We start from the raw sequence: 60,948 nt of genomic DNA, 5'->3' as shown, positions 1-60,948 counted from the left end.
TGTCTGAAAGTGCTTTGATATTAAGCTGTTTATTACATTTCTTACTAGTTCAGAGCACATGAAGGAAGAATAATCACATTTACCGTAATTGTTTGCAAAAGTTGAGCACATTCAATTGATAGTCTTCAGAATTCTTATCTGGAAACACTATTTTTATAGTTTGTTTTCAGATTAATAAAGCAATTAGAATTTGCTATAATATTTGTTCTAATTATATTAATCAGAATTCTTTTGTTCTATAACTTGAAATTCCCTTGTTCTGTACAGGTTGTCCTAAATGAAAACTCTTCAAAACGTTTTTTAATGAATATAAACTGAAACATTTGGGCCTGCATGTGTTCACGCTTATTCTTAAGTTGCATGACTTTTCAACCTGTGTGCCACCCACCGATGTTTGTTTGTCACTTAACCCATTGGCATTTGTCTTCACTGGACAAACATCACATAGTGACATGAGAATGTGAGATCTTCTTTAACACATACACACAAACAAACAGCCAATCAACATGGAAACATGCATTTTTACATTTTACTAATTATTCCCTGTCAAAATATTATTTTCCATAACCTCAAACACTAAACTTGACTCTGACAGTAAACCAATTCTTAACCGACCTATGTACTGTAGTCAACATAAGCCGAACACTTAACCTAATTCTGCAATAGGAAACTAAATGCCAATACGGTTGATGAGACAAGACACAAGCACAGGGAGAACGGAGGACGTTTAATAAAACAACTTTGACAATAACCAAAGGAAACATGCCAGCAACGTGACCCTGCTTACATTATGTAAATGCTAAATCGTTCATATACTTTCAACTTTTTCAAGTGGGCCTGAAGAGCAGGATTTGTAGTGTGGGGACTATTGGTTAATTTAGCCAAGCAAGCTCAATCAAACACCACTAAAGTACTTGATGGTCATTAGTGAAGTATGGTAATAATAATAAAACATAGTGTGTAAAATCATCTGTATTCTTTTGCACGTAATACCCATTTCAAAATCTTCTGAATGTCAAAATAACCCTCCACATACAGTATTTCACAGAAGTGAGTACACCTCTCACATTTTTGCATATATTTGATTATATCTTTTCATGTGAAAACACTGAAAAAATGACACTTTGCTATAATGTAAAGTAGTGAGTGCACAGCTTTTACAACAGTGTAAATTTACTGTCCCCTCAAAATAACACAACACATAGCCATAAATGTCTAAACCGCTGGCAATAAAAGTGAGTACACTCCTAATTGAAAATGGCCAAATTGAACCCAATGAGCAATTTTCCCTCCCCGGGGTCATGTGACTCGTTAGTGTTACAAGGTCTCAGGTGTGAATGGGGAGCAGGTGTGTTAAATTTTGTGTTATCGCTCTCACACTCCCTCATACTGGTCACTGGAAGTTCAACATGGCACCTCATGGCAAAGAACTCTCTGAGGATCTGGATTTTTATTTTATTTTGCTCTACATAAAGATGGTCTAGGCTATAAGAAGATTGCCAAGACCCTGAAATTTAGCTGCAGCACAGTGGCCAAGACCATACAGCGGTTTCACAGGACAGGTTCCACTCAGAACAGGCCTTGCCATGGTCGACCAAAGAAGTTGAGTGCATGTGCTCAGCGTAATATCCAGAGGTTGTCTTTGGGAAATAGACGTATGAGTGCTGCCAACATTGCTGCAGATGTTGAAGGGGTTGGGGGTCAGCCTGTCAGTGCTCAGACCATACGCCGCCTACTGCATCAAATTGGTCTGCATGGCTGTTGTCCCAGAAGGAAGCCTCTTCTAAAGATGATGCACAAGAAAGCCTGCAAACAGTTTGCTGAAGACAAGCAGACTAAGGACATGGATTACTGGAACCATGTCCTGTGGTCTGATGAGACCAAGATAAACTTATTTGGTTCAGATGGAGTGAAGCGTGTGTGGTGGCAACCAGGTGAGGAGTACAAAGACAAGTGTGTCTTGCCTGCAGTCAAGCATGGTGGTGGAAGTGTCATGGTCTGGGGCTGCATGAGTACTGCCGACACTGGGGAGCTACAGTTCATTGAGGGAACCATGAATGCCAACATGTACTGTGACATACTGAAGCAGAGCATGATCCCTTCCCTTCGGAGACTGGGCCGCAGGGCAGTATTCCAACATGATAATGACCCCAAACACACCTCCAAGATGACCACTGCCTTGCTAAAGAAGCTGAGGGTAAAGGTGATGGACTGGCCAAGCATGTCTCCAGACCTAAACCCTATTGAGCATCTGTGGGGCATCCTAAAAACAGAAGGTGGAAGAGCACATTGTCTCTAACATCCACCAGCTCTGTGATGTTGTCATGGAGGAGTGGAAGAGGACTCCAGAGGTAACCTGCTGAACTCCATGCCCAAGAGGGTTGAGGCAGTGCTGGAAAATAATGGTGGCCACACAAAATATTGCCACTTTTCACTTAGGGGTGTACTAACTTTTGTTGCCAGCGGTTTGGGCATTGATGGCTGTGTGTTGAGTTATTTTGAGGGGACAGCAAATGTACACTGTTATACAAGCTGTACACTCATTACTTTACATTGTAGCAAAGTGTCATTTCTTCAGTGTTGTCATATGAAAAAATATAATCAAATATTTACAAAAATGTGAGGGGTGTACTCACTTCTGTGAGATACTGTACATAAATGTGTGTGTGTGTGTTGTTGTGTCTTATACACTTCTCTGTACTTTCTGGTTGCCTGGACACTGGCTCAAAAGGTTGGAACAGGTTTCCTAAACCCATTTGGTGAACTCTCAGTAGAGGAGAAGGAGACACACACAAGCACACACGCACGCACTGCTTAGCAACGTTTAGGCCAGCATACGGGCTGTGGGCGAGCCACAGATGGGAATCGGGCTGTAAGACCATTCTCAGCAGGGTGTGTATGTCTCAGCAGGCTAACTGTGCCATATCATCATGCCATGTTAAGGTCTTGTTCTGCTGTTAGTAATTCACTTCATTTCAGAGTTTTGTTTGTCGTATGTTATGGTATATTACGCAATCATATGAAAAGAATGAGACAAATCTCCTGGAAAGTTTTCTTTCTTAATATTTGGACACATGAATATCTGAGTTATTACAACCACATTCACTGATAAAGATAATCCAATGAAACAAATCACACAATAAAATTAAACCATTTATTTTATAAAAATAGACAGAAATGCAATTTCCTTTTGTTGAAAAAGTAAATAAACCCCTAAAAGTAATTAGAATTAGTTTGGGAATGTCCAGTCTTCCATAAAGATTACAAACCTGGTCTGGTTAGAGTCTTAACCATATCTGTGTGTGGTATTACGGCATGTCTACTAACCTGGTCTGGTTAGGGTCTTAACCATATCGGTGTGTGGTATTAGGGCATGTCTACTAACCTGGTCTGGTTAGGGTCTTAACCATATCTGTGTGTGGTATCACGGCATGTCTACTAACCTGGTCTGGTTAGGGTCTTAACCATATCGGTGTGTGGTATTAGGGCATGTCTACTAACCTGGTCTGGTTAGGGTCTTAACCATATCGGTGTGTGGTATTAGGGCATGTCTACTAACCTGGTCTGGTTAGGGTCTTAACCATATCGGTGTGTGGTATTAGGGCATGTCTACTAACCTGGTCTGGTTAGGGTCTTAACCATATCGGTGTGTGGTATCACGGCATGTCTACTACCCTAGGCCCTGAGAAAAAAGATTATTGAAGCCCATTAGTCCATTTCCAAGAAATCCATAGCACATCATTCCATGGCCCAAAAGATTATATTCAAATGGAGAAAAGCCCATAGCACAGGCAATCTAAAGAGGACCGGTGGAATTCAGCCCAAAAGCTGAGCGAAAGATACTCAAACAAGTCACAGGGTAACATCACAGGATTTACAGGCCTCTCTTGGCACAATTCATGTCAAAGTGCACGAGTCAACTGTCAGAATGAGACTGGATAAACTTGGCCTCCATGGGAGGTCAGGAAAGAAGAAGCCTCTGCGCTCAAAAGAGAATATCAACACCCATCTGACATTGGCCGGACCACACCTAGGTAAAGATTAAACAGTGTGCTCTAGACAGATGAGTCAAAGGTGGAGTTGTTTGGCAGAAATACCAGGCACCATTTTTAGCAAAAATGAAACACTGCCTTTGAACAGAAAAGCCTCATAGCATCCGTAATCCATTGGCTGTTCTAGGTGATGGCATAACTATATAGTAATTACCACCCTGTGCAAGACGTTTGGCATGACAGGCCTCATAGCCTGTGAAACCCCTGTGCCCAGGTAGAGGCACCATGCGGAGAAGGCAGAATGTGGTCATCATGCGCAGTGCAAACGGATGTTGGGTTTGCAACAGATTGCAGTGTTGTGCCAATAGTATTGATCCCCAGCGCAGTTGCACTGCCTGAACCAATGCCTCTGGTTTTGGAATAGTGTTGTGGGTTTGTCTCCTAAGTAGAAGGATTCATAAAATGTCTCTCAGGAAAATGTGTGTGTATTTAAAAGTGTCTGTGTATTTATTGTGTGACACATTTATGTTGGCTGAGAGTGTGACTATTAGAAATGTGTGTGTGTGTGCGTGTGTGTGCACTATACACAGCCCCAGTGAATCTTTAAGAATGACTCACTGTGTCCACTGAGTGTAATTATTCTGCAATCCTTAACAAGTCAGAGACAATTTACATTTTAACTCTGTCATAGATTTCAGAACGATGACAAAAAAATCATATTTAGATTTTCTTTCTACTATACAGTGCCCCTCTGAATTTTTGGCACCCTAGGTAAAAAAGTCAGTGAACAAAACGTTGATCTTATAACTAAAAAAATCATACAAATCTAACCTTTCATTGAGTGAAAATCATCATCAAGAAATAATTATTCTATTCAAATACATGCGTGCCACAAGTATTGGAACTCCTGCATTAATAATGTTTTATGAAGTTGGAGATCCTATCCAGAATCTTTATCTTACGGCCAGTAGACCGCTTTTGTGTAGATTTGGAGGTTTAGATCGTTATTCTGCTTGAAGACCCAACAATGACCCAGTTTTAGTCTCATGGTAGAGACAGACAGGTCTTAGCTTCAAACCTCCTTGTACTTGATAGAGTCCATGTTGATCTAACAACATTCCCAGGGCCTTTGGAAGTAAAACAGATCCACAACATCCTAGGGCCACCACCGTGTTTCACAACAGGTATTCAACTATTTTCCCTTCTGTTTGTTTCTAAAAAGCTAAACTTTAGTCTCACCCAGCCATAGAACCATGTTCCGCTCAAAGTTCTATTGAGATTTAGCTTCAGGCACTAACATTTGTCGTTTGGTGACAGCAGAGGCTTTCTTCTGGAAATCTTTCAAAATATGTTTTTGGCACAGAGTTGGCATCTAAACGTAGTTTTGGAGACTTGGTGACCAACATGTAACCAACATCTGTACTTCTTCAACTATGATAAACTTGATAAATTGGATCATAGCATGTTATGACACTGTCATAACCATTTCAGAACCTAAAATTATTCCACACAGGTTCCACATTAGAACGTTTTAAATGTGGTCACCCTAGACGTGCCCCCGGACAAACGTCTGATTAAGACCTCGTTTTGTGAGATCTTGTTGCACGCTGCCTGACTCTGTCACTCTCTCCCCCTCCGCAATCACTCATTAGCACCTTAAGTCAGACGTGTCACTTTCTCTGTTCACGCTGCATCTGATCAGAAGGGTGACACAGTGCATATCACAAGACTTGATGCTGAATCATTGATGAGATTGTAAATAAGATGTGTATGTGTGTGTCTCTGTGTGTGTGGAATACATGGATAAGCCAAAACATTATGAACTCCTGTCTAATATGCTGTTGGTCCTCTGCGTGCCACCAAAACAGTGCTAACCCACCAAGGTATGGACTCCATCAGACCTCTGAAGGAGTGCTGTTGGTCCAACACATCCCACAAATGCTCAATCAGATTGAGATCTGGTGAATTTGGAGGCCAGGGCCACACCTTGAACTTATCAAACTATTCCCAAACAACGTGTGCAGTGTGGCAGGACTCATTATCGATGGGGCGTCCAACACGTTGACTACGAGAGCTAATTGTTCACTTACCATCTAATCAACCCAGACTTTGCATGTACCCTTGTTAGGAGATAATCCGTGTTATTTGCTTCACCTGTGAGTGGTTGTGATGTTTTGGCCCATCAGTGTATACAAACACCTATATTAACAATCGCAGTAACCTACCATACGATCATCTGTTCAGTGGCTGCCGGTTATTTAAGAAGACACCACGGCTAACAACCATTCTTAGGCACAACGCATCAAGTGTTACCAGGACACAGCGCCATTGGTTACTGACAATGTATCAACAAAACCCTGACATGCCTTATTCCAATTATAAACCGTTTACCGAGGCAATTACAGCAGTAATTATTCTTGTAGAGTCATACCAGTATTCACCAGCTATGTATGATTCAATAGACATATGCAGAGATATATCCATTACCCACATGCCACTGGAAGTGTCATGTTGAGGGATCCTAAAGTAATTGTCCTGTGTTTGCAGATGTGTATGTCCTCTAATAAAAAATGCTAATATGTGTCTGTAATAGACATTGGCAATAAGGTGAATGAAAACCGTTGAGAGGTTTCAACGTGTGCTGCCATTACTGCCCCTGCCTGGTGAGGGCGCTGTCGTCCACAGAGGTGTGTGACACAATGTCAAATTGGTCCTCACTTCTATACGTTCTTCTCACTCTTTCTCCCTTTGCCCCCCCCCCCCCCATTCCCTTGGCCTGGACCTGTGTGCCTGGCATCTAAATAGGCACAAAGAGTGTGAGCGAGTAAATGACATGGAGCTTGAAAGGTCAGCTTACAAACTGTTATTAATAACTGTCTTCTCCTCTTCCACTTTGTAAACTAATATCTGACATGCTCTTTCTCTCTTTAGCACTCTCTCCTTCATAGTTCCCCCATCTCTTAAACTCTTTTCCTCTTTCCTGTCTTTCACTCTCTTTCCAACCCTCTTCCTCTCTTTCTGGCTCTAGTTCGCTAGCGCAGACTCTCTCTCTCCCTCTCTGAGAGCCCCTTGAATATACTCTTTCTGATATCCACCCGAGGTTCCATTTATTTCATATTTCAATTTGGTTGAGGACAAAAGTATGCATAGTTCAAGAAAATCTGAAAAAATATCAATACTTTTTTCACAGCACTGTGAGTGTGTATTCTGCATCATCTCTTATATTCTTACAGTATATGCACATATACATCATCTCTTATATTCTTACAGTATATGCACATATACATCATCTCTTATATTCTTACAGTATATGCACATATACATCATCTCTTATATTCTTACAGTATATGCACATATACATCATCTCTTATCTTCTTACAGTATATGCACATATACATTATCTCTTATATTCTTACAGTATATGCACATATACATTATCTCTTATATTCTTACAGTATATGCACATATACATTATCTCTTATATTCTTACAGTATATGCACATATACATTATCTCTTATATTCTTACAGTATATGCACATATACATTATCTCTTATATTCTTACAGTATATCCACATATACATGTATGTAGGTTAGGGTTGTAGGTCTGTCACTGTCTTCTCTCTCCTCTCGCACTTCCTTTCTAACTCTTTTTCCCTCTCAGACACTCAAATTCACAATATAAATTCTATTCATTTAGGAAACGCGAGGAAGAATCTAATGTTTTTTGTCTGGAGATATTCCAGACAATACCTACAGATCGACACCATGCAGTGTCCCGCTGAATGTGTCCCCTGTCTGCCTGTCACATACTCCCCTTGCACACTACCTTGACTTAGTTGGACATCGTCATCACTGTGTAGTCCGTAGCCTCTAGTCTGACACCCTCTATATGCATCTGTCCCTCTCTCTCTCTGAACTGGCAGGCTACATCTCCATTAACTCAGGCCCATGGCTCATTGACCTACAGGTTTGCGCGGTGGCCATCTTGCTCACACTGTGTCTGTATTTTTAGCCACGGCCTGGGTCTTCTACCAAACTTAATATGGGAATGGCATCTTCCCTCTATTCCTCCTTCTCTCTCCTCTTTCTATCTATCTCTGTTTCTTCCTTTCGCTCTTCTCTCCCTCTCATGCTCTGGAGCCATGACATCCAACAGGTGGCCGTGCGACCCAAACGTAGCCCCTCCCACCTTGTCATCAAGAGCCTCCTCCCACTTTGCCTCCCTGCTCTTTCAGTGGTCTACTTGCCCTGGTTCTTCAGCCGGCTCATCTCACCCTCCATTAACTGACCCTGATCGTTGGAGCCCCTCCCCTCGCTAACCCCTTGGCCAATCGTGTCTAAGACCACGTGTCTTTAGATTTTTTTAAAGGGGGGTTCAGTGCTTCGACCTGCTCTTCTCTGGCCGGCGTTGAAACGAAGTGGACCTTGTTCCTAACTGTGTTTTTCATTTTAGGAACAACGTAAAAAAAAAAACTGAAACGAAACAATTAATTAACTGACGTCTGAGTTAAGGAAGACTTGAGTGGGGGGGAAACAAACAATATCCTGGAACCATGAAGTGGGGTTGGTTGTTTCTGGGGGTCCTACTCTCTTTGGGGACCCTGTCCTGGGCAGAGAAGGGTCTGGAAATCCCTGAGTACGACGGGCTAGACCGTGTCCATAATCTCAATGCGAAGAACTACAAGTCTGTGATGAAGAAATACGACGTCATGGTCATCTACTACCATGCACATGTGGGGAACAACAAAAACGCAAAGAAAGTATTCGAGATGGAGGAGCTTGCCCTGGAGGTGGGTCCTGTGGAGTGTATGGATGGGGGATTTGGGAATGAGAGTTTGTAGAGTGAGAGGGATGGAGGAGCTTACCCAGGAGGTGGGTCCTGTGGAGTGTAGGGACAGGGGGATTTGGGGATGAGGGGTTGTAGAGGTAGTAGAATGGAGGAGCTTGCCCAAGAGGGGAGTCCTGTGGAGTGTAGGGACAGGGGGATTTGGGGATGAGGGTTTGTAGTGGTAGAGGGATGGAGGAGGGACGGGGTCCTGCACAGCAACTCCTCCGAGTTCACCCTGATGCTAGGGGATGGAGGGAAGCTGAGGGAAGACAACATGATAAGAGAGGCAGTAATGAGGGAAAGAGAGAGTGCCACTGGGCTCCAGCATCAACCATTAATAGGAAACAATGTCGGGGGGAAGGCTACAATGCTTAGAAGTGCTGACAAAAGCACAGTTAGTCTGTTTTTCCCAAGCCAATTAGGACCCTGGATAGACTGAACCAGGAAGTGGAGCACGCTAAATGGCTGGGCGTCGGACATAGCATGTCTTTGTTTTTTGAGAGTTGATCTGGTTTGCAAAGCTGAGTCTTAACTCCTTAGGTTTTCTGGTTGATGGCGTCCAAGCAGCTTGTGTATATGTTGATAATGGGTCCAATCAGTTCATAAATGCAGGTGCAGTACATGGGCATAGTGGAGGAACGGACAAACTGACGAATTCGGAGGGGGTCATAATTAGACTGTGACATCATAAAAGCAACGAAATGTACCCCGCCACTTCGACACTCTGCTCTTACCGCAACAGACAGAGGTATCTCTGCAGAGAGATAATGTGCGACCACACAGCAAAATGATCGCATAGTATTCATTTGGTTGTGTAAGTGGTTTTTACTGTTGAGTGATGTTAATTCATTTTACAACCAATGCACTGTGTTACACAACTATGTTTAATCCAAGTGTTACAGCACACACCATACTGTGGTGTATTTCTTTGTGTGTGCATGTGTTCAATTGAAAACTTCTAAATTGTTCAGTTGGACACCCACGGTTTTCAGTTGACTGATAAAATGTTGCTGTGCAGGCCCCCCCCCCACATAATGTTTACGATCAAGAAGGCAAAACTGGTCCTGGATAAGCACTCCTACTCAGAGACTTTTTAAAGTGTGCATAGATACAATTCGTAATGTACATACATGCTGACTCATGGTGTCTTCTCACAGCTGAAGAGTAGCATTAGCTTTCATGCCGCTAACACTGTGGAGAACTCTTGAAATGTAATTCAATGAAGTCATTCATTTCAATTGAGCAATTTTTTGAGACATTACAGCAAAGATGTCGGAATGGGCTGCGCTGGATCTTTTCAACATGGGTAAAAAAAAGTTCATAGAAGATTAAAAATAAAATCATAGAAGGTTAAAATGATGTAGCTTTACAATGACGAGTGATGGGATAGAGCAACACAGCTGAATAACTTTTTACTTTCGATGTGCAAATTATTAACATTACTCCCCAAAAAATAGTTATTTCCTCACTAGCCACGAGTAAATGAATTGCATCCCAATCGCAATATAAGCATTTTGTGTTGACGATTGGTTTATAGACGATTGTATGAATGTGTGGCATGTTCCATCACATGGTTGTAGAACAGCATCTAGCGTGTTTGGAGAGTTCTGCTGATACTGTGCCTCGTAATTACTTTATTGTACATAAACCTTGACAGCACAGTATATAAAACATTTGTGTATTCCAGTTTTCATAGGTTTCTAAAGCTTACATTTCCCCTTTAAAATTCAGTATCTAAAACTTTCATGAATTATAATCCACATAATAATTAATCTTTCTTGTTGCTATGAGACTATTTTCCTGCTGTAAGAAAATGGGTGAATTAGGATGCAACATTTGTAAGAGCCTTACAGGAACGGGCGAATGAACAGAGATCCATAATTCACAGCTTTAACCAGTGTTCTCAATGCTCCTTATGCATTGTAACACAACATGCTAGGCAGGTGAATGTCTTAAATCATTGTTTATGTATCTATCAAGCTTCAGATGCAATGAATGGACTGTGTGAATGTGCCTAGGCAGCTGAGTGCAGTTTAGTATCAAGACCCCATGCTTTTAGACAGCAGACTTCTTCCCAGTGTAGGGTGTTAGCTAATCAGTAGCTCTCAGAGGTCTTAAAGCACTACTGAAAATAGCAGGTCATTTCGACTGAGCAGCATTCATTCATTTAGAAATGATTAAACTATGGACCCTGACAAAATCAGATGTAATTGGATGTCTAAGAGTGTACAGGCCAATATACCTTTTATATAAACAGGTTTTACTGCACCAAAGAGCCTGATTTCTAAAGATAGATTTAATGGTTTGGCATGGTGGTTTATGTTGTAGGACGGTTCTGAATCTTACTGTTACTTCTCAGAGCATTAGATAGGATTTCATTACATCCCTGTGATGTCATGGGAACGGACTGATAAGCAACATAAGATGCCTAAAAATCTAATGTACTATCTAAATCCTCCTGAGGTGATTAGGCTTCTGAAGATAACGAGTCTGGTGTTGGCTCACAGACTGCTTGAACCGTCAAAAGGTTGAGCATGGATGACAATGATTCAGGTTAGTACAATTCAGTGTAGTTCTGCAACATTTAAGGCTTTGCTTGTTTTTTGTTTATTAGCCACAAGTTGTTGTCAAGGCTGTGTTGGTGTTTGGATATGAAAGCAGTGCTTTGTTGAAAAGCTTATTGAAATTGCATCCTTGAAGTTTCACGAGGCGACACTCTTACGACTCCAGAGAGAGAGAGAGAGAGAGAGAGAGAGAGTGAGAGAGAGTGAGAGAGAGAGAGAGAAAATGCAGACACACCAGAAACCCTCACAGTTTAGAGAGATAGTGTGACATTTATGAGATCGCAAGTCCGACCTCCCACATCCATAGCGAATATGACTCCTATTTTTCATAGACGCCTAAGATGGAACATCTTGATTCTCCCTGCCACTGATGACCCCTTCAGCATTCAGTCTTCAATGAGGGGTCAAAGGTCAAACACCCCAGTCTGTCGCACCTAAATTATGCCAAAGTGTCACCTTTGCAACCCTATCGGAATCCAATTTGATCTCTCGCTCTGTCAAAAAAGAAATGTTGAAGAGACACTGTCTATTTGTGGTTGGGCTTTAATATTTGAGCTGGATCAGTGTTAGGGTTTCCTTAAGACGTATGAGGTGATTTGAGTCTGAGGGCTATCTGTATCCGTGCTTGTGCCTCTTGTGATTCTTCACCTTCTCTTTGAGTCAAAAGCAATACCACAGAGAACCACAGAGCCGGTTCAAGGCTACAAAGACAGGCCCTGATATAGCAACTCTGTTGTGTTTTTGGATTTATGCTATGTTGAGAACTCAATGAGGCTGCTTGAGGATGATGTGGTTAAGGGAGAGAAGTTCTTGAGTGTTCCTGAGGTTTACTCAGAGAGGATATTAAAGAGTATAATAGAGAAAGTTATTTGTTCCCAAGGAAAGTCTCCACTATTTGGTCACTATGGAGATTTATTTTAGTCGGTCAGTGACTCATGCTAGCTAAACAAGCCTTACTGCAGTATCTCTAGCAGTGACTCCTGCTAATTATTATGACCATAATTAGTTAATACCATGATTAATTTAAGCTGGTGTTACTACACCAGTTCTTATTGAACTGCTGGCACTGTAGTGGATTCTACCGGGAATGCATAGGATTGCAGCAGTATGTGTAGCATTTCCATGATCACTACACTACATTATGCCAGGGGAAGATAAGCTACTTGGTGCTGCTTCCTCATTATGGGTTGTTGAGAATTATTTTGTGTCTACTGACGTATTAATAATCTCTTTTAAAAAGTAGGCGTTTGCTTTCAATATTGCCACATACTTTTTTTCAGTAAAGACAAACTGAGAGCCTCACCCAACCAAAGAAATCTAATCCATTGAATGTAATAATTATATAATGATTGTCCTAGATCAGGGTAATTCTGCTGGTTTTGTGTTTTTCCTCATAATTAATTGCACCTGCCTGGTGTCCTGGCTCTAAATAATTCCCTGATTTCAGGGTAACCATAATAAAACGGATTGGAACTGACATCTGGGTTATTTTAGAGTTGAGTTTTAGGTTCCTTAAAGGTTCCTAAATGGAAGTTCCCTTTCAAGTAGTGATTGGCCACTACTGACAGCGTAGGCTTACTGATAGAATAACAGTCTAAAGTGTTGTGAATCAGTCTGCAGTAAAAATATATAAACATATATTAATATGTATCTGTCTTATGCCTAATACAGGCTTTGGTCCAAGGACATCAGCCCTCCTAATCCCCAGCATTAAACCAGCCCTGATTAATCTGGCTTTGCTGTACTTGAAGATCTGTAACATTTGATGAAAAGTATATTATGTCAGTCTAATAGTGAATATAAATGTTGCAATGCCTACTGGGTATACACTTTTTTTTAGTACAGCTTGAGGCACGTAACATAGTAAAGTATTTAAGTCCAACATGGTTTTGCACTTTTGGTCTTTCTTTTAACCGGACAAGTACCTCAGGCTTTCTGTATACCCAAGAAAAAGAAGACTGGCATTCCAGACACCAAATAACTGCAACAAACATTATAGGCAGGCAGTGACTTAATCTCTCTACCATATAGCAATACTGTGCATTATAGGCAGGCAGTGAATTGAGCTCTCTACCATATATCTATGCTGTGCATTATAGACAGGCAGTGACTTGATCTCTCTACCAAATCTATGCTGTGCATTATCGGCAGGGACGGGTAGAGGTCACGTCAGGAAAGGCATACTGTAACCCAAAGCCTGAGGGGTGTTATGATTTATACATCTAGGAATGTACTGTAAGGATGAAAGGTCAAGGGTCCTCATAGGCTGAATGGGATACTGGCTAAATGGGGGGCCCAGGGCCATTGGGTATTTCACATCTTTAAAAGGGGGCTTTTAGAACTAAATGGCTTTGAAGAGGGGAATGGAGTGAAAAATAGATGCGTTCATTCTGTGTTTTGGACTCCAGATAATCTAGATGTTTTCTTGGGTCAAAATGGGTGGGTTTTCACTGTTCTTTGAGACGGAGACTGATCTGGCCTGACAAGAAAATGATATTAGGGTGGGGGAAGCTACCTTAAGGTAGCTCTTTGAAGAGATATGTGTGCTGTGAATGACTAAAAAGAAGACATTACAAAAAAGACACATATTTGTTTTACACAACAGGGGTGAAAGATAGAGGAGCTGTGGGCCAGATTCAAAGTTCAAAAGGTTTACTTGTCATTTGCAATAACAAGTTACGGCAATGAAATTCTTGGTTTTCCTACTCCTGACAGTGCAGTTAAAAGTATAAAGTAACAGTAATTATCATTCAAAAAAACAAGATAACACAATCAATCAGTAATAATACTATACAAAAACACACATCAATAATAACAACTGTACAAATATATAACCATAGTGCAATGTAGAAGTGACAGATGTGCATGATATAATTGGCAGATGAGCATGATATAAAGTGACAGGTGTGCATGGGACTATGGATGGAATGGAGGAGGGGTTCCCGAGTTGAGCAGCCTTACAGCCTGTGGAAAGAAACTGTCCCGTAGCCTGTTAGTTTTGGACTGAATACTCCTGTACCTTTGGTAAACAGTCCGTGGCGTGGGTGGCTGGGATCTGTAATGATCCGTTTGCTCCTCCTCCTACACCTCTCTGTGTAGAGATCCTGCAGGGACGGCAGGTCAGACCTTGTGATGCACTCTGCTGTTTTCGAACCTTGTTGCAGCTGTACATGCACTGGAGGTAGCGTCTCACTCCACTGACCAACCCATATGTTATGTATACCAACATGAATGTGAATGCTACATGAGTTCACACATGCCATTGTACTGAGCCGTGCTGTGTCTGTGACATTCCTCTAGAACATGGAATGGATGGAAACATGTATAATGATGACAGTAAAGGAATCCGTGTGAAAACGTACTTCTGAAAACCAGGGTAGCAGAGGGAGATTGGAAACAAGCCCCCTGGAAGCAGCTACAGTACCCATCTGGCCTTTAACCCCCCCCCCCACCACACACACCTATATACATACCAACACACACCAACACACACACTCAAAACACACGCCACAGCGCATTTACACACACTCACCTGCCCATACTTGCCCACACACACTATCCAAGGACACACAAAATCCAAGCTGCTTTCTGCTGCAGTTCATTGTGACCATTGGGGTTAAAAACTGGTTGATTTCATTGTAATTTAGTTGTGTTTGTGAACATTTTTTAATATACTCATGTGGACTTGATGTTAGTTCATTTAATTGACTGCGAGCTTCAGAGGCCAAAACAAAAACATTTTGCTATCACAGCAACAATATTTGCTATACTGTGGATGTGTTCACTAAAACTAGATTTCCTACATTGGTTCATCCAGAAATTGTTTGCATGACAAGCAACATAATTTCAAGTGCTACGGTATGTGGAGTAGATGGTGTAGTACTGAGCTGAAAGAAAGTCTCCATGGTAACGGCCTTGCTGTTGATGCGAAATAACATGATCGCTGCTTGTTCATTAGTGAACAGCAACAAAAACAACCACAGCAAATGTTGAACTTTGTTTACAAGCTAGTCCCCATTAAGATGTCATAGGATGTTATTCAAGGCTTAAAGCTACTAACTATAACAGTTTTTAGAACTGTTGAGTCAAACATTTGGTGAGTATTATAATGTTTAATAATAAATTAGGGTTTCATGACGTTTGTACATTGTGGAGATTTATTTTGTAGACTACCAACTATATTTCAACTTTATTCCATTTAAAATATAATTTGAAAATCTGTCAAATAATTTCTTATGAGTCACAGTCCTGTTTAAGATCATCTAATTCCCGAAATATAGATCCAATAAAGGCCTTTTCACTGATAGCACTTTCAAAACAATCATTGAAACTAACATGTCTGGAGAATGAGAACACTGTCCGAATCATTAATAAGGGGCCCTATTTAGAATTGACATAAGTTACCTTAAAATAGCCTTAAGTCAAAACATTTCGTCCATGTTTAGTCAACCTTTCTAAAGTCTGAATACATGCATGGATTAGGAGCGGGTTGAGAAGATGCCCCCTGAGACCAGATTGAGCCAATACAAGTCTTGTTGATTCTGACTGCAACCCAGTCTCATGAGCTAACCTCAAAGACTTTCTGAGCCAAAATGTAACCGTGATCCTGGTTCATCGTACTATCTTAGTAGTAAAGGGATCACAGGCGGCGTGTTTCATCACGCAGCTTCTTCGGTGGTCATGGTTGGACTATGACACCTCACGGGAAGGAAACAGACCATAGAGGGAGCCACACTCATTTATTTTGTATTTGTCTTACTGTGTGCGTCTGTGTGTGTGTGTGTGTGTGTGGTGGGTGGGGGGGGGGCATTATGAATACCTTGTTATTTACCATGCGCATTGTAGAACTACAGTAAATTTACAATGCACATTGTATGTTCTACTTAAACGTGGACTTGTATGCGTTTGTGTGTGTGCGTGCATGGGAGTGCATGCGCGTGTGTTGCGTGTGTGTGCGTGTGTGTTTGTGCGTGTGTATTTGTGTGTGTTTGTGTGTGGGAGCGTGTGATATCTGCTGGCCTGTTGCTACATCTGTTTGTTGAACTGCACCTGCTGTTTTTGCTCATGCCTCCATCCCCGTAGCGTTCTCGGACATGGCTGACTTCCAGAAGACATGGCTTTAAATACAATTAGCCCTTCTGGGGGGCAGATTGAGCAGTTTAAGCATTTGAAATGATTTTAAATAGCATTTGAATCCAGGTCTGGGAACAGGCCATATACCCGGAGAGGAATGGCAATACATGCTGACGGATTACCAACTTTGGTGTTACGGTACCGATCGACTTTGCAATAGAGATTTATTGCTCATTAATCATTAGGATGAATGTGCAGTCCTGTAGTATATTTAATGTATACAGTACCTATATGATGTCAGATACATTTGACATGCAATGTCAGGTGACCCTGGGAAGACCTTAATATACCCACGGTTTTAAATAAACTATGGATGCGTTTCAAATGACAAGCTATTTCCTATTCAGCACACTACTTGATAATGATACTCCGAGGGTCACTCTGCATTGCTTTCTATGATTACGCCATTGGATGTAAACATTGGATGTGTTGGACAAATGGGACTCTTGCAAAAAGAGTAAACACTTAATAGTAATACAATAATGACATGTATCGACGACACTTTCAGTTTATATTTTTGTTCTACTCAATGCTTATCTTTCTTCAAAATCCTCGACCAGAGTTGGACATCCTCGACCAGAATCAACAAAAAAAATCTGAAAAAACAGTAACTAAACAATCTGTTCTTTATTGAGTATTCCTACTGAAATATTGTATACCCTAGTCCGAGTGATTTGAGCAAAATAAATCTGGTCACTGCTAGAAAATGTACAACAAAGTATTAGATTCATCCCTTTAGTCTTCATCCTTATCAATCGACTGTTAGTTTCCCCTCTGCACTAAGGCACACCTACTTTTTCTAACACACACACACACACAACATTGATTTTGCAGCGTTGGCGGGCTGCAAACTGTGGCAGACAGCTTTGGGGGTTCTATATTGTACTTGTCAGCATGTCCCCAAAGCCTTGCCAAAATAGTCCCCAGTGATGCCAAAGCCAGGACCAGCCGCCTGCTCTCGCTATCTCTGTGGGGCTATATTTAAACCCCCATGCCTTCTCAACTCACCCAACCCTGCCAAATACTGACACAAGACCCTTCACTGCTTTCCTCTTTCTAGCCTCCCTGGCCTTTTTAGCCCATGTAGTCCATGTATGAAAGATAGGGGATTTCTTCTGAGTGGTGTATGAGAGATGATTTGGGTGCTTTCACTGTCACTTCATATTATTTGTCTGTGATGTCGTCATTGGGTCTCTTTGTCTGTTTTGCACGTAGTGCGCCCCCATGTGGACGTTACAGTACAGTTGATAGTGGCACCATCCATGGGGCCTTGTAACAGACTCCTGCTGCTGGGTGCTCAGGAATAGCTTTCTATGCAGTGAAAGTATAGGTCGCACTTTCATAATATAGATTATAACAATAATCTGAAATAGAGATCCAAAAACCACAGAACAATGACCCATAGAAATCTCTCAGATAGTTGTAGAGATTGTGGTACTCAGATTCACTCTCTTTCCATCTCTCTCACACACACATGAACACTTGTTGCTATTGTGTTGTAATGATCTGATATCTTATTGTTGTTGTGTTATAATCATCTGCTTTCTTATTATTGGTTTGTTATAATCATCTGATGTCTTATTATTGTTGTGTTATAATCATCTGCTTTCTTATTATTGGTTTGTTATAATCAACTGATGTCTTATTATTGTTGTGTTATAATCATCTGATACCTTATTGTTGTTTGCTATAAACATCTAATGTCTTAGTGTTGTTGTGTTATGCTCATCTGATGTCTTATTATTGTTGTGTTATACGAATCTGATGTCTTATTGTTGTTTTGTTATAATCATCTGATGTCTTATTATTGTTTTGTTATAATCATCTGATGTCTTATTATTGTTGTGTTATACTCATCTAATGTCTTATTATTGTTGTGTTAAAATCATCTGATATCTGATTATTGTTTCGTTATAATAATCGGATGTTTTACTGTTGTTTTGTTATACTAATCTGATGTCTTGTTATTGTTGTGTTAAAATCATCTGATGTCTTAGTGTTGTTGTGTTCTAAACATCTGATATCTTATTATTTTTGTGTTATACTCATCTTATATCCTATTATTGTTTTGTTATAATCATCTGATATCTTGTAATTGTTGTGTTATACTCATCTGATGTCTTGTAATTGTTTTGTTATAATCATCTGATATTTTATTATTGTTGTGTTATATTCATCTGATGATTTATTTGTTGTTGTGTTATACTCATCTGATGTCTTATTGTTGTTGTGTTATAATCATCTGATGTCTTATTATTGTTGTGTTATAATCATCTGATGTCTTATTATTGTTGTGTTAAAATCATCTGATATCTTATTATTGTTGTGTTATAATCATCTGATATCCAATTATTGTTTTGTTATAATATTCTGATGTTTTACTGTTGTTTTGTTATACTCATCTGATGTGTTGTTATTGTTGTGTTATAATCATCTGATGTCTTAGTGTTGTTGTGTTCTAAACATCTGATATCTTATTATTGTTGTGGTATACTCATCTGATATCCTATTATTGTTTTGTTATAATCATCTGATGTCTCATTTTTGTTGTGTTATACTCATCTGATGTCTTATTGTTGTTGTGTTATAATCATCTGATGTCTTATTATTGTTGTGTTATAATCATCTGATGTCTTATTATTGTTGCATTATATTCATCTGATGTCTTATTATTGTTGTGTTATAATCATCTGATATTATTGTTTTGTTATAATCATCTGATATCTTATTGTTGTTTTGTTATACTCATCTGATGTCTTTTTGTTATTGTGTTTAAATCATCTGATGTCTTATTATTGTTGTGTTATACTCATCTGATGTCTCAATATTGTTGTGTTATACTCATCTGATGTCTTTTTGTTGTTGTGTTAAAATCATCTGATGTCTTATTATTGTTGTGTTATACTCATCTGATGTCTTATTATTGTTGTGTTATACTCATCTGATGTCTCAATATTGTTGTGTTATACTCATCTGATGTCTCAATATTGTTGTGTTATACTCATCTGATGTCTTTTTGTTGTTGTGTTAAAATCATCTGATGTCTTATTATTGTTGTGTTATACTCATCTGATGTCTTATTATTGTTGTGTTATACTCATCTGATGTCTCAATATTGTTGTGTTATGCTCATCTGATTTCTTTTTGTTGTTGTGTTAAAATCATCTGATGTCTTATTCTTGTTGTGTTATACTCATCTGATGTCTTATTATTGTTGTGTTATACTCATCTGATGTCTTTTTGTTGTTGTGTTAAAATCATCTGATGTCTTATTATTGTTGTGTTATACTCATCTGATGTCTTATTATTGTTGTGTTATACTCATCTGATGTCTTATTATTGTTGTGTTATACTCATCTGATGTCTCAATATTGTTGTGTTATACTCATCTGATGTCTTTTTGTTGTTGTGTTAAAATCATCTGATGTCTTATTATTGTTGTGTTATACTCATCTGATGTCTTATTATTGTTGTGTTATACTCATCTGATGTCTCAGTATTGTTGTGTTATGCTCATCTGATGTCTTTTTGTTGTTGTGTTAAAATCATCTGATGTCTTATTATTGTTGTGTTATACTCATCTGATGTCTTATTATTGTTGTGTTATACTCATCTGATGTCTTATTATTGTTGTGTTATACTCATCTGATATCTTATTATTGTTGTGTTATACTCATCTGATGTCTTATTATTGTTGTGTTATACTCATCTGATGTCTTATTATTGTTGTGTTATACTCATCTGATATCTTATTATTGTTGTGTTATACTCATCTGATGTCTTATTATTGTTGTGTTATACTCATCTGATGTCTTATTATTGTTGTGTTATACTCATCTTATGTCTTATTATTGTTGTGTTATACTCATCTGATGTCTTATTATTGTTGTGTTATACTCATCTGATGTCTTATTATTGTTGTGTTATACTCATCTGTGCTTGTTGCTGTTGTGTTCTAATCATCTGATAGTCATTAGTTTGTGTTGTGCTTAATAATTTATAAATGACCCTCTTTTCACTCCATGGGCCTTTTTTAAAATGTATTTCATTTCTTATTCATAGCAGAGGTAGTATCAGGGCTGGGAAACACACCTGCACACACACTCACAGACATGGAAAGGCAGGGGACAAAAAATACCTGGTTATAGAACAAAATGTAGCATTTTTGTCAAACAAACCAGTTTTCATTTTCTTGAACGGATGGTCCATCAGTCTAAGCTGCTGCATTTGGTGCAGGTGTACTGTTTTGGCGCTGGTTTGAATCTGGGTTTGAAAATGCTATTAAAAAGACACAGACTAAAACTAGACAGTGAGACAAAGTGGAAAAGTTTAAAGTATGTCACTTGTTAGTGTCAGGTTTACTATAAAAACTTACTAACACCTGTTCTTCTGGGTATTCTGTGGTAGTGTCTTGGGTATAATATGTTAAATCTTGCACTGGTGCTGTTCTATGTCCACAATAATGAAGCTAGATAATGTATGTAAATAGTATTACTGTAAGTCAGTCTGGTTAAGAGCGTCTCCTAAATGACTAAAATGTCCATGTCTTCCGTGGCCTCCCCCATCATCCGATCTGAACATCATTAAACCTTTATGTGAAGTTCTCGAGCCCAGAGTGCGAAGTAGGTTTCCACCTTCTTTATCCCTCAAAGAACTGGAGGCTTTGCTTCTGGAAGAATGGTGCAAAAGCCCACTACACGCAGAGACATGTACGACAGCCTGCCACGAAAGATTGTTCTGAAGGCAAAGGGTGTCCATACTCCTTATTAGGTCCTTAATATTAATATATCGCTAGATGTTTCAGTTATTTTGTCCACCCCTATAGTTTAGAGCAAAAAACATAGTTTACTTTCAATCTATGTGTTATTCACAATTTTAGGCATAATGTTCTGCCTATAAAATGCGGTACTCTGGGGACAATAGAATGTGTCTGATGTAGTTCTGCCACTAAAGCCTCTCTGGTCTCCTCGATAGTTATATCGTGCTTGGCTGAACAGCGTGCCATGACCGCGCGGTGGCGCGTGATGTGAGGGTTAAATCAGCTGGCTGGCTTGTTTTGTGTGTGACATATTGGCGATAGAGCATGTACAGCGAGCGTGAGTCTTTCACAGGCCGCGACCGTGCTTCACTCCTTCACACTCCTCCCAAAGGGAGGTTCTCAGCTATCCGCCAGGACATAGGTACAGTATATGCCGGTGTGAATACCGATATGGCATTCGATATCACTCAGTGCTGATGCATTAGTCTATTAACGCCGCATCGCGCATACCTTCATTTGACGTCCCCCCTGGAGTGACATCGGCCGAACACAAATAACCCACCCTCTGCTAAGACCAGAGCTGTCATCATAACCCACTGCTTAACACAAAGAACTGGGCCAGTGTTTTCAGCCCCACCTAAGATATGTAAATACCGAGCCAGGATTTGTATCATATTCATGATCTCACAGCGCTTATTTCAGCCACACGTGTCTGTGCTGTATAGGAGGCAGCAGAGCCTGTGCATCGATTGTTTGAACCTTTAATTCTGCCCTTCTCAGTGTTACATAACAAGGAGTAGGCTGCAGGCATGGGCTGTTGTGTCGCAGCTACATCTCAAACATGTATATACACACACACACGCACGCACACACGCACAGGTGCACATTCAGGAACACACATTTTACTTACTAACACTGGCAGGGAGTGGGAGTAGCTGGGAGACAGAACTGAAAGGCTGGAGGCCTTGATTTTATTATGCATCCCTGGGCTCTCTTCCACAAGGGGAAACACACACCCACACCCACACACACCCCCACACACACACCCCCACACAAACACCCACACACACATCCGCAAACACACACACACACACACGCACACACACCCGCACACACACCCACACACACGCTCACAATGCACGCACACACACACACACACACACACACACACAGGAAGACAGGGTCTTCCTCCCTCACGGTTTCGTGAGCGATTCCCCACCCCTACCAGTATTGGGGACCCTCCGGTGTTAGGAGAACTTCTGTACACACAGCACTTTGGTTTCCCAGAGTAGCTGGGACCTACAACATGTCTAGTTGGAGTGAGAGTACAGACGTGGCGTCCAAATGGGAGATGTTATCGTCTTGGTGAAATTACTGGACGTGAAAGCCGAAGAACCTGTTCGGAGTTTGAATGATGAGGACATTTTGCCTTTGAGAACAGCATTGCAACATCGGTGTCAGTTGGCTGTGGCAGGAAAAGCATGGGAGGATGCACATGCACACACATGCGCGCGCACGCTTTAAGGACGCCATGTCTATCATCACGTCCCTCGGGTTGACAGACATCCCATGAGCCTCTGCATTCTGCGAGTGACGCACTCGCATTACAGGTGACGAGCACACAGACGGGAAGTGACTCGACGAGCTACGTGCGCTTTCAACCACACCGACAGATACGAAGATAAACTGAACAGCTCCCGGAGCAGGATTCACCACACTTCAGAGGACAGCCTCGCATCAACGTGGAAGTGACCCGAAGTAGCACGAGCTGTGACCCTGAGTGAAAATGACTCACAGTCGAGACAGTCACCCGTTTCGTCGTTGAATATGAACACGGGTCGTCTCTAAACAGAGGTTGACATCTTTACAACCTCCCTCGGTAGGACTGAGGCTCGGGTAATCGGATCTGCAACACGACGGTCTTTTCCCTCTAGTCCCTTCAGCCAACACCTCGCGTCTGTGGCTGGAAATTATCAGGTGGAGCCAAAAATCGCACCTCTTGGCACATCCGCAGATCGGGGGCAGAGAGAGACAGTGAGAGGAAGAGAAGAGTCTATATTTTACGTATTTTATCATTTCCCTAACATTTTAGTATACGTTGGCTTGTAATGCCAAATAAGCCATGACAGTTGTGAGCTGGACTTGAGCGATATATGCACATAGGAACCTGGCCTGGCCCTGATCAGTTTTCCAGACCCTTTTCATAGGCTTTATTATGATCCCTATATAAAATAGATTTAGCTAGACGCAGAGTAATATCATTTTTCTCTTAGAACCCGACCACCTTTGATGATGTTTATAGTTCATTTTAATACGCATTTCATGATCGAAAATCATATTACTATATTATTGAAGATGTGACATTTTACCATGGTTCTGTGTCAACCTGTCAGTAGCCTCTCAAACCAGGCCTGGGGAATACATGTAGGATTTTTGCTGCAAAGAGGTGGGAAAAAACTCAAAACACTTTAACCCAATAAAATGAATTGCTTGAGCGGGACCTACAGGTGCTCATGAGAATAATTCCTTTAGTGAAACAGTAGCCAGCTTAGTGAAGATGGCAGCAAAATCTCCAAATTAAACCCCATCAAAATCTTTGGATGTATGTCGTGTTTGTGGTGAACCATATTAGTCTTTGAGATACAAACATAACCTTTTCCTAGGTAAATCATCGTTATTTCGACTGGACTAACCACTTGCTTTAGAAGATATAATAGGAAGAGTAACGCTGAATGATGGGTTTTATAAAATGGTATGTGGCTTCTATCACAATATTCTGCTGTGGATGTGGATTATGTAGAAAAACTTGGTGGTTTTGTGAGGAAAAAGATCATTCAAAACTGGCGCAGCAGTCTCAACCACTAGCTGGAGAAACCACCACTAGCTACTTGTCCATTTTCAATAAATTGCAGACTGTCGGCCATGTTTGATACATTCATATTTGACCATAGCAGTAAGGCCAGCCAAAACATTAGTTTTTTTCAGAACAGCATTTAAGCAGAGGTGTTGTAATGGTCCTTCCAAAAAATCATTAATGCTTCTTATCTGAAATGTTGCAAGTTGCAACCTAGGTAGAAACTAAACTTTCTGAAAATGTGTTCTATCCAGTTTGAAGAAATAATGAAACCATGCTGAGTCCAACTTCAACAAGCCCGTGAGTGGAGTTTTGAAAAAAAACACGAACATCCAATAGAAATATCCAAATAAGTATATGTTGCCAGACCTCTAAGGAAGCCATGTGAGATTGGAGGTGTGGCCTTGCAAGACTAACCTTTCAGCAATCTAACAAAGAGCCTTTTAGGAGACAAATTAGCCACCTCCTAAGAAGACTTGAAATGTCCATTACTAGTTGACATGTGCAGACATGGAGGAATCTCGTGGGCTGCAGACACTTATTACATAACAGCATTCACAGCCTACCGTTTTTCCAACTGACACATGTTGCAATGTTCAATACACCGAATATAAGCTGTAAAAAAAGCAAACTTGAATTTCACTTTGTTCTGACTTTCGATGTTATTAATAGTTTAGCACGTCACCTTTTCATATTCTGACCTTTTCTCTTCACATTGCGATTCCTTTTGGGGGGCTGCTTCGATAAACTGGCCCACACCACCTCGGGAGGTAGTGGCGTGCGACTGCCAGATAATTCACGTACAGTGGAGTGTTAAAATGCCATGAAAGGGATAGAGATTGCTGGAGAGATTCAGAGAGGCTGAACTGGAGGGTAAGAGATATTTCTAAAGATAGAAGTCCCAATACAACAGGCCGAATAAAAAAGGGATAGACTCCTGTGTAACTCTGAGGAGGTGATTGATGTCTGATGGACTAGAGGGAGTGTCAGCTTGCAAATTGGCCATCACTGTCCTCTTCCTCACCTCCTTCATCAAACCACCGCTTCTCCGGTCTCTTCACTTCCCTCCCTTTCACCTTCTCCTATGCCCCCCCCCCCAAACTTCCATTCCTTTCTTCTCCAGTCAACTCTGTCCAAGAGCTTCTCACATGGGCTCTCCAGAAGGCCTTATATAGCCGTGGTACTGTCCTGTGCAGCTGGCCCCCGCAACGGCAATTCAATTCTGTCTCAGTGTCTCTTATAAATACCCTGGCTCAGAATAAAATGGAAGTGCATTGGAGGTATCGGATGGAGGGGGGGGGGGGGGCAAGGACAGTGCAGGACAAACGGGGAGGGGGCTGTGTGTTTTGGGGGCTTGGGGAGGGTGTAAGCAAGGGTTTGATTCTGAGAAGAATAACGGTGATAATTATTGGCTGGGGGAACAGTCTCATAGCAGTGCCATGTCTTGCTCACAGCTTTAGCAGCCCCAGGGATGAGCACTGTGCTCAACAACACAAAGGTGGGATAAAATGACAGCTCATCAAAAACCTAAAAAATGTATGTCTCCTGAACTTTCCTAATCAGATCTACCACTAGGTTCTATTCTAGAAGTAAACTAATTACAGCAAATATTAATGTTCAAATAAATTGCATCATTCTAGGTAATAAATCATTCACCTGAATGTATTCATATAAAAACCATTCAGTGTTCCCAATTTAAAAAGAGAACCAAATGCATGGTGATGTTGAAGCATTACAACTGAACACTAAAATAATGGAAGCTACTTGAATGACTCTAGGGGTTCTGTAGTTGTGCTCTAAGGGAACAATGCACATTGGATTGCCTGGCGGACTACGTGTATGTCTTGTGCTAAAGCCTGACTTCTCTCTACAGTTACTCACCAGTCCGGCTGCCCTGACGTACCAGGTATGTTCAGGCCACACCCCCTATTTAAATCAACAACCCCATTGGAAGCTTGCTCTCAGTGCTCTGTGACAGTGGGCGCCTCCGAAATGGCACCCTATTCACAGCCCACCCACTTCTAGTGAACAGGGTGCCATTTCGGCGGCAGGATGGTCTGACTTTGCATCTCCTTATTGCAGTAGGGTATGTACAGTAATGTTGTAAGTAAGGTTGTAATTAACTCAAAGCTGAGAAATAAAAACAAGCAAAACAAATTGAGTAAGCTACCGCTGGTCTAACCCCTTGATCCTTTAATGAATGAATGAATTCATGAATTCATTAATCATCCACCCACCCAACCGCCTACCCATCCATCCACCCACCCACCCCCTCCATCTATATCCATCTATGTCCATCCTTTAAGCATAGCAGAGATGCTGGCCCTGAGGCATTGTTCAACAGAGGAGATGAACTTGTCCCACTGGCTTCTCCGTGAACCAAAGTTACAGTATAGTGTCCATTTTGGTTGGGTTTCATAGAACCGAGATAAGATAATGATTCAGGGTTGCCGTGGGAGGCTGGTTTGGCAGAGGTGGAGCTGAGGCTTGGGCAGAACTATGACGTAGTTTGCTGTTATTTCACATGTAAAGTGGCTCTGGAAAATGTTCTCTTTTCACATGAATATGTTACAACCTGAAATCAGAATGGATTTAGTTACGGTACTATAGGTTTGCACCCAAGTCGGGGGCATGATCATGTTATAAGGATTTTGACACAGATCAACATAAAAAACAGTCCATAATGTCAAAGTGAAAAATAAAATCTACATATTGTTCTTAAGTAATTACAAATACAAAACAGAAAACCACCCCATTTTGTACTCACTCCATTTTGTCAACATTTGGTAGATGCACCTTTGGGAGCAGTTCAGCCATTTGGAACCCCACCTGCTTTGCACAGTTGTACACAGCAATTGTTGCTCATTTGTCTTTGCAAAATTGCTCCATCTAGTTGGATGGGGACTTAGTGAATGGCAGTTTTCAACTCTTTCAACTCTAGCTGAGATGTGACATTCTTTTTACCACTCTCCCATGAAGGCCAGGTTGGTGAAGCACCCAGGCTTTTGCTGAAGTATGCCCAGGGTCTTCCAGCTCAGCCATGGAAGACTGTAACTCCTGTAGAGTCAGGGTCCTCTTGGTGGCCTGCCTGACTTGTGCCCTTCGTGTTCGGACACGTCGTTTCTGATGACGGCCAGTTCTAGACTGATACACAGTTCTGGGGATTTTGTTGGAAAGAGTTGGGCTGTTAAATACATACGGCAGCAATTATTTTCTGTTTTATATTTGTAATTAACTTAGAAGAAATTGCAGGCTTTCTTCTTCGCTTTGACATTCTGGACGTTTTTTATTGATCAGTGAGGAAATGTTCTAATTGAATCCATTATTATTTCACGTTTCCCAGGGCGTTGGGGGGTGGATGCTTTTAAGGGACAATGTCAATATTGTGGAATATTTTGGATGGATATGGGCTGCTTTCTAAATACGCACTCTGGTCACATGATCATCCATCTGAGATCTCGGCTGACAACTCCCACCTCACAAACCAGGCACTGACAAAGTGAGAGTGACATTTGATTCATGTCTATTGAAGCAGAAAGAGCAGGGCACGCCCCTTCCCCAAACAACCTGCTGCAAACCAGAACCTCATTGGGATTGGCTGCATGATACATGAAATGTCTGAGACAGGGTGAGGTGACTTGTGGAGAAAGTGGGGTTACTTTATTAAAAGGCTGTGTGATTCTGGAGGAGTGTCGCCATTTCAGTGGAGTGATTATGTAACCAGAGTGCACCTTCAGCGATACCCATTTGGTGACGTGAAATAAATTATACATTTTGTGTTTCTTGGTACAGTCGTTTCTCTACTGACTCAACTGAAATGTGTTCCACATATTACGTATGCGACCAACTATTGATCAGTGGCTCGTAGAAGGCCGACCAGTTCTTGTAATGGAAAATAAATGCAATCTGCATCTCAAATAGCCGTTGAGAGTTTGAATACAAGAATATATAATGTGCAATTTCTAAATGTCCAAATCAGCTGTTTCCCTCTCATGACAGTCAGTGTTACTATTTTGGGAAGATAAATTATTCTGGCTAGCTATCAAAACTTTTGGTAATCATTGTCCATTAACTGACGAGGCAGTTTCTGACAGATTCAGAAAGTACAAGGCATTGCCCTCAGGTTTTTGGGTGAGAGGAAATACCATGGTGGATGTGGGGTGGGGAGCTCCATCAAAGTATGTGGGGAAAATATGTCACACAACAGTGGACATTAGTGCAGATTGTTCTGAGCACTTCAATCTTAAAGATGTATTCCGGTACCTTTCTGAATAACAAACACATTTTAAACCTCCCATTTTGGACAGGATGTGTTTTATATGTTATTGATATAGTCATCCTTTATGAGTAGAATCACTGTCATATCTCAGTTAGAAATTAGTGGTTTTGATTAAATGAAGCACAAATTGGCTCAAACATGATGATGTACAATATTCAAGGAAACATTTGGCTTGACAGCACCATTTTTACAACCAATGGAATGCATCTTTAAGTAAAGACAACGCATCAAAATCCATCGCATTGTATAGATTGGAAAGGATTCGGTATATGCATAAGCAATGTAAATTCAACCTAATCCATACGAAGGCATGTTTGACATACTGCTCAGTAACATTGTTAACAGGGCTCATGCTTCATCCCCTCATTCCGAGATTTTGTTTTGGGAAGTCAAATTGCTGTGTTGAAGCATTTATTCAAAAGGTTTCTGATTTCTCTGTAAGCTCACTATTTTCAATTAATCAAAAAAGGTTATCAAGACTCAGTGCTGAGATTCCTGTACCAATGATATGGTTGAAAGCACAGTATCCAGCCGTGGTGTCTAAACACGGATGGGAAAAACTGCAGTCTGTTTGACTTTCCAAGCCAAAGAGGGGGCGGAGCACTGTTAATACCTGTTAGTATCAGGATTGGCCAGGGCACAGAGACATATCTGTTAGGGATGAATTGGAGCGCTAAGACAGACGTTAGGATAGGTCCCTGTGCTTCGAAGCTTCTGTATGTTTTACACTGGCTCTTTCTCTTTCCGTCTGTGTCTCTCCCTTCTCTTCAGCTTGCAGCCCAGGTTTTGGATGACTTTGATGATGAAGACATTGGATTTGGCCTAGTGGATGAAAAGAAGGACCACTCTGTTGCCAAGAAGCTGGGTAAGACCTTCCTCATCGGTCTTTCCATGGCTTCCCTCTGACTACCCACCATGATATCCCATAACTAGAGACTGTTGATGTTACATGGTCGACCAGGACTCAGAAACCTACGGGCCAGACACATAAAAGCCTCAGCACTGCTTTCAGTATTGCTATGTAAATGTATGCTCGCAGCTTATTTAACAGTAATACAAAATTGATAATACAGCAAAGGCCCTTAGTTTCCTAACCAGATGTGCAAACTACCCTCACTATAATATTTATAGGTGCCCTGTGTAGAGTCCTGCCACTAACCTTTACAAGACTGCATTTTGAACCATTACAGGACTGGTGTCCTCGCCTTCCTGTCACCAAATGAGACTGGAATAGTGTTCGTGAGGGTGGTTTAGGGTGGGGGGTTGTCTCTGCGAGTGTCTGAAGAGAGTCTGAGAAGACTTGCTTTAGTCAATATGAACTGACAGACCTCAGAGGACATTTAAATATGGAATATGTTCAGCATTTAGAAAAATTTTGTAGAAAAAAATATTTTTAATATTAACTTAAAACATTAACTGCTAATTTCTTCTTGTCTTGTACAGCAAACATCTAATGGATGGCTCCTTTAACCACCAGAGGGCTGTAGTGTTCAAAAAACATTCGCAGAGATCTTAGGCCCGGCTTCTAACAAATCTCTGAAAAACAGATGTAAAAGCAAAATCCTCCCATGGGAGAGTAGCTGTTGACTCGCAACTTCTCAAAATGATTTATCTTTCTTTCAAGTGTTATGTTTTAACATCTAAATGGATTTCAGTATGCAATAAAACAATGAAAGTATTATAGCAAGCAAGGAAGTTTATTTATATAGCATGCTTCATAGAAGCAATTCAATGTGCTTCACAAAGAAAAATTTAAAAATACAATAGCATAAAACCAAATACTAGAATGAAAACAATAAAACAAGGGGGACTCTGACCACCATAATAAAACAAGGGGGACTCTAACCACCTTAATAATAAAACAAGGGGGACTCTAACTCCCTTAATAATAAAACAAGGGGGACTCTAACCCCCTGTAAGGATTGCACACAGACCAGACAGATGGAGGGATGGATCCATGTGCAGAGCGCAGGAGCCCTTTATTAGGGAGAAAACACGGCAGTGCAAAAGGAACAGGCTGTAGTGAAGTCAAAGGGCAGGCGATGGGTCGATAACAGGGGAAGCACGTAGATAGGAGGCAGAAGTACAAGTGGGGTAATCCAGAGAGGCGGTCAACAGGCAGGAGAAGGTCAGGATACCAAAACAGGCTGTTTTCAGAACTAGGCTCAGACAGTAGCACGCTCAGGAAGAGAAGGCTCAGTAGAGTTGCAAACACAAACAATACATCACGAAGACTGATGTCAAATACAGCACTCATATAGAGGTTGAATGAGACACATGCGCAAACGATAATGGGGAATGGATAGGCTATGTTCAAGACAATGAAGGGAAACGGCACATTCCAGACCTCACATCACCTTAAAAATAAAACAAGGGAGGACTCTGACCACCTTAATGACGAAACAAGGGGGACTCTAACCCCCTTAATAATAAAACAAGGGGGACTCTAACCCCCTTAATAATAAAACAAGGGGGACTCTAACCCCCTTAATAAATAAACAAGTGGGACTCTAACCACCTAAAAAATAAAACAAGGGGGACTCTAACCACCTTAATAATAAAACAAGGGGGACTCTAACCACCTTAATAATTAAACAAGGGGGACTCTAACCACCTAAAAAATAAAACAAGGGAGGCTAAGCACCTTAATAATTTAACAAGGGGGACTAACCACCTTAATAATAATAAAAGGGGGACGGCTTTGATATGATTTTTATCTGCATCATACAATGACACACAGTGAGTCTACTGAACTGTTGTCATACGGTTCGAGAGCCATATATACAGTATTTTAGTGTCATCTGCATAGCTATACTGCTATAAAACAGTTAGATGTTACATCAGCGTAACTATTAATAAGCCACAGTTTTATTTCAATGTTAACTTCAAACTTCCCTATCATCCTGTCCAAGTCAATATGGCACCCATCAGCATAGAAGGGGTTACACAACATGGTTCTCAGATTTATCTGTCTGGCTGTTTCCAAGAACCATTAAAAAAGAAAAATGACAATGCTTTCAGCGGAGAAACTTCAGAAGATGCTTTGCTTCCGCCTCACGCATTCATTTTCAGCAAAATGAAACCAAAAGGTAATGATAAGACTGAAGTCTTGAAACATTTGTAGGAGCAGCAGGTTACATTAATTTCCATCTATTCTACTTTGCCAAATTCTGATCAGTGTGAGCTGACTGACAACTCTACCATGTGCCATCTTCCAATTTGGATGCTGAACATCTGATGTTAGCCATGTGTTGGATATTTGTCAACCGCTCTGCCATGTAGAGATATTCCTATGATGTGGTTCTAGGGGTAGGTCCCACCAGAAATGCAGATGAAAATGTTATAGCGATTCTGCGCCAATTATGCAAACATGGTTGCTTTGCTGATGCATGAAGTGAATATATTGTTTAATACATTTGGTTATGTTTTAATACATTTTTGCTTTAAAGATAACAGACACAAATATGCCAATAACATAGTGCATAATGTCTTGTGGTGTATATTTAAGTCTTGTGGTGTATAAACAAATACAGTTGCTACACTGTAATGTTCATTAACCCTATGAAGAGTAGAAATTAAGCTGTTTGCTAAGGTTTAAATCTGAAGCAACCTGCCTATAATGTATCCCGCAGGCCAAAGCTATACATTGATTAAAGCTTGATTGAGCATGGGTGTAGCAGATGTCATGTGAATTAACATTCTTTTTTGGCTTCAGACCAAAGCTTTTTAAATAGTTGATAGTGCATATTTCCTCTTTTTTTATTTCATTACAAACTTTAGGTAACTTTACAATAAGTGGAACTAAGGGGAGATGTGATCATATAAAAATAAAAATCATGATAGAAATATACTTCATAATAGTTTTAATAAGCCATAAAGTTAAAGTCGACCCTTACAACCAGTAACCTCCCAGATCCCCATTTCCTTGTCATCGCCCATTAACATTCTCCATCTGTCCTGCTCCTCTGCCCCAGGTCTGGATGAGGTGGAAAGCATCTATATATTTGCCGAAGATGAGATCATCGAGTACGATGGAGAGCTGGCAGCTGACACCCTGGTGGAGTTCCTCTATGACGTGGGTCACATTTGGTTCTCAACCACTCGCAAGCAGCAGCTGTGTTTTTGCGAATGTGCTTAGCTTGAGATGTGATAAGTGTCTCGCTACTGATCTGGGTCTTTGTTTCCAATCAAGAACAGGTCATTCGGTGGTCCCAGTTGGTCATTCTCAAAAAAAAATTCTGCTCAAGCTATGAGCGTATGCAAATGTTATAACGGCTATATGAATATGTAAATGTTATTAAGTTATTATGATTATTATGATTTTACCTCACACTTTGGTGAGGCTCTGGAATGAAATCTGTTATGTTATTTTCATAAGGTGCCAGCTAACATTTCCTGTAACATCAGCACAAAGGACCGCTTTGCTCTGGCTGAGAGCCACAGGGCTGTTTCCAGGCCGCAAATGAGGCATAAACCGTTTAGTTCTTGCAACAACTGCGGTTGCATCTCGCTGTGTTGTTCCTGGGTGGATTTCTCTAAACATGAAAACGATTGTAAATAATGTATAGGTAGTGAAGCTAAAAGTTTCTCTAGTTCACCATCCTTCTGAGACCAGGTTGCGTTCACAGAGGGGAAGCTGAGACAAATCTGCAGGCACTATGAGTCTCTTTGTTGCTCATAGGATGCAGAACAAACCGGTGTATGTCTTAATTTTTCAGAAATTTTACAATTATTGTTCTGTAACTAAGTACGATCATACTTATTTTACAGGTATTCCAAAAGCAAGATTTAAACACCATTCAAATAACGTCAAGCTTTATTACTTGTAGTTCATAGGGTCATATTGTCACAACATTTGTACCATGCATTTCATCCTAAGCAATTCATTAAAAAAATACCTGAAAGGAAGTATACATTTTTCTAGACCTTTGTAGAACATTCCAGCATTATTACTTATTGTTTACGTACATTTAAAAAAAATTGCAGGTGCTGTATGAAAGTTTTGGCAGAGGTTGAAATATTGTTGGAAAAATTGGCTAATTAAGCACGTCTCTTATACCTCACACTTTTTCAATATCTTCCAATCATTTCTCCCCACTTATTGCACCTCACCTTGCGTCTCTTCTCCCGCAGGTGATTGAGGATCCAGTAGAGATCATTGATAATGAACGCGAGCTGAAGGGCTTCCACAACATTGATGAGGATATAAAGCTGGTTGGCTACTTCAAAAGCGAGAAATCTCCCCGTAAGTACGGCCAATCAACTCGGTGGTAATGACTGGAGGAATAATTACTGAAGGTACTTTCATGTGGACCACTTTTCTTCAACAGACTTCATTGAGTATGACGATGCTGCCGAAGAATTCCACCCATTCATAAAGTTCTTCGCGACTTTTGACCCCAAGGTATGGAACCGCAGAGAGCAAGATACTGATTCAGTTTCAGTCAAAACTTTACTGTGGTATTATTTTATTATCCCCAATGCAGACTAACTCCCCATACACTTGGGCATGTTCAGTTCAAATCGATAATTACCACGCTGATTTAATATGTTCGGTCCCTTTCACAACATTTTGCCCAGCAAATGTAACATTAATCAAGAGAGAAAATGTCAGGGTTCAGTTTTGTGATAGCCTACTTGATGTTCTATGTCCCAATCCAGATTGCCAGGAAGCTGAAGTTGAAGTTGAACGAGGTTGACTTCTATGAGCCCTTCATGGACGAGCCAGTTATCATCCCCGGAATGCCATTAACAGAAGAGGAGCTCGTAAACTACATTGAGGAGCATGACAGGTAAATCAGGACCTAAGGTGCAGCTGACCTGGAGTACATTGCAAAGCCAGAAAACTTTATGTTTTGAGGCAGTTAATGTTATACAAAGGTATGGTTAAAACTACATTGGTTGTTTCTCCTGTACACTGTGCTTCTACTTCTACCTTCACTTTGTTGCAATTTCGGGCCAAGAGAGCAGATATTGATAAGTACAAGAGACCCCTTCACTTTATCCACATTTTGGTTACAGCCTTATTTTACAAAATATTAAATGTATTTTCATTCATTATCAATTACTGATTGAATCATTAATTATCAAACAAAAACAGTTACAGAACTATCACATTGATAATGAAATGTACCACAGGTGGACTTTGGTCCAGTTATAGAAACATTATAGAAACAGTTATAGAAACAGTATGATCAATGGAAACGGGATGCACCTGATGTCTGGGGTAAAGGGTCTTGGGTGAAAGGTCTGGGGGTAAAGGGTCTGGGGGTAAAGGGTCTGGGGTAAAGGGTCTTGGGTGAAAGGTCTGGGGGTAAAGGGTCTGGGGGGAAAGGTCTGGGGGTAAAGGGTCTGGGGGGTGGGGTCTGGGGTAATGGATCTGGGGGTAATGGGTCTTAGGTGAAAGGTCTGGGGGTAAAACGTCGGGGGTAAAGGGTCTGGGGGTAAAGGGTCTTGGGGTAAAGGGTCTGGGGTAAAGGGTCTGGGGTAATGGGTCTTGGGTGAAAGGTCTGGGGGTAAAGGGTCTGGGGTAAAGGGTCTGGGGTAAAGGGTCTGGGTGTAATGGGTCTTGGGTGAAAGGTCTGGGGGTAAAGGGTCTGGGAGTAAAGGGTCTGGGGTAAAGGGTCTGGGGTAAAGGGTCTTGGGTGAAAGGTCTGGGGGTAAAGGGTCTGGGGTAAAGGGTCTGGGGTAAAGGGTCTGGGTGTAATGGGTCTTGGGTGAAAGGTCTGGGGGTAAAGGGTCTGGGGTAAAGGGTCTGGGTGTAATGGGTCTTGGGTGAAAGGTCTGGGGGTAAAGGGTCTGGGGGTAAAGGCTCTGGGGTAAAGGGTCTGGGGTAAAGGGTCTTGGGTGAAAGGTCTGGGGGTAACGGGTCTGGGGTAAAGGGTCTGGGGTAAAGGGTCTGGGTGTAATGGGTCTTGGGTGAAAGGTCTGGGGGTAAAGGGTCTGGGGGTAAAGGGTCTGGGGTAAAGGGTCTGGGGGTAAAGGGTCTTGGGTGAAAGGTCTGGGGGTAAAGGGTCTGGGGTAAAGGGTCTGGGGTAAAGGGTCTGGGGGTAAAGGGTCTGGGGTAAAGGGTCTGGGGGTAAAGGGTCTTGGGTGAAAGGTCTGGGGGTAAAGGGTCTGGGGGGAAGGTTCTGGCTTAATGGATCTGGGGTGAAGGGTCTGAATACTTATGTAAATGTGATATTACTTTTTTTATATGCTGAATTAAAAAATAGTTTTGCTTTGCCATTATGGGATATTGTGTGTAGATAAAATATTCTATTCAAAACATTTTAGAATAAGGTCTGAATACTATCTGAATGCACTGTCATTCACCAAATGTCTCATTTCAGACCAACTCTGAGGAAGCTCGAACCCCACAGCATGTACGAGACCTGGGTGAGATATTTTCACAACTGAAATGTTTAGGAACAGAACATCAATGTTTCTTATTGAGATGTACAGTAAGCCTGAGTCTCATCCAACTTTCTTTCATTCGTCCTCTCATCATTTAGGAGGATGACATTAATGGAGAGCACATTGTCGCCTTCGCTGAGGAGGATGACCCCGGTAATGTTGTAAAGAACATTTTGTATCACAGCCTGGTTTTATAAAAGATCTATGTACAGTGGATATAAGAAGTCTACACACCCCTGTGAAAATGCCAGGTTTTATGATGTAAAAGAATGAGACAAAGATAAATCATGTCAGAACTTTTTCCACTTATAATGTGACCTATAATGTGAAGAATTCAAATGAAAAACAAACTGAAATCTTCGAGGGGGAAAAATGAAAGATAAAAACCTTACAATTACCTGGTTGCATAAGTGTGCACACCCTCTTATAACTGGGGATGTGGCTGTGTTCAGAATTAACCAGTCACATTCAAACTCATGTTAAATAGAAGTCATTACTCACCTGCCATCATTTAAAGTGACTCTGATTAATCCCAAATAACGTTCAGCTGTTCTTTCCTGACATTTTCTTAGTCGCATCTCAGAGCAAAAGCCATGGTCCGCAGAGAGTTTACAAAGCCTCAGAGGGATCTCATTGTTGAAAGATATCAGTCAGGAGAAGGGTACAAAAGAATTTCCAAAGCATTAGATACCATGGAACACATTGAAGACAGTCATCGTCAAGTGGAGAAAATATGGCACAACGGAGACATTACCAAGAATTGGACATCCCTCCAAAATAGATGAATAGACGAGAAAAAAACTTGTCAGGGTGGCTTCCAAGAGGCCTACAGCAACATTAAAGGAACTGCAGGAATTTCTGGCAAGTACTGGCTGTGGGCTACATGTGACAACAATCTCCCGTATTCTTTATATGAATGGGCTATGGGGTAGGGTGGCAAGACGGAAGCCTTTGCTTACAAAGAAAATCATCCAAGCTCGGCTGAAGTTTGCAAAAATAAACATCAAGTCTCCTAAAAGCATGTGGGAAAATGTATTATGGTCTGATGAAACCAAGATTTAACTTTTTGGCCATAATTCCAAAAGGTATGTTTGGCACAAAAACAACACTGCCCATCACCCAAAGAACACCATACCTACAGTGAAGCATGGTGGTGGCATTATCATGCTTTGGGGCTGTTTTTCTTCAGCTGGAACTGGCACCTTAGTCAGGGTAGAGGGAATTATGAACAGTTCCAAATACCAGGCAATATTGGCACAAATCCTTCAGGTGTTCTCTAGAAAGCTGAAGAGGAAGTTCACCTTTCAGCATGACAACGACCCAAAGCACACATCCAAATCCACAAAAGCATGGCTTCACCAGAGGAAGATGAACGTTTTGGAATGGCCCTGCCATAGCCCAGACCTGTGCCATGCTAACAGACTCCTACCCAAAAAGACTGAGTGCTGTAATAAAATCAAAAGGTGCTTCAACAAAGTATTAGTTTAAGGGAGTGCAACCAGGTTACACACTTATGCAACCAGGTTATTGTGAGTTTTTTATTTTAATTTTTTCCCCCTCAAAAATGTTAGTTTGTTTTTCAATTGAATTGTTCACATTATCCGTCATATTAAAGGTGGAAAAAGTTCTGACATCATTTACCATTGTCTCATTCTTTTACATCACAAGAACCTGGCATTTTAACAGTGGTGTGTAGAATTTGTATATCAACTGTATATCAACTTTGTCCCTGAGTTGATATACAGTCCCAGGGTTATTAAAAAACACCCTAAACAATGAATGTAAATTTCAGTATGAATTGTATAATCAATTCATAATAAGTTATGATGTGAGTCTGGCAATATTGTCTTGACTATAGTGGCTAACCTTTAACCTTTACCAGATGGTTTTGAGTTCCTTGAGATCCTGAAGGAGGTGGCCCGAGAAAACACTGATAACCCTGACCTCAGCATCATCTGGATTGACCCAGACAATTTCCCTCTGGTAAGAACTGGCTTAGGATATAGTGTGCATTAGCTGGCTGAACACGTGTGTGCGTGTTAACTGTAATGTACACCGATCAGCCATAACATTATGACCACTTGCCTAATATTGTGTAGGTCCCCCTTTTGCAGCCAAAACAGCCCTGACCCGCTGAAGCATGGACTCCATTAGACCTCTGAAGGTGTGCTGTGGTATCTGGCACAAAATGTTAGCAGCAGATCCTTTAAGTCCTGTAAGATGCGAGGTGGGGCCTCCATGGATCTGACTTGTTTGTCCAGCGCATCCCACAGACGCTGGATTGGATTGAGATCTGGGGAATTTGGAGGCCAAGTCAACACATTGAACATGTTGTTGTGTTCCTCAAACATTCCTGAACCATTTTTGCTTTGTGGCAGTGTGCATTATCATGCTGAAAGAGGCCAATGCCATCAGGGAATACCGTTGCCATGAAAGGGTGCACATGGTCTACAACAATGCTCAGGTAGGTGGTATGTGTCAAAACATAAATGGCAGGACCCAAGGTTTCCCAGCAGAACATTGCCCAAAGCTTCACACTGCCTCTGCTGGCTTGCTTCCTTCCCATAGTGCATCCTGGTGCCATGTGTTCTCCAGGTAAGCGACGCCAACACACCCAGCCATCCATGTGATGTAAAAGAAAACGTGATTTTTCAGACCAGGCCACCTTCTTCCATTGCTCTGTGGTCCAGTTCTGATGCTCACATGCCCATTGTAGGCACATTCAGAAGTGGACAGGGATAAGCATGGGCACCTTGACTGCTCTGCAGCAACGCAGCCCCATACCCAACAAACTGCCATGCACTGTGTGTTCTGGACCCATACTGGCCAGCCTTCACTCCCCACGTGCATCAATGAGCCTTGGCTGCCCATGACTCTGTCGCCGGTTCACCGCTTTTCCTTCCTTGGACCCTTTTGATTGGTACTGACCACTGCAGATCGGGAACACCCAACAAGGGCTGCAGTTTTGGAGATGCTCTGACCCAATCGTCTAGCCATGGCACTTACACTTGCCCAATTTTCTTGCATCTAAGTTAAAAGAAGTTCTAACACATCAACTTTGAGGACAGAATGTTCACTTGTTGCCTAATATATCCCACCCACTGGCAGGGGCCATGATAACAAGATTATCAGTGTTATTCCCTTCACCTGTCAGTGGTCATGTTATGGCTGATCGGTGAGTGTTTAATTCAACAGGGACAATGTACAACAAAACACGAGTCAGTGGCCAACATATGAGGAAAGACTCATCGAATCAGAGTCAGCCAAAATTTCCATTTCCACCTGCAGTCCACGGGCAGGTTAAATTCTATTCATCAACTATAAAACTAAAAACATACAAACAACATAAAACCTAATAATAATAAGAAAATGTTGTCAGGACATATGTTTTCTAACGCAGTTAAAGGCATCAGGGCTAGTCCATGTAAATATTTAAAAATCAACTTTACTTTACAACATTTACAAATACTGTACATTCATAGTGAAAAAAACACAAATTCCTTTTCATGGCTCTGTTTTTTTCTAATTCATTACCCTTGATGGCATTGCACCACTGTGTATTCATATGTCATTAATAGAATGGCAAAATTGTGAGGGAGATGACAAATATATTTTAAATATAATGGAGAAAAACAGTAGGTCTTATACATTATTCTTGCTGGTAAGCACACTAATTCCCTTTTATTTTAGCCAATGGGTAAGAATGAGAGTGATAGAGATGATGCATAACATTTTAACACCTTTTCTCCTCCATCTTCTCTTATCTATGAACTCAGCTGGTACCCTATTGGGAGAGGACCTTTGACATTGACCTTGGTTCCCCTCAGATTGGTGTTGTGGATGTGAAAGATGTAAGTTGGTGTTCCTTTTATTTTCTCATGAACATCTTTTCTGGGAAGCTCAGGTTGTGTTTTTATTCAAGCCACTCTCCACGGTCAGTGTTTGTCTGAGTTTAGCTTGTTAGCCGTCTATCCTGACACTCAGACAGAGGTCTCATTGTGTGTTCCCTCTCAGGCTGACAGTGTATGGTTGGACATGGATGATGATGAGGACATGCCTACTGCTATTGAACTTGAGGATTGGATTGAAGATGTGCTTTCCGGGAAAATTGACCCTGACGAAGATGACGATGATGATGACGACGATGATGATGACGACGATGATGATGACGACGATGATGACGATGATGATGACGATGATGATGATGACGACGATGATGACGACGACGATGATGACGACGATGATGACGATGATGATGACGACGACGATGATGACGACGACGATGACGATGATGATGACGATGATGATGCCGATGACGATGATGATGACGACGATGATGACGATGATGATGATGATGATGATGATGATGACGATGATGACGATGATGATGATGATGATGACGACGATGATGATGATGATGATGATGATGATGATGACGACGATGATGACGATGATGATGACGACGATGAATAAATGGTTGCTTGCTTGCCTCGGGTTTGCTGTAGTTCAGCCAACCGTGGCCAAAAGCTAGCACCAGTCTTCAGCTTCCTAACAACTCATTGTAAACACGTTGTGTCTTTTCCTGTTTGCATTCTAGATCTTTTTTTCAAAGCCCTGATCAGATAGTACAGTGATATGCCCTAAGGGCAACACCAAATTTCAGTGGGTTAGAAAACAACAAAGAATCAAGGGGAAGGTTTTCTCTGTAAAAAAAGAATGGGTTGTGGTTCAAATGTAAGTTTGAAATGTTCTGTATGCAAGTATGCAGGTGTTATGTTTTGTTCTTTGTTCAGTATGAAACTTGTTTAGTGTTATTTGTTCACTACAAAACTTGTATGAAATGTTTGTCTCTGTCAGGGTTAAAACTGTGATTGTGTGTATGTGAGGACAAAGCTGAGGAAAACTGTCCTCGCTTTTTCTCTTTTTGCACAAGTCAGGGATTCCCCTGTTTACACTTTCCTAAGTCCCAATTTTTCTGTCACAACTACATGTTTTCTACTGGTAAAGAGAAGAAACTAGCAACATATTGTACCATATTGTACTATTTTTTAAAGAGAGGGATACATGACTGAAACGTCTTAAGAATAACACTAAAATATAACATTATTTGATTGTTTCTGGTCCAATATTGGGAAAAAAAAGAAAATTGAAAAAATATTAAAAAATCAATTATTGTTGTTTGTCATAATTTCCCTGTTTACATAAATGTGACAGTTTCAGGAATATACAGTATTTTTCCATTGTGCTGTGGTATCTGGCACCAAAACATTAGCATTGGGTTGCAAAAAACTGCTAACACATTCTTGGAGGATCCTTTATGGGTTCTTCACATCAAAACATCAATATATACTCAAATCTTTTAGGGAAAAATTAGGAGATGTTGAAATTACCAGTGGAAATGTTTTCCTTGAAGAACATAGGAAGTTCCCCACAGTCTTAATGATACATTTTTTCTTTCAGAGTGTACATAATTTGGAAACCTGAAAAACACACACACCATCACTTTCAGCTAACATCTTGTTAAAATCTCAAGAAAAGGCAGATGTAAACAAATTAGCCAGCATCATTGTAACCATCTGCCACAGCTGCGACCAATGACAGTCAGCTCAAAGTGAGCTCATCAATGAAACCGCTAGCTATTCACTCCCTGATAGTGACGTGTCTGAGTGCCTTCTAGAAGTCATATCATGTAGTTTGTCTACTCCAAAACAGTCCCAGTCTTTGCAAGTCAAATTCTGATTGGATATTCTTTATACTTTGATATTACTTTTTCTTTAAAACCCAAACTCTATAAATTGAATCAGAAGACTATTCAAATTACTGAAATTATTCATTTGAATAAATAATAATAATTATTATAATCAATGAAAATGACTAAATAATACAACATTTATAGTAAATAAACAAAACAAGATATCTCCTAAATTATACACTGCATGCACAATTATTAGGCAAATCGTATTCCTCAAGATTTATTTTATTGTTGAACAAACACAATCCAAAATATAACTGAACCTCAAACCTGAATGTTTAACAAATGAAAAGTGAGTTTTGAGGAATATGTAAGAGTGCAGAATTATTAGGCTACAATTGGTGTGCAGAATTATTAAGCAACTAATTAAAACAATAATTACTCCCAACCCACGTGTTTAATCTACATTTTTGAAGTAAATGTAACAAATAAGTAACAAAAAATGACAACTTATTTCAAAAATATTCAGTGAACAATATAACCACCCTTGTTTTCAATAACTGCCATGAGCCTTCCATGCATAGAGTCTGTCAGTTTCTTGATCTGTTCACAATCAACATTCGCTGAAGCAGCAACCACAGCCTCCCAAATGCTGTTCATAGGTATTGTCCTTATTGTCTTCCCTGAATGTTAATCCCACATTTGAGAAGTGTCCACAAGTTCTCAATAGGATTTAAGTCAGGAGAGGAAGGGGGCCAGGTCATTATTCAGGGATCTTTGAGGCCCTTGCTTCCTAGCAAGCAAGCAAACACGTTTATTTATATAGCACAATTCATACATCGAAGCAATTCAATGTGCTTTACAAAGAAAAATATATTTAAGTACAATAACAAAAACAAACACTCAAATGAAAGCATCAAAACAAATGACTACATCATAATAAAAAATACAATAAGAAAACATATAAAGATTAAAAATGGGATAAAAACATAGGAAGTTATAAGGCTAAACAGTGTGGTTTTCAAGTTTAATTGCTCAGTCATAGGCACGTGAGAAGAGAAATGTTTTTAACCAGGATTTAAAAATCTATACGTTTGGGGCACGTCTAAGATCTTGTGGCAGTTTATTCCAGTTTTGTACAGCACGAGTGCTAAACGCAGCTTCTCCATGTTTAGTTTGGACTCTGGGCTCTACTAGCTGACCTGTATTCATGGATCTAAGAGCCCTGCTCGGTTTATATTCTGCAAAAATATCAGAAATGTATTTGGGTCCTAAACCATTGGGAGATTTATAAACTAAAAGCACCATATTCTGTAACTGACTGGAAGCCAATGCAAAGATTTAAGAACCAGAGTGATGTATGAATTGAGTTAAATATTTGAGTTAAAAATATTTTTTTTAAAGTCTGATGGCAGTGTGTCAAACTTTAAGATGTCAAATGGTTTCTTCTAGGGATTTTTGATCAATTTTAATAAAATGCGACATAATTACCAAGTTATGTCTTGGTGGTCGTGGTGACGGTACAGAGTCCTTGTTAGACTTAGATTCTTGTTGATCATTCCTGATAAATGTTGATGTCTGGCCCTGCATTCAAAAGTGAGATCAAAAGTGTCAAGTAGTGCAAAAAGTTATTTGGCATTATTATCTGTACTATTATCTATGTGGATGTTAAAATCAGTGGAGTACTTGGATGCATGTGATGAAGCATTGTTCTGCATAAAGAACATGGCCTTCTTGAAGGCTGAGGACTTCTTCCAGTACCACTGTTTGAAGAAAGTATCTTCCAGAAACTGGCAGTAGGTATGGGAGTTGAGGTTCAGTCAATCTTTAACCCGAAAAGGTCCAACTACCTCATCCTCATCCTGATAGCAGCTCATACCAGTACCCTTCCTCCACCTGGCTGGTGCCTGACTGATGGTGGTGCCATGTGTCCATTAGTGATCCAGCCACAGACCCATTCATCTGGTCCATCAAGAGTCTTTGCCCAATATACACTGTACATTTCAATTCTTATTCAGTGGTGGTCCTTTTTCAGCCTTTTTGACCTTGGCCATGTCTCTGAGCACTTGACTCCTTGTACTTCTGGAGACTCCAGTTCGGTTGCAGTTCTGGAATATGGTGGCACTGGAGGATAATGTGTTCCTGGTAGATTCACATTTAATTATTCTCAAGTCTTTTGCAGTTAATGTGCGTATTTTCTTCTCCATGCATTTTTTGCACCCCAGTTGACTATTCACAACAAAACGTTTGTTTTGAGCGGTCACGCCTCAATAGTTTCGCTATTTCAAAAGTGTTGCATCTATCTGAAAGGCATTTTACAATTTATGACTTTTCAGTGTCAGTTAAATCTCTTTTTTGGCCCATTGTACCTGAGGTCATGAAGCTACCTAATAATTATGCACACCTAGAGGTGTTATTCACTGTTGCCACACCCTTATGGGCTGAAATATGTGCCACCAGAAACTGAATTTGAATTATTTATATTTGAATTTGAATTGCTAAACTTGAATAATTGCATTGAAAAACTGAATTTGAATCACATAATTTGAAATTGTATTGTTTAATTTGAATAATTGCATTGAAAAACTGAATCTGAATTTTATAATTTGAAATTGAATTTATTCGTTTGGATCCGAAGTCCAATAAAATGTGATCCTCACTGAAAATTAAACTCTCTATATATCTTCACATTCACTTCTCACAATTCAGATTCAGTTCTCAAATTCAATTTCAAGTTACTGAGACAGACATCCGGGTAGTTGGAGGATGAAGGAAGAGCAATCGAGCGCAGATCGATAGATAGCGTTCATTGGCGCATAGGACTCCTCTTGGGCCAATCAGCACATACGTTTTGGAGCATAGTACATGAAACAAGGAAGAAGCTCTTGCTTTGCCAGTGGCCGGCCTTGACCCAGAACGCCCAGACTGGTGTGACCACCATGGATTCGGCTGGGACAAATACGGTAATTACAATTTAACATATCTACGATCTAACGATCTTTTGTTTAATTGTCGTTAATGTTATAGCTGTTTTGTAGAAACGTTTCGTTAAGTCCGCGAGCATACACAAATCATGTTTACAATTACATTAGACGACTAGCTAGCACCATTGTTCTATATTTATGACTAGCACGATAGCATTGTTTCAGCTATTATTTTAGCAACGCAGCAAGGAGCGCTGGAGCTAGTCTACAAACAGCAGTGTGTACAATAAAAAAATTTTCAAAATTTGTTTTACTGTCAGTGAATAGCACCGAGTGAAAGTCAATGATTTCTTTATATCTAGTGACAGTGATCATGTCGTTAGCTCAGATAAGTACCAGTTAACTTAGTAAGAAGATCTAGAAATAGAAGGCATCGTGCTAGCTAACTTGCCAGTCCCACCTGTGACTTAAAACAACCCAGCTGTTCTTTTGGAGATACATTTTTGACCAACTTATGCTGTGATCTGCACAAAGTTGAGCAAGGTGAAACTTAACGTTATAGTGATTATGGGCATGATCCAACCAGTTACAAATTAGTTTTTACTGTTAACATGGTATAGGAAACCTATCTGGCAATATTGTTACATTCATAACTAGTTGGCTTGTAATCACATAACAAATATAATTGGTTTGCTACTATTCCTTAATTTTGGTGGTTCCTCATCCATCGCCTCCATCACATTTGATATCAACTTGACATGAAATCCATAGCAATCAGTGATAATTGAATCTGTTTATGATTAAGCAATTACATTTCCTTGCAATGAAAACCTACTACTTTCAACCACTTCTAGATTATGTTACCAGCTACCTCTCTGTAGCTCACATCTCCTATTTGGAATATTATTAGTCCCACAATAAATATTAATAATAATATCCTACTATTAATGTATGAAATGATGTCATCTAATACATAGTATGTCAGTCATATCCGAAAAGAATAGCTACAGCTGATGAAATGGGTTGCATTACTAGATGATGTATGTTAACAATTCATTAATACTATCTTCTGTTGGTTTTAGGGAATCCTAATTGAGGATATTGATTGGGAGAGCTCAGGGCTCTCTCATAACTCTGCCAACACAGGTGTTACCGTGCCAGAAATGGAATGTCCATTGAAGACCGAGAACTCTACGCCTTGCCATTGATCCCCTTTCTCATTCAAATAGTTTTGGAAAATATATTTATTTGACCACACTCGCACATGCCTTGTACCTACTTCACCATCATTGACAGTCATGCCTGTGCCAATCAGAGGACTAAAGGCTTTTAATAATTCATGATTGCTTAAGTCCAGTCTAGGACCCCATGTATCCAGGCACCTTTTAGTCCACCAAATTTTTTAAATCGGACTTCTGTCTCGCTGACACAACCAGAGGGAAGTGGGAAAGAACATTTTGAAGGACATCTTCTCTGACAAACATTGTAATGGTGCGATGCACATGTGGAAATGCTTTTTGTGGTGTAACATTCAATGTGGCTAACAATGATTTATGATCTAAAATATCAAATCAATTAGCCATGCACACTGGGTCATTTAATACACTCATGAACAGTGAATTGGGTTAACATATACAAACTGGATTTGACAAAAAATGAAATAAAAGACTGCACAAATATCTTATCTATTACTATTTGAGTCTGAACGTACAGGTGCTGGTCATAAAATTAGAATATCATAAAGTTTTTTTTATCCCAGTAATTCCATTCAAAAAGTGAACCTTGTATAATGTATACATTCATTCCACACAGACTGATATGTTTCATATTTCTTTTAATTTTGATGATTATAACCGACAACTAATGAAAATCACAAATTCAGTATCTCAGAAAATTAGAATATTAAGACCAATACAAAAAAGGATTTTTAGAAGAGTATGAACATGAAAAGTATGAGCATGTACAGCACTCAATACTTAGTTGGGGCTCCTTTTGCCTGAATTACTGCAGCAATGCGGCATGGCTTGGAGTTGATCCGTCTGTGGCACTGCTCAGGTGTTATGAGAGCCCAGGTTGCTCTGATAGTGGCCTTCAGCTCTTCTGCATTGTTGGGTCTGGCGTATCACATCTTCCTCTTCACAATACCCAACAGATTTTCTATAGGGTTAAGGTCAGGCGAGTTTGCTGGCCAATTAAGAACAGGGATACCATGGTCCTTAAACCAGGTACTGGTAGCTTTGGCACTGTGTGTAGGTGCCAAGTCCTGTTGGAAAATGAAATCTGCATCTCCATAAAGTTGGTCAGCAGCAGGAAGCATGAAGTGCTCTAAAACCTCCTGGTAGAAGGCTGCGTTGACCTTGGACCTCAGAAAACACAGTGGACCAACACCAGCAGAAGACATAGCACCCCAAACCATCACTGACTGTGGAAATTTTACACTGGACTTCAAGCAACGTGGATTCTGTGTCTCTCCTCTCTTCTTCCAGACTCTGGGACCTTGATTTCCAAAGGAAATGCAAAATTTACTTTAATCAGAGAACATAACTTTGGACTACTCAGCAGCAGTCCAGTCCTCTCCCAGGCAAGACGCTTCTGACGCTGTGTCTTGTTCAAGAGTGGCTTGACGCAGGGAATGCGACAGCAGAAACCCATGTCTTGCATATGTTTGCGTGGTGGTTCTTGAAGCACTGACTCCAGCTGCAGTCCACTCTTTGTGAATCTCCCCCACATTTTTGAATGGGTTTTGTTTCACAATCCTCTCCAGGGTGCGATTATCCCTATTGCTTGTACACTTTTTTCTACCACATCTTTTCCTTCCCTTTGCCTCTATTAATGTGCTTGGACACAGCTTTGTGAACAGCCAGCCTCTTTAGCAATGAACTTTTGTGCCCTCCTTGTGCAAGGTGTCAGTGGTCATCTTTTGGACAGCTGTCAAGTCAGCAGTCTTCCCCATGATAGTCTAGTTCTGTAGACTACAAAGAGAGACCATTTAAAGGTCTTTGCAGGTGTTTTGAATTAATTAGCTGATTAGAGTGTGGCACCAGGTGTCTTCAATATTGAACCTTTTCACAATTTTCAAATTTTCTGAGATACTGAATTTGTGATTTTCATTAGTTGTCGGTTATAATCATCAAAATTAAAAGAAATATATGAAATATATCAGTCTGTGTGGAATGAATGTATACATTACACAAGGTTCACTTTTTGAATGAATAAACACTTGAAATATAAGTCTGTGTGGAATGAATGTATACATTATACAAGTTCCACATTTTGAATGGAATTACTGAAATAAATCAACTTTTTGATGATATTCTAATTTTATGACCAGCCCCTGTATATGCATATTTGAAACTGAAACATTTCACTTAAACCTGATGAAATGCCTGCCCTAGATGGAAGGCCTCTGTCAACTTGTTTGAACTCAGTAGAAGTTTGCATATGCTAAACAGGTAGGTGGATTGTATTACAACATGCAGCGACTGTTGGGTAGCAAACTGTATGTGAACCATACAGGATGTCACAGGTGTGGTTGAACTGCACAGAGACTGAAGTTTCTCTTCTGGTAAGACAGGAAGGTGGCCCTGTCCTGTGAGCCACTGCAGAAACATCCTGGGGGACAGGTGACCTGGATAGTCTACTGTGTCACCCGCCTCTGGATGTTCACCTTTTCAGAGACAGAAAGCAAACAATCACGTTAAATATTTGGTTTACCTTTACCAGCACAGGTACATAAGTACTCACAATGATAATGAAATCTACATGGAAACTTAAATATTACCAAATAAAAAATTACAAAGTGGAATGTTTTCCATATTCCAAAAAAAATGTATTGCAAAAAGTTATTCAAGTAAACGGCTAGCTATATCAATATAAAACAATATTAATACAACAGGCACTATATAGACCACAATACCATATGCACTATTACATTTAATATAAACATGACTATTTTTACACTAAGTTGACAAAATATGATGTTATTATATAGTGGCAAGCACGGTTTTCTAGCTACTAGCCCATATTTATTGTAGCGCTAGCTAGATAATGCTCACAACAAAATAATGAAAGCACTACTGGATTGCTAGTTTTAAAAACCATCCCTTTATATTTTCCCTGCGAATACGGAGAACAGTCAGCTTTCTTTCGAAGAGTAAATGTGCTATTTTTGTGTTCAAGTCAACCGGAATTAGCTATGCATTCAAGTAAAATGAATAGGGCTAGTGCTATGGTGTAATTGCCCTGAAGTTTATGGCCTTACATAATGCTAGCACCTGCCAAATACAGCGACACAGTCACGCTTAATACTCTCCCTCCCTCTCAGTAAGCAATACCCTGACGGTGTCAATGACAATCACAAGGAGTAGTTAAACAATCACGCTGAAGACATGACCAGTCTACTTGGCGGCGGCTAGTACTAGTTACGTTTGCAACAACATTTTCACCGAAAGAAGAGGCAAACGTTTAGAAATAATAAACACCAGGCAAAGATGATGTTACCAGAGCTAGTAGGCTACCATAAAAACCCGGGATATTAGCTACTGTGTTTGCAACGTCGAGAGAAAGATTTAATTTCCCCTGTTTCTACAAAACAGATATATCATTAACCACAGTTAAACAAAAGATCGTAGATATGTTAAATTGTAATTACCGTATTTGTCCCAGCCGAATCCATGGTGGTCACACCAGTCTGGGCGTTCTGGGTCAAGGCCGGCCACTGGCAAAGCAAGAGCTTCTTCCTTGTTTCATGTACTATGCTCCAAAACGTATGTGCTGATTGGCCCAAGAGGAGTCCTATGCGCCAATGAACGCTATCTATCGATCTGCGCTCGATTGCTCTTCCTTCATCCTCCAACTACCCGGATGTCTGTCTCAGTAACTTGAAATTGAATTTGAGAACTGAATCTGAATTGTGAGAAGTGAATGTGAAGATATATAGAGAGTTTAATTTTCAGTGAGGATCACATTTTATTGGACTTCGGATCCAAACGAATAAATTCAATTTCAAATTATAAAATTCAGATTCAGTTTTTCAATGCAATTATTCAAATTAAACAATACAATTTCAAATTATGTGATTCAAATTCAGTTTTTCAATGCAATTATTCAAGTTTAGCAATTCAAATTCAAATATAAATAATTCAAATTCAGTTTCTGGTGGCACATATTTCAGCCCATAAGGGTGTGGCAACAGTGAATAACACCTTATATCTATACACCCTCCCTCATTACACAAACACATACCACCTGAAAATGATTCAATCCAATGAGCATTCAAGCTTATATGGTTTGGAGTAGGAAAATGTGCCTAGAAATAATGATTCGATCAGAATACTCACTTATCTAATAATTGCGCATGCAGTGTATGTTCAATTCTTAATGAAGAAATTGTTATTTTTGATTTTTTTAAAAACAACTATTGTAAATGTTAATTTTGGGCTTCTTTTATTAATTAAAAGTCGACTATGAATTGCATCATGCAAGTTGAGGCATTTATTGAACCCCCAGCCGCTCTGTGGAAGTCACCCTGAGAGTGACCATGGAAGGCTCTCCAAGCCAGTGCATAGGGGACAGGTGCTGGATTGGATACAGCCCTTTGCTCTATATTTGTGCATTTGTACAGTAGATAAATAAACAGATGTGTGGTAAAGTGGTGGATGAATTAGATTTACATTTGCAAGACACTTCTGAAGGTAATAATAATAAAAATAATAATAATGCAGTCTTTTATATTGAATAATTCATATTTTATTTTGCTTTAATTCAATTTGCAGGTGATAAAACATTCACATGTATCAGCGTTACAATAATGGTGTTTTTAAATATCAAATAACCATCTTTCTGGGCTTCCCGTTATCACTTTTTGCATCTACCTTGGAAAATAGTGAACTGTGAACCATAAAATCCACTGAGTATTTTTTCCAGTTCATTCAGCGTGACCATTTGCACTTTGCCATTGTTATCAGGACCTACATACCCCGCTGACTGTTTCGACATCCCCTCAACACAACAGTATGCGGTCCAGTAGTACTTGGCCACCTTCACCCCCCGACCTACATGCGTGTCACCAGGCACTACACCTGTGACCACGTAGTTCTTGGAGCAGGAGTTGAGTCGTTTAGCCAGGACCTCTTCATGTACCTTCCATTGGCCTCTGTTGAAGCGCGGGTCTTGTGGAGCCGCATTGGTCAAGGTGGAGGTGGCGATCATGGCGGAATTGACAGAGGTGTGGTAGACTGGGTATAGGTGGCCCCTGTCGTAGCCGGAGTTCTCGTAGTCTTGGTTCAAAGCCTGGTGGTCACCCCTGTTGTTGGCAGGGATTTGGTTCAGTCCGCCCATGCAGCCGTAGCTACCTCCATCGAGCTGCGACAGTCAAGGAAAATTATTTGTTAACTGTGAGGAGCAGATATCGGTTTATAGATTACGTTTTAGCGGAAATGCATGAAGTGACTGCATGAGGAGAACATGCAGGCTGAACTTGGGCTGGTGTTCCAGAACTTTCTTTATACATCAGGTAATTTAATAAACTAAAGATCTGTCATCCATTGGATTTGTCTATGAACAGTATAGAATTGAATATGCTAAATGATGATGATTCTAAGCAAGGTTTACCCATTGGCAACCTTAAAAAAGGAAAAAGATCACCAGAGATGATACAATAGTTAATGCTCCCTGTCAATAATGGCTAAACCTGTTCTGCCGGGTTTTTTTCCCAGACTGCTACTTGAACATTTGTCAGTGTGTGTAGTCCTGGGCAGCAAACAGTCAAATTCCCATTGTAAAACAAAGATAAATACAAAAAGTAATTTCATGATACGTTGAATAAACGTGTTGCTATGAATGATGTTGCAACACTCTTTAAGGCCTTGCAACAGCACTGTGTGAACAGTATTGTATAAAGTTACGAAGACTTTAAGGTATGGGAAGAAACTGCTTTGCCCACCTGAGGTTCCACATACCAGTAGTCCTTTCGTTCAATGTCTTTATGTTGAAGCTGATAGGCAGAATACACAGGAATCTTATTCTTGGTATCGTAGAGTGTGGCATAGAAGTATTGTGGTCTGTTGTTATTGTCTAGGAGACACTGGCATATCTGTTGGTAACGATTGTTGTTTGTAGAATCAACCAAGATTGTGGGATGGTTACCATCCATGAAGAACTGACTGCATTTTCTGAACAAAGTCACTTCTCCCAGGGCTAGCAGAGAGAACAATAGCAAAGCCAACGTGGCACTCCAGAGAAACATGGTGAATCAATGGTCAGTACTGCTGTAGATGAGACCGGGGTTGGAATGAGGTGTTAGTCTGGTGAGAAAACACATTGATCCTTCACCTAAATGTCCTCCTGGACATCCTGATACTGTTTGGAAAGTGTCCCAGAGTCAACATAATGGTTTCAGGCCAAATAAAACAGATCTCACAACACTGGATAGGTGTTCAATATAGCAGCTCAACATATTATATGGTGATTCAATCTAATGCTCGACAACCTAGATAATGATGACGTGGCCCAGCTGTTATTCAGTTTAATTAAACTTCCACCCAAAAATAGGCTTGGAACTTGACTTGTGGGTGTTAGTCCAGGTGCTTGGTGTTTATGGCACTAAGGAGAGACTGTAAAAAAATATTTTGGCATTCAGAACATGACTTATCTCAGAAGATTAGTAACTGACAGGTTCACACACTATGTGAGTGTGAACAGATTGTGTGGGAACTGCACAACTGTGGCCCTGTTCTTTTTAGAGGGACCACATACTGATCATACATTTATTGAAACAATTTCTAAACCTAATGTAACACAGTTTTTACATGTATATATGAATATTGTATGTTTTCTATATAGATTGTTAGAATGTTGGAATAACACACAACCATTATTATTAGTATTTCCCAGGAATCTAGTTAAATGGGACTTTCTGAGCAGTGCTTGAGGTGGATGGAAAAAACTGTCAGTGTTCCTTTTTGGTGTCAATGTTAATATTCAGGTGCATCTGTAATTTTCTCCAAAGTAATGTGGGACTGTTCAACAACTACAGGAGGCACTGGGTTGTGGTAGTTGAATTTAAAGGTGGCACAGCCAGTTTTTATAGTGTAAGGTGGTAGTTAACATTTCACACAATGGCATTGGGTTTCACTTTACTAATTTGATAAATTAAATTTCTATACTCAGGTTTCCATTATCTAAGACCAGAAAACAGTACAAACAATTTGAAAAGGTTGAGAACAGAAAAGCTGTTGGAGCCAGGACACAAGCGCAAGGAGAACGGAGGACAGTTGATAAATGGACTTCAATGAACAGGAACCAAAAACCGAAATCTGGATAAATGAACTAGGAGGGACAGGAACAAAATAAAAGATTAGCCGGAACAACGCTACCAATGGATACACTAATACAAAGAACAACAAGATAAAATGGGGAGGCTAGAACTTAAATAGGGTCCATGATCAGGGAAAACAAGCGCGGGCAATAATCAAAGAAAACAGGCATCCGTGATGAAGTGAAGGGGAGAGGGCGTTGGATTCACTGGCACGGCTGTGATGAAGTGAAGGGGAGAGGGCGTTGGATTCACTGGCACGGCTGTGATGAAGTGAAGGGGAGAGGGCGTTGGATTCACTGGCACGGCTGTGATGAAATGATGGGGAGAGGGCGTTGGATTCACTGGCACGGCTGTGATGAAGTGAAGGGGAGAGGGCGTTGGATTCACTGGCACGGCTGTGATGAAGTGAGGGGGAGAGGGCGTTGGATTCACTGGCACGGCTGTGATGAAGTGAAGGGGAGAGGGCGTTGGATTCACTGGCACGACAGAGTCCCAGAATGTGACAACAACATTGTAGTTAATCTATTTCCACCAAGTTATAACAACATGAAAAAAATATATATTTGTATCTGATTGTATTGACTATTTGGTCACATTTATACTAACCCAACACAAAGTAATAATTCAATTTGACCTTTAAGCCTGAACAATGCCAGTTTAGGTGATGACGAGTGGGTCTGAGTTCTGATCCCCGTTCAGAAGATGTGGACTGAGATATGGACATATCTCTCCACTGAAGGAACATCCGGTGAAAGAATGAATGTGAGCTTTGGCGTCCACATCATAAAAAGACACCAACCCTTCCTCATAATCCAGAAAGACTCCCACCCTCTGGGGCTTTCCTCTCAGTGACAACAGTAAAGGGGGGTCCTGCAAGGCTGCATACTGGTCCCCTTTATAATGCACTATAGCCCAGAAACCATTAGAAGGATTCACAGAGAGTTTTCCCTTTCTGTTAGCATCTCCTCTTGCTATTCCCACATCCCAGCCGGTTTTGTTCCCGACATCCACCTCCCAGTATGATCTCCCAGAGTTCAGCTTGTTGTTCCCCAGGATGCTGCCAAAGGGATCAAAGCGATCTGGACGATCGGGAAGGTCCTGGATCTTTCCTCCGTCTTTTACTTGTTTCCTGTCCTCAGAGACGATCAGCTGTTGGTTTGCCGTGTCTGGATCCAGTGTCACATCAACTGAATAATTTTAGATGGTATTTGTTACGATGAGCAGATACATGGACACATGCATGGCCTATTAGTCAGCCTGAATTGGGTTAAAATGTGGTGTACTACAAAATTAATTAGGTTGAGAATTGTCCTGAAGTCATATTGCATGTTAATGTGATTTTACACTGAAATTAAACAATACACACCTTCAAACTTCTGTATTCTCTCAAGTTCTGTGGAGAAAAATCACATATTGGGCCTGTCAGAGTAAAGTACATACAGTTGCTCTCAAATGTTCACCCTCTTGGACTTCCACATTTTATTGAGTTACAACTTGAAATCAGAATGGATTAGTGATAGGTTTCTTGGAACTAAACAACACAAAGAAAGTCCCTAATGTCAAACAGAAAATTATATTCAGCAAATTGTCAAAAATGTTTTACAAATACAAAACACAAAATAATTGATTGCATAATGTGACATATGGAGCCATGTGACAGGGGAGGGTCTACATGGCCACCAGAGGGAGGCAAAGCCCAGATCTGCTGAACACCATGTTCCTTCAGGAAAACACCTGGCCCTGATCACCCCCCCCCCCCCTACAACTGCAGGTTTCCATTTAAGCCTCAGGAAACCACACTCAAAGGGGGGAGACTATGACATGCTTAACAGGTGGGGTTACCAAACTAAGCTGGCAGTTACTTTCAGGATCACTTTTGGTTCTTTTCTGGTTGTGAAACGTACATAAGGGTGTGAATATGTGCAAACAATTATTTTCTGTTTTGTTTTTGTTAATCACTGATGATCAGTGGCAAACACTCAGTCTACTTTGATTTCATATTGTAAAACATTATAATGTGGGGGATAAAGAATTAAGAAGCACTGGGTAGTTATAGCAACACATCAAGCTAAGCACAAAGCACTGGGTAGTTATAGCAACACATCAAGCTAAGCACAAAGCACTGGGTAGTTAAAGCAACACATCAAGCTAAGCACAAAGCACTGGGTAGTTATAGCAACACATCAGGCTAAGCACAAAACACTGGGTAGTTATAGCAACACATCAGGCTAAGCACAAAGCACTGGGTAGTTATAGCAACACATCAGGCTAAGCACAAAGCACTGGGTAGTTATAGCAACACATCAGGCTAAGCACAAAACACTGGGTAGTTATAGCAACACATCAGGCTAAGCACAAAGCACTGGGTAGTTATAGCAACACATCAGGCTAAGCACAAAGCACTGGGTAGTTATAGCTACACATCAGGCTAAGCACAAAGCACTGGGTAGTTATAGCAACACATCAGGCTAAGCACAAAGCACTGGGTAGTTATAGCAACACATCAGGCTAAGCACAAAGCACTGGGTAGTTACAGCAACACATCAAGCTAAGCACAAAGCACTGGGTAGTTACAGCAACACATCAAGCTAAGCACAAAGCACTGGGTAGTTATAGCAACACATCAGGCTAAGCACAGAGCACTGGGTAGTTATAGCAACACATCAAGCTAAGCACAAATCACTGGGTAGTTATAGCAACACATCAAGCTAAGCACAAAGCACTGGGTAGTTATAGCAACACATCAAGCTAAGCACAAAGCACTGGGTAGTTACAGCAACACATCAAGCTAAGCACAAAGCATTGGGTAGTTATAGCAACACATCAAGCTAAGCACAAAGCACTGGGTAGTTATAGCAACACATCAAGCTAAGCACAAAGCACTGGGTAATTATAGCAACACATCAAGCTAAGCACAAAGCCCTTGAGAGTAGAACTAAACGGTAGTAGGTATCGTTTACACTTTCTATATTGTGTCTGGATCTTTTACCAATTGAGGACAGCGTCTCCAGCTCCTGCTTAATTTTCTCCAACATGGCACTCCAGCTGCTCCTCATGGTTCCAAAAGAAAGTGTGGTATCAACAGAGACACGGGTCCAATCCCGCATTTCACCCTGTCTTGGTAAGGATGGGAAAGTCTGGTGCAGAAAAGACAGGGAGAGAGGAGAGGGAGACAACAGAGAGGAAGAGGATAGAGGGACAGAACAGAGGGAGAGAGAAGGGGAGAGAAAAAGAGGGGAGAAGGAAATGGAATAGGTTAGAAAATACAGAGAGGGAAGAAAAGTGGAGAAGTATGAGAGGGAGGGAGGAAAAGCGAAATAGCAATAGAAACATGATCTTTTTCCATTGTATTATTATATTGTTAGTGCATGATTCAATTCATACATTTCATACAAAAAGTATACCCACTCTGGTCCAATAAAAAATATGCATCTTACACATAACGGTCCACAGACGCATGCATCTAGCGGCATGCCTCAGTCTGTCTGTTCACCCAGCTTCAAAACACTGTGTGGTGCTGGTAGAGGTCCTTTGTCGTCTTCAGATGATCCTCGTAAAAAGGGTGAAAGGGTTTAAGTCCCTCACCTGCAGAAAGTGAATGTGATCCTCCAGGTGGGCAATGTCCTCCATGTGTGCAGTCATATCTTTCAGTCTTCTGATCTCTCTCTCCAGCTCCCGGGTGAGTTCCGCTGCCTCTCTCTCCAAAACCAGCTGTCTTTCTTCCAGCGGTCTGACAGCTGCTTTCTGAGCCTCCTTTACAGCCACCACCAGGGTCTCAAACACAGTGTCAATCTCCCTTCTCTCCCTGTTAATTTGGACCTACAAAGTTAGATGGTAGGGAACAACTCAGTATCAACCAATTGAACAGTGTTTCAACATTCTCTGGATGAGATACCAGCGCGAACCTCATAGTGTGTCGTGCCTAATTACTGTCAGAAAGCCAACGGATTGTCTCTCGACGTGGACGTTTATTCAGACTCACAAGGGACTCACCTTTTTGCAGACAGTCCAGATGTATTTTTCTCTCTTAATTCTCTCTGTCTTTGTGCTTGTAACTCTGTCTTATCTGCATCATTTCAGTCATCAATAAGTGTGTTTGCAGGTAGTTACTGACTATATCAAGCATCACCTTGCATTGCTCCACGGACACCCGGATCTCCTCTGCCTTGCCTTGCCTCTCTAGGATCTTCTCCTGCATTTCTGCTTTAGTGCTGCCCAGCTCACCCTGGGAAATTCAAACAGGTGGAAACGCGAAGAAAAGGCGGTGAATCTCGGTTCAATCAATTTCGTTTGTTCAGTATGCCCTGTCGTTCGAAACAACCAGACACCGTACACCGGTCAATACCACTAAACGTCTGCAGCCATAATGGAACCTGCTGGAAGTATAGCCTCACCTTCTTCTGTTCCCACTCCATTTCTGCTGAGACGACTTCGCAGCCCTCGTCCACACAGAGGGCACAGACACAACGCCCCTCCGCCCTGCTGTACAGCTCCAGGGGTCGGCCGTGGGTCAGACATGCCCTCCCATCCAGGTCCTCGACCGGAGCCACCAACCTGTGTGCGCATTTTGGACTTTTCAATCAAGAAATCGACAAGTATAAGTATTATACTATAAGTATTTTTGTTTATATTTTTGAAGTTTCATATTTTTTCTGTGTATAAGACATTTACAAATTAACCTGTGGCCCTTCAGACGTTTTACAGAGTTGTGGGGTCTCAGGTGAGTCTGACAGTATGATGCCAGACACACCAGACAGGACTTATGGGCTTTAAGCTTCCTCTTGGTGCAGATGTCACAGGCCACGTCCCCCTGAGCTCCGGAATATTCCCCAGGGTCCATATCATTGGCCTTCTTCAGTTCTTCAATCAGGGTCCTGAGAATGATGTTTACCTGTGAGTGGTATTAAATATGAATAACATGGCACAATGAGCTGAGGTATCATAATGAATGCAATAACCACAAAAAATGAAGTACAAATCAGATAACAATGTTTCGGATATTGGTTTCTATTTACAAAATGTTGATGCAGAGCTGGAGCTTTAATGACTGCGATGGGTGCACGGCACCCATGGCAGCCAATCACAGGGGCCCCCAAGAAGTTTATCTTATGGTTGAAAAATTTAGAGCAAGCACAATAAAAATACATTATGATTAATTTGCTACATACTATTTAGTTGACATTGAAGTGATGTCATATGATTCCATAATGCATTTGTATGATTGATGATTCTGTGACCGGGTGGGCGTGTAGCCAGCGTTGCCAGATGGGACAGTTTCCCCCTTAATTGGACTATTTTTCATGACAGTTTGCAGTTTTTATGTGGAGTCCGTGGGTAACTGGGCCTAAATTGTCAGTGAATCTGGCAACCCTTGGTATAAAGTCGGATTTTGTCGGCTCGTTTGCTAAGGATATGAACAGTGGAAAATTAAGTAACAAAACATCAAAATAGAACGTACATATATCTGCCACTCAGAGGAAAGAAAATAAATACCTTATACAAATTAAATATAATGATATGTGCCCTTGAGCATCGCAGCTTATAGCGAAAGGAGATTACAGTTATGATCCAGGTCCAAAAGCAGCCAGCAGCGAAGATTTGTAACTGCAGGTATGTTTTGTTTTAATAACAAGCTTAATAACAAGCTTCTGTTCATCATGGTACGTGAAACATTTTTGGGAGAATAGTATTGTAGCGACCTTGGTACGGCCTCTACTTGCCCCTCTAACTGGGATGCCCCTATTTGGAGTGGTGGGTAGTGCGCCTGCCACGGAACTGAAGGTTGTGGGTTTGAGACACTGCCCACCAGATGCTACAGTATTATATACTATTAACATATATATATATACTGTATTATCTGCCTCTCATTTAGTTGAAAAATCAGGTAACAAGACTTTTGCGATGGGGGTGGTGGTTAGGGGGGCCACCGCAGCTAAAGTTCACACCCATGGGAGAGAAAGCTAAGCTCTGCCACTGTGTTGATGTATATACTGCCCCCTATCTAGGGGTAAAGGCAAAAACCCAGTGTGTTCCACTGACTTTCTGGGGCATACATTCACCTTTGGGCTCCTCCCCAGGTGCCCCTTGCACAGGGGGCATACGAGGTCGTTAATTTGGAGGTTTCGGTCCAGGCAGGTCTGACAGAAGGTGTGGCCACAGGGTGTTGTGACGGGGTCCTCAAACAGTCCCAGGCAGATAGAGCACATGAGATGGTTTGCAATCACAACAGGGGTGTCCATGGAGACAGAAGATGAGGAAGCGACGGCCATGTCTGATAGAGTGATATACTGTAGAATTCACCCAGAATGTGTAATGACATTAAACGGCATAGAGAGTTGGCGTCATATTTTGTCTTTAACCCCTGTTATAAAAATAATGTTCCTTGAAAATTGTTCCAAATTATATACCTATTATTTTAGTTTTTACTACTATTATGCAATGTATGGATGCATTAGAACACATAAAACATTATTTTGGTCATCAACAACCTAGGAGCAAAGCATTCATTACAAATATGGGTCTTTAGGTTTTTATGTAGATAGAATTTTTAGGAATATAAGAAACTGCATAGTTTTAAAAGTAATTATTCTGTTAACTGATACCTAAAAACGTTTGATGACTTCCTGGTATTTGTCCAAAGCTTAACTTGTAGGAAACAAATTACCTCTAAAAATTACACACATGACATCCTCCCTCTGGGGAGTTTGACTTGGCCAATCAGAAGTCTAAACAAGGATTAGCTGGCATATCAGCTGTCTACCCACACGCATATTTTATTTAATGGGTGTAGACATACCTTTAAGTTGTTGGGGTTTGCTCAGACTATTTTACTACTTTTGCTTTAACCTTATCATTATCTTCAATCCCATTCAAAATACTTTTCATGGTGAAGATTAGGTTGCCCTCTGTTGATCAACACTACAACACCATCATAAAGTCTGTAGTTGTCTATTTGCTTCATTCAAATTAGAGAGAAATATTATTACTTCTACTTGTTCTACTAAGACATGCAGGAATGCCAACAAAAGATTTTGACAAAGCCACACCTTTTTAAATGAGAAAAGACTAACACCTTTTATATCACAATCACAATTCAGTTTAGAAAACTCCAATGTGTTAGATTGTCTCGTATATGTAAATAGAAAACTTCCATGTTAGCAACACATTGGACACACTACAAATATGATTCCATGGTAATCTATGTCAACACATTATGAAATGTACAGCAGTATAATGTACACATAAAAGCCGTTCTACAAGTAAAAACATATTGCCATTACCTTCCAGCTGATGTGATCTTGATTCACCCTTGGCTCAATAAGTGTTTTATCTCTCTGGGTTCGCTTCCTTTTCCTTTGTCTTTAGTTTCGTTTCACCCAACATCAATACCAAAACCTTTCCTTGAATGATGTACATTGTCATCATTGATGTAACGCCATGCAAATGTTTTTGGCAACCCTGTGAGTTTTGTGTGTGCGTGTGCGTGTGTGTGTGTGTGTGTCTGTTTTTCTAACTTAAATATATAATTAAAATGTCATCTAACTATGGTTGAATCAGAAGAAACTGACTACCGGTGACTCCTGATCCCATTTTAAAAATGAAAACAGATTTAGGGCAAACTTTACAATTGGTTATAGTTAGGTTTACTATAGGATTTGCAAAAGTAACAGATTTTAGTTAACTTGGGTGTCCCATTTTAGATAGCTATAAGTAAACATGTATGTGGCGTGTGGTGCCTGCATCTATGCTTTTAAGTCAACTAACTTCCCTAAATTTATTACAGACGTTTTGCTACTATTGTATTCAATGAGGTGTACAATAGAAAATATTTATTCAAGCCAGTGACAAACTTTGTTAAATGCACACAGAAGTGGACAAATCTGCCGTCTTCATGTTGTGTTTTGGCAAAGTATTGCTAAGGAAAAGTTAAATTAGGTCAATATTGTTGGGATGCTAGATGCTGATTTGATGAGCAACATTCCAAGTCTTACTGTACTGGCACAAACAACTAAGCCATTACAAATAAAATGGCCCTAGTCACTCTCCCTCCAGGTGCCCACTTCAAATAAATACTGTAGGTTTGCAGAAGTTAGCTATCTAGCAATCAAGTGACAAGAACATTAGCCCTGCCTACATGGCAACTACTTTTGAATGAAAGGACAGTTTACAAATATTGGGAGAATAGTTTACAAAATAATCAACTGGTTCT

At 40.6% G+C, this 60,948-nt stretch overlaps 3 protein-coding genes and 1 long non-coding RNA gene across 4 annotated transcripts in view; 2 read left to right on the top strand and 2 right to left on the bottom strand.

Moving 5' to 3' along the window:
- Positions 1–8,373: 8,373 nt before the first annotated feature.
- Positions 8,374–40,980, top strand: LOC105008816 (calsequestrin-1). The gene is made up of 11 exons (XM_010868179.4): positions 8,374–8,784; positions 29,183–29,276; positions 32,386–32,486; positions 33,545–33,656; positions 33,742–33,815; positions 34,073–34,203; positions 35,743–35,788; positions 35,905–35,959; positions 37,689–37,789; positions 39,583–39,657; positions 39,821–40,980. The coding sequence occupies exons 1-11, from the start codon at positions 8,548–8,550 to the stop codon at positions 40,277–40,279; spliced, it is 1,485 nt and encodes a 494-aa protein (XP_010866481.3). The 5' UTR covers positions 8,374–8,547; the 3' UTR covers positions 40,280–40,980.
- A 3,430-nt stretch (positions 40,981–44,410) lies between these two features.
- On the top strand, positions 44,411–46,101 carry LOC117593935. The gene is made up of 2 exons (XR_004575395.1): positions 44,411–44,461; positions 45,505–46,101. It is a non-coding gene; the product is annotated as an uncharacterized LOC117593935 (long non-coding RNA).
- A 4,083-nt stretch (positions 46,102–50,184) lies between these two features.
- Positions 50,185–53,001, bottom strand: wu:fd46g04 (endonuclease domain-containing 1 protein). Its single transcript, XM_010864518.3, has 2 exons — positions 51,366–53,001; positions 50,185–50,785 (listed from the first exon to the last, which is right to left on the bottom strand). Exons 1-2 carry the CDS (start codon positions 51,666–51,668, stop codon positions 50,279–50,281), a joined length of 810 nt encoding a protein of 269 aa, XP_010862820.1. The 5' UTR covers positions 51,669–53,001; the 3' UTR covers positions 50,185–50,278.
- A 146-nt stretch (positions 53,002–53,147) lies between these two features.
- The window catches only part of LOC105006153 (E3 ubiquitin-protein ligase TRIM39), an 11,963-nt gene continuing 4,162 nt past the window's right edge, over positions 53,148–60,948 (bottom strand). Inside the window, exons 6-14 of the mRNA XM_029117430.2 lie at positions 60,020–60,098; positions 58,799–59,026; positions 57,419–57,630; positions 57,134–57,293; positions 56,869–56,964; positions 56,325–56,558; positions 55,729–55,876; positions 54,106–54,132; positions 53,148–53,926 (exon numbers count right to left, since the gene is read on the bottom strand). Of these exons, the coding sequence (XP_028973263.2) occupies positions 53,397–53,926; positions 54,106–54,132; positions 55,729–55,876; positions 56,325–56,558; positions 56,869–56,964; positions 57,134–57,293; positions 57,419–57,630; positions 58,799–59,026; positions 60,020–60,098 (1,714 nt within the window). The 3' untranslated portion in view covers positions 53,148–53,396. The remainder of the gene's footprint in view (positions 53,927–54,105; positions 54,133–55,728; positions 55,877–56,324; positions 56,559–56,868; positions 56,965–57,133; positions 57,294–57,418; positions 57,631–58,798; positions 59,027–60,019; positions 60,099–60,948) is intronic.

Source organism: Esox lucius, chromosome 24 (genome assembly GCF_011004845.1).
Source record: "Esox lucius isolate fEsoLuc1 chromosome 24, fEsoLuc1.pri, whole genome shotgun sequence".
Classification (NCBI taxonomy): Eukaryota; Metazoa; Chordata; class Actinopteri; order Esociformes; family Esocidae; genus Esox; species Esox lucius.
Note: the sequence above shows the minus strand (reverse complement) of the source record. Positions and strands in the feature narration are given on the sequence as shown.

Bases quoted from the DNA above. Each gene is read 5' to 3' on its own strand.
- wu:fd46g04 (XM_010864518.3), bottom strand. From the start codon at position 51,668: ATGTTTCTCTGGAGTGCCACGTTGGCTTTGCTATTGTTCTCTCTGCTA. The intron at 50,786-51,365 runs GTGGGCAAAGCA...TGACTGTCGCAG, and splicing joins ACTGGTATGTGGAACCTCAG to CTCGATGGAGGTAGCTACGG.
- LOC105008816 (XM_010868179.4), top strand. From the start codon at position 8,548: ATGAAGTGGGGTTGGTTGTTTCTGGGGGTCCTACTCTCTTTGGGGACC. The intron at 33,657-33,741 runs GTAAGTACGGCC...TTTCTTCAACAG, and splicing joins CAAAAGCGAGAAATCTCCCC to ACTTCATTGAGTATGACGAT. The intron at 37,790-39,582 runs GTAAGAACTGGC...CTATGAACTCAG, and splicing joins ACCCAGACAATTTCCCTCTG to CTGGTACCCTATTGGGAGAG.